This window comes from Hibiscus syriacus, unplaced genomic scaffold (assembly GCF_006381635.1).
Source record: "Hibiscus syriacus cultivar Baekdansim isolate YM2019G1 unplaced genomic scaffold, ASM638163v2 tig00002193_pilon, whole genome shotgun sequence".
Taxonomy (NCBI): Eukaryota; Viridiplantae; Streptophyta; class Magnoliopsida; order Malvales; family Malvaceae; genus Hibiscus; species Hibiscus syriacus.
Window position 1 is genome coordinate 1,854,827 of NW_024061914.1, and position 72,089 is coordinate 1,926,915.

At 32.3% G+C, this 72,089-nt stretch overlaps 2 protein-coding genes across 2 annotated transcripts; one reads left to right on the forward strand and one right to left on the reverse strand.

Moving 5' to 3' along the window:
* Positions 1 to 48,079: 48,079 nt before the first annotated feature.
* LOC120138179 (pathogenesis-related homeodomain protein-like) lies at positions 48,080 to 53,173 on the forward strand. The gene is given in 12 exon segments (XM_039153753.1): positions 48,080 to 48,716; positions 49,011 to 49,176; positions 49,276 to 49,399; positions 49,480 to 49,592; positions 49,705 to 49,933; positions 49,936 to 50,045; positions 50,515 to 50,648; positions 50,650 to 50,746; positions 50,897 to 50,986; positions 51,425 to 51,475; positions 51,857 to 52,048; positions 52,772 to 53,173. Coding segments are annotated over 12 exon segments (2,004 nt in total). The 5' UTR covers positions 48,080 to 48,177; the 3' UTR covers positions 52,931 to 53,173.
* A 1,264-nt stretch (positions 53,174 to 54,437) lies between these two features.
* On the reverse strand, positions 54,438 to 56,274 carry LOC120138189 (protein CHLOROPLAST IMPORT APPARATUS 2-like). Its single transcript, XM_039153759.1, has 4 exons — positions 56,178 to 56,274; positions 54,993 to 55,903; positions 54,762 to 54,905; positions 54,438 to 54,637 (listed from the first exon to the last, which is right to left on the reverse strand). The coding sequence occupies exons 2-4, from the start codon at positions 55,866 to 55,868 to the stop codon at positions 54,587 to 54,589; spliced, it is 1,071 nt and encodes a 356-aa protein (XP_039009690.1). The 5' UTR covers positions 55,869 to 55,903; positions 56,178 to 56,274; the 3' UTR covers positions 54,438 to 54,586.
* Between the last annotated feature and the right edge of the window lie 15,815 nt (positions 56,275 to 72,089).

Consider the following 72,089-nt stretch of genomic DNA (forward strand, 5'->3'; position numbering starts at 1 on the left):
AAGTGAAATACCTTCCATGAAGTGATGATAATAACTAACCAACCCAAGAAAACTACGAACTTTGATAACACTCCTAGTCAGCTTCCACTCGACTATCGCCCCAATCTTATTCATATTAACCCGAATACCTTAGCTGAAACAACATGACCAAGAAATGCTACCTCACTCAACCAAAACTCAAAATTCAAAAACTTTGCGTATAACTTATTTTCTCTCAACACTTGTAAGATAACTTTAAGATGTGAATCATGTTATTTCTCTATACATGAATACACTAAGATATCATCTATGAACACCACCACAAAGTAATCAAGATATGGATGAAACACACAATTCATCATATTTGTAACACCCATCTCTAGTATACCTTTTCGTACACAAGATACAGATGTCACATCACTTTTAAAATAGTTCGTTATTTAAAACCCATAAAATTTTGTTTTTTGATTTCTGAAAACATAACATTTTAAGATAAAGCAAAACATTGATTGTAATCTGTTACAAAATTTTACTTAATAAAAATTCAGAGCACTTTTAAGAATTTAATTATATGCCAAATAAGTTTTTAAAAAATAACTAGATTGTCCCTTTGTCACTGATAAGTCAACCTGAATTAATGATCACTGCTGCTACAACTGCACTCCTTACTCAGTTAATCTCTGCCTTTACCTACGTGTCGAAGTAACACATGTTAAGCATTTACTTAGTGAGACATAGTATTGTAAAGAACATTAAGGTATACATAAGTATATCATAGTTATTTGATTTCAACTAATTCGTATTATCCATAAGGATTAGATAAATCCCTTTTTTATAAAACCAAACTTCATTCATACTATTTTCATAACCTCCTTAATATGTCCGGCACACCTTTTTTTCTTGTACATTGTTATTTTTTTATAATTTAATTTCAGTTATGGCCTCTTTTCATGCCTTAATGCATCCGTTGATGCATTTTTAGCTATGGCATACTTTCATGCTTTAAAGTATATTTTCATGCATTTTTAATTATGGCATCCTTTCATGCCTTAATGCATCCTTTTATGCCTTAATGCATCCTTTCATGCATTTTTAGTTATGGCATCCTTTCATGCCTTAATGCATCCTTCATGCATTTTTAGTTATGGCATCCGTTCGTGCCTTAATGAATTCGTTCATGCATTTTTAGTTATGGCATCATTTCATGCCTTAATGTATCCGTTCATGCATTTTTAGTTATGGCATCCTTTCATGCCTTAATGTATCCTTTCATGTATTTTTTTAGTTATGGCATCATTTCATGCCTTAATGCATCCGTTCATGTATTTTTTTAGTTATGGCATCCTTACATGCCTTAATGCATCATTTCATGCATTTTTTTTAGTTATGGTATCCTTTCATGCCTTAATGCATCCTTTCATGCATTTTTAATTATGACATTCTTTCATGCCTTAATGCATCCATTCATGCATTTTTAGTTATGGATTCGGTTTAAAGCAGTTCATACTCTAAAACTCATTCATAATACTCTTCCCATACATATAATGATAACATAACCAATACTATAAAACATACATAAATTAAACATTCTAATTTGCATCTTCTTCATCTCAAATAATTACAATAAGGTACTCGCCTGATAATCCCCGCTAATAAGATGTAGAGATGGCTGGCTAATCAACAACTTTATTTTCCCCCTTTTCTTGCTAGATTCAGGAGCTTGGTTATGATCTACACAATCATCCATTCAAGGCATATACCATAGCAAATGTTAGTATATTCCCTAACATTTATACTTTAATACTTAAAAGTACCATTCTTCAATTTCTATAACAATTTCAATCTATCTTAAAGTTCCAAGCTCATTAGTATCGGTAAAACTACCCTGGTATCGATACTTCTATACTATGGTACGGATACCCCCTTTCCATATCGATACCATTTCTATATTCTGTAGTGCATGGTATCGATACCCTTCTCTCAGTATCGATACTATTATACTATGGTATCGATACTCCCTTTCAGTATCGATACTATTTTAACATTCTGGATCCATGGTATCGATACGTCCCTTTGTTAGTATCGATACCCCATCAGTATTGATACCACTTGTATCGATATCAATATTGTTTGTCCATTTTCTATCTATTTATACCTATAGTATCGGTATTGTTCTATCAGTACTGATACCATTGCCCAGATTTACCATTTTTCAGCTCGATTTTCACTTAATTTTCCCCTATAATTTTATACTTTTACCTCCAACAATACTATTTAACTTCTCTTTACTTAACCCAACTAACTTTACTTCATTTTGCCACCTTTAACATCTAAAATATTTATGGAACATCTCAACTCAAGAATCATATCATTTTTCTAAACATGTTTTAATCATATCTCTTACTTCTAATCTCTTATTCAATCTTTTGACAAGTCAATTCAACTAATAAACCTCAATAAAAACAGATATATCAACATATCATTCAAAAACTCATTTCTTTAAATCTCCAATAAAACTTCCACCACTTAGTTTTAACCTTCTTTAATCCTTCCTTAAGCTTACATATCACTTAACGTTACCAAAGCAACCCATAATTTAAAGGAAGAACTAGCTAATGGAAGTTTACCTTGTGCTAGAGAGAAGAGCACTACCTACGTGAGAAATTAAGAATAAGAAGAATAGAAATGGCTATTTTCCTCTTTTCCCCTTTAAAATCCCTAATAAGGGAATATAAAATTAAAAATTCATTTTCCCTTTTAAAAGACCAAAGTGCCCACTTAATTTATCTGCATACAAATTAGTCTAAATACTATTGCAATCATTTTCTCATCTTTTACCAATTATTCAACTAAATCTTAAATTTTCAAATCTTTTCAATATAGTTTCTGATCTGATATTTGGGGTATTACAATATCCATGAAAGTAACAGGCACATTCGTTAACCCAAAAGGTATCACCTAGAACTCATAGTGATCATAACACACCTAGAAAGTTGTATTCATCACATTCGACTTATAAACATTAACTAATAATACACTTAACGCAAGTTAATCTTAGAAAACATCTTAGCACCTTGGAACTGGTCAAACATCTTAGCAAGTCAAACACTTTGTCAATTGATGATAATCGATATACATTCACATTGTATCATCCTTCTTCTTAACAAAAAAACTAAAGCATCCCATAGAGAAATACTCGGACGAATAAAACCTCGATCCAACAACTCTTGCAACTGAGCCTTTAACTCCTTTAACTAGTTAGGTTTCATGCGATAGCGAGCAATAGACACATGAGTTGAATCGGTATGAGTCTCAATACGAAACTCTACTTCACCGGTGGTAAACCCGGAAGCTCATTAGGAAAAATATTAGGAAAAATACTTAACCATCCGAATATCCTACCATGAGAGAGCTTGAGAGAGTTTTAGGAGACAAAATGATACGAATAGTGTTTGGATGAGAGAAAATAAAATGAACAGTTAATGAGAAGTAGCAATGAAAATGAGAAAGGATTAAGAGAATGAATCTAAATGGAAAATTAGCAAAAAGGAGATTAAGATACGGTTAAACTTGGAGGGGAAAAAACTAAGCATAAGCCTTGGTAAAAATAGCTTCATAGATTTTGACTTGTGATCTCTGTACAATTTAGTCACTAAAATCATAATTTTAAATTCATTCAATTTAGACACTTTGTAAAATCAATTATAAATTCCCAAAAATATAATTTAATAATTCAAAATTATTTAAATCATTTTATAAAATATTTGTCAATTAAAATTTCCAATATTAATATTTTTATCAAAAAAATATAAATCAACTTGACTATCAACCTAGACATTGGGATGTTACAACATTTTCATGTTTTATCTGGAAATTTTTAGGTCTTGCCTTGATAACCAATGTGGTTTTTACCTTATGTTATTTAAATGTATAGTGTTTAGCCTAATTTTTTTATGGCTCCATGTCGTGCTATTATGGGTGTTCCTAAGGGTAATTGTCCTACCACCAGATCTAATACAACAAAGGTTAGATGTGGCACCATCGAACCCCTGCCTGTTACTCTACTCCTGAATCTTCCTATTTGTGTGTTGATTGAGATGATTATTGATGCGTTCCATCAAGTCATTCATAATGTTGCACATGTTTATGTGCCAGTACTAACGAGTAGAGGTTTACCATTAAAGTATTTGAGAACATTAGATACCAAAGAGTTTTGTGGTGTTGACGGAATGATTCAATAATCGTTGAGGATTGGCTTGAGGGTGTGGTAAAAATCTTGGATCAGATGGGTTGTTCTAATGAGAAAAAGTTAGGTTGTGTTACATCATTATTGTAGGGTGATTCACATCGTTAGTGGATGAAAATTAAGAGGAGTGTTGCCGAGGATAGGTTGATCTCGCCACATTTTTTAGAGGTGTTTAAGAGAAAGTGTCTGGGAGCCCAGTTTACAGACACAAGGAAGAATGAGTTTCTTGACTTGGTTCAAGGGCGAAGGTCGGTATCTGAGTATGAGGAAGAGTTTGTTTACATGAGTGAGTATGCTAGGGAGATAGTTCCAAATGAGTTGGAGAGGTGTAATTGGTTCAATGATGGTTTAAAAAGGAAGATTTGTTCATATCTTGTTATTGGTTCTTCGGAAGTGGTAGATACTTTGGTGGATCAAGCTAGACATGCTGAGAGCATTTTAGTAGGTTACTTAGTTTGAGAATTTTTGGGAAATAGGTCAGGAGATGTTAATTCTCAAGGTCTTTAAGTGAATAGAGGTCGAGGTTTTGATAGTCAGGTTGATTATCGTGATTTTCGTCAAAGGCAAACTGGTAGTGTGTTTGCTCTAGTTGGTAGGTTTTAGCACTATATGTTATGTTCGACTTGTAATAATAGGCATGTGCGTAAGTGATGACATCTCACCAAAGGTTATTTTCGATATGGATATGTGGATAATATGTTGTGAGATTTTCTAAATTGGGTTGAGATACGTGATGATACTCTTAATCATGCTATAAGAGGCAGACGTGTTAGTAGTCAGATGGGTCAGGGTCGAGGTCATGTTGGTGCAACTGAGACTGGTATCCTGGCAGAGTGTATGTGATTCGTGAGCCTTATAATCTTATCCCAATGGATATAATCACATGTACTTTTTTGTTCGAATCTTTTCCTTTGCTCGCTTTGATAGATTTTGGTTCTACGCATACTTATATCCTTAGTAGTTTGGCGAGTCGATTAAATATTCTTGTTAGTGTTAAGGATGTGGGTTTGGTAGTGACTGGTATATTAGGATAGAGTGTACTTGTGGATCTAGTGTACCAGATGTTTCATTCTGTTATTCAGGGTGAGGCGTTCCCAACGAATTTGATGGAGTTTCTCGTTTTGTTGTTTGATGTTATCTTGTGTACGGATTGGTTTCATGAGCATCGTATACATTTGAATTTTGAGTTGTCTCATCTGATTTTAAAGGTGTCGGTTGGATTTGAGTTTTTGGTTGTCGAAGAGGGGTGAGAGTTTCTTTCAAATGTAGTATCAATGTTGGATGGGAGTAAGATGTTAGGTCATGGATGCTATGCATTCTTGGCCTATATTCTTAATCTGGGTGGAAGAGAGTTGTGTGTGCAAGATATTCGAGTAGTTAAGGATTTTCCTAATGTTTTCCATGAAGAACTTTCATGTTTTCCACTGGATTGTGAGGTAGAGTTTAACATCATGACTTATATTGATTCAGTTCATGTGTCTATTTCTCCCTATCGCGTGAAACCTAAGGAGTTGAAGGCGTAGTTGCAAGAGTTTTTGGATCGTGGTTTTATTCATTCGAACATTTCTCTATATGCTCTATTTTTTATGAATAAGAAGGACGGTACAATGTGTATCGATTATCGTCTATTGAACAAGTTGACGATATAAAATTGGTATCCTTTACCGAGGATCGATGACTTGTTTGACCAAATTCGAGGTGCTAGGGTGTTTTCTAAGAATGATTTGTATTATGGGTATTATCAGTTAAAGGTTAGTGAGTTGGATGTGATGGAGACTACTTTTAGGACACATTATAGTCATTATGAGGTTTTAGTGATGTCATCTAGGTTGACGAATGTGCCTGCTACTTTCATGGATTTGATAAATTGTGTGTTTCATCAATATCTTGATTATTTTGTAGTGGTGTTCATTGATGATATCTCGGTGTATTCATGTTCGGAGGAAGAGCATGACTCATATCTTTGGATTGTTTTCCAAGTGCTAAGGGAGAAGAAGTTGTATGCGAAGTTTTCGAAGTGTTAGTTTTGGTTGAGTAAAGTAGTGTTCCTTGGTTATGTTGTGTATCGTCTTAGGTTGTCGTCTAATCTTGAATGTATTCATGATGTGTTCCATGTGTCGGTGTTACATGAGCATCATTCAAATCCTTCACATATTGTTATGAGGGATGATGTCGAGGTTCGTGTTGATCTTTCATAAGAGGAGGATTTGATTGAGAACTTAGGTAGTGATATGAAGTTTATTGGGAATAAGTCAGTTCAGTTAGTGAAAGTGTTGTGGCATAACCACAATACCGTGGGAGTGACGTGATATGCGGAGGAGTCGATGAGAGCTTAGTAACCATAGTTGTTCGATTAAGGTAATTTCGATGACGAAATTCTTTTTAGAAGGAGAGAGATGTAACGTCCCAAGTCCGGGTCAATAGTTCAGTTCAGTAATTAGGTCATCTCCGAGATTTATGATAAAAATAATAATTTTTAAAAAAAATTATAAATATTGATATTAAGTGTTTAAATGGTTTTTGAAATATTAAATATGAATTTTAATAATAATAAAATAAATATTTATTAAGTGGCTAAATTGAATAAACTGAAAATATTGATTTTAGTGAATAAATTGTAAAAGGATTACAAATCAAAATCTATTAAGCTAGTTTTACGAAGGCTTGTATGCTTGGATTTTCCCTCCAACTCTAATTGTAACTCTCATTTCCCTTTTGAGCTTAATTTCATTAACAATTCTTTTCATTTTCTCATCCAAACACTATTGTGATTCTTTCCAAAATTCTCCCAAAAGCTCTTCCATGGCCAAAAAATTATCTTCTTCATTTTCTATTCATTTTTTATTGTTTATCTTCTTCATCTCTTCATCGACTTTTTTCAGCAATTTAATTATCTTTTCATTGGTTCCTTTTTTACATCAATGATTAATTATTCAATGTGTTGATGATCTTGATTGGTCCATCTTTTAAAGATGAGTTTTTAAAATAAACTTGATTTTTGAAGGTATTAAATCTGATATTTTTATCACTTTTCAAGGTTTTCTTATGGTGCTTTAGATGTTTATGATGATATTATTCTCATACCAAAATTAGTTTTTCAATTTCATTTGATTTCGATATGGAATTCTTTAAAACAAGCTTGATTTTGATATTTTTCAGAAATCTAGGAATTAGTGTTGATTACTGTCATTTTTTAGGTTTCTAGTTGGATTTAGTTGTTGATATTAGTTATTCATTATAAGCTCTTATTGAGAAGTAGTTTTGATTGGATATGAGGCTTAGAGAGTTGTTTTGATAAGGTTTTTGGTAATTTTGATTTTTTTTCAGTCTGTATTGGAAACAAAAAATACTGCTCTTTTTAGGTTATGTTCTTTTTTTGTTTTTGCTTTCCAAGGTGCTTAATGTGTTGATAATTGAAGAAAATCGGTGCACATGTTTTGGTGATCATTTGCTTAAGTGTTTGAAAGCAGTTTTGGTTTATGGGCAGCAAAGGTGAGTGACTTTCATTCTTAGTGGATGAACATGTTCAATGGTAAAAGAAGGTGTAATTTAAAGTAATACTCTTACCTTGAGCTTTATTGTATGTATACCTATGTTGATGCATAAATTGATATTAGAATGTGATATGAAATGATGATATTGATATATGCATTATATATGTGTTGCAAGTGATGCATATTGATTTTGAAAGTGTATTTTTAAATCGTATATATATATATATGAATGTGTTAAGGATGAGTAGAACAACTTCACTATCCATGGATGAGTGAGCAACTTGTTATTCATTTAATGTTGATCATGACAACCATTTCTGATAAGTGTTTTAAAGTATATTTTTGAAAATGTATATGTGTATAATCTATGCATCATTTGATAACCACTCTTGTGTATTTGGATTAAGTGGCCATTTGTTCTTAATGTAACCTTTGGATATGAAAGGCATGCCTAGGAAATAGTACTCTATGGTTTTCTATATATGTGTGAAAAAAGGGTTATACAGGGTAAGGTTGATGCGTTGAGCAATGCTCCGAGAAGATTACAGGGTAAGGTTGGTTTGTTGATTTTACTTCGAAAGTCGTGGTTTTAGGCCTAAGTTAGTTCATAAATAAAAAGGAGTTGCATGGTGTCTGTTTATCCAATTAATGAGATATATTTTGAAAAAACGATTATTGATCTTAAATGGAAATTATGTGTGTAATGTGTGTGACTTTGCCAGAAAGGTAATTGTGCATGTGTGCATGTGATTTGCTGCAAGATATATGATGATGAAAAGTATGTGTATAATTTTGATTTTGTGTGTATTTATGGTTCATTATGTGAACAGTAAGTTGTGACATGAAGGGTATGATTTTTGAGGTAAAAACAAGAGAGGAGTGAATACATGTATTAGCATTCCTTTAGCTTTGAAATGAGCATCTCAAAATGGTGCTCATAGAAATGTCAAGTTCTCCAAATAAAGAGGATAAATAATGCATTCAAAGTGAAGTTCAAAATTCATCAATGAAGATGATAAGAAGTACAAGCCAAAATTTCCTTAAAATAATATGACTCAATGATCCTCAAATAATAGGGTGATCAAGTACAATTGGTTCAAAGGTCCAGATTCAACAAAAACGTCAAGAATTACCAAAGGTATAGAAAATGCATATGAACTCTAGGGTGAAAACCCAAAAATGGGCATTCTAAAGGGATCCAAAAAGAAAGAAAACGAAACACAGATTGCAAGAATATTCAAATCAGACGAGGCAAGATTGAAGGCATCATAATGAATTGATCATTGGTTTGATCACCCTTAAACATTTTTTTGAGTCTATTTATCCCTTTATTTCATAACCATGAGCTTTGGCCTACATTACGTTCCTAAAAGGTTCCTTCTAATCATTGGTAGATTTTTTAGTGGAAGAGATTATCTTCATATTTCATTCTTTCACTCAGGGTTAATTTTTCTTTTTACAAAAAAAATTAAAATCTATAATGCATGAAAGCGAAAAATAATAAAGGGGTTTGCAAGATGAAAATTTCAAAAGACATATTGAAACCAAATGAGTATTCGAGTGGAAAACCTGAAAAGGTTGTGTAGTTGTTGCATAGTAGGTGATCTTATACATCTCTTGATAAAGCATCGCACCACTTGGAAAATACTCACAAGATTTGAGAACCAGTGAACATTTCCAGAAGATGAGTGTAATGACCACTTCATCATATCAATGAACAGCAAAATCAAGAATTCTAGATCTTGACCAAGGAAGCCAACTTAAAACTTTCTACCTTCCCAAATCAACCTAAGCCTTAAAATTAGTATCGATCTTGACACTTGTCAAATGGATATACTTTTTAAGGATTAAAAGAGTAGTTAACTTATTTGATATTCAGTGAACTCCTGTTTTATAATTTGTTTCAATTATGAACCCGAAGAAAGTGGCACCTTTTATAAAATTTCTTTATGAAACTTTTTCACATTTTAGAAAATGAAAGAGAAAGAAAAACATTTTCAAACAGGATAATATCTAGAGAATGAAGGAGGTCACTGAAGTAGATAAGGCTTATTCTACCTCAAATGAATAAGTGAGACATTGAACAAAAGTCAAAGAAAGAAAAATAAGTTATGAATTCATTCTAAGATTTTCAATCAATAAAGTCTGAACAATCAGAAGACTGGAAGATAAAACTTTCCATACTTCTTTGTGATGTTGTCAACATTAATAATCAACCAAGAAGCAGACAATCGCCTTAATAAGAAGGGGCATGGCTTATTTTGAAATTTTCTGATATCATAATTCATAGAAAAGATTCAAGGAATTCCTTCAAAAGTATTAATCACTTCTTGAGTGTCCATCTGGTTTTGAGAGCACATAAAAGGAAGCCCTTAAGATATTATATCAAAATAAGAAGGAAAAACGACATTTGGTGGCTGTCCTATTGACCTAAGTTGGGGGTATGAGATGTTAATAAATGGTACAAGGATAAGGCCATTAAAATTTTGAATTCTTTCCATTCAAGTAAGGATGATCCATGAAATATTCATATTCGGGCATTCCCAAAAGCACATATCATGTTGATATGGCAAGATTCAGATTAAGAAGATATTAAAGATGAGCTTCGCCGCTTGAAATGACATGGGCAAAATATGAAGAAAATAAGAGCTTATCTCGAAAAAATTAACCATTCATGCTTCAGTTGGTAGAAGAGTCCTAAGGAAATAACTCTGCTTGAGTAATTGATTCAGGGACAAACATAGCGTCCTACCATATAACTGACCATAACAAGAATTCGAGAGAGAACATTTCTTCTTATTTTAATGAAGAAACCAAAAGATAGAAGACATGACTACATAAGGAGATCAAATCATTTTTCAGAAGATGCAAGCCTGAACTGACTTGTTGTTGCACTGATATCTAGGCATGGTCTATTAAAAAGTTATCAAGTGAAGGAAGATTGAGTTCTCCACCTTATAGTCAGAAGAGGATCAATGATCAACATTTATGCATACATTGAGAACATCATGCATTACATTTAAATGCATTTAATTACATTCATATTTTCATACATAAATGCATAATTCTTATAGATCTTCCAAGAAAAGAAGAGAAATAAGAGAAAATCAGGATTCAAACATTAAATGGAGGAATTAAATTCATAGTGGACGAACTTCAAAGAATCTAGGAGCCAAATCCATAGAACAATCATTACTTTGAAGTAGGGACATGTTACTCGATCGATGGGATCTTTCATATGATATTTTTAAAAAAATAAGAAAGCAAATTTCAAAGTTTCTCATTTAATATTTTCTAAAAATGAAATTTTTGAAAAGTAAAAAAGTGATTTCCAAAGTTTCTTACCTAGTAATCTATTTCCAAAAACGATTAAATCCTCTAGGTCATCAATAAGTCTTTTGAGCATAATGATTAAATCCTATGGGTCATCTATAAGTCTTCTTAGAAAGATGATAAGTCGTTCGGGGGATATATAAGACCTTCGGGTAGGATGTTTTCATATGACATTTGAAAAATAAGAAAGCGATTTGCAAAGTTTATCATTTAATCTTTTCTGAAAATGAAATTTTGAAAAGTAAGAAAGTGATTTCCAAAGTTTTTTACTAGTAATCTATTTCCAAAAACAATTAAATCCTCTGAGTCATCAGTAAGGCTTTTGAGCATAATAATTAAATCCTTATGGTTATCTTTCATTCTTTCGAACAGGGTGATAAGTCCTTAGGGTCATATATAAGACATTTTGGCATAATTTTTTTATATGATATTTATGAAAAATGAAAGTGATTTTCAAAGCTTCTCATTTTAAAATTCTATGAAAATGAAATTTTTGAAAAAGTAAAAAAGTGATTTCTAAAGCTTCTTACCTAGTAAACTATTTTCAAAACTAGTATGTCCTTTGGGCCATTAATAAGTCTTTCAAGTGTGGTGATAAATCCTTTCAGTCACTAGTAAGTCTTTCGAGCAAGGTGATAAGTCCTTCAGGTCATCCATAAGACTCTCGAGCAAGATGTTTTTAAAATGGAAAAGGTTGAACCCAAATGATAGATGCAACTCTGGCGGAATAAAATAAAGCCTCATCAAAGAAATCAAGCAATGATTTTTCCAGACAATGGACATTTTCTGAAAAAAGTTCAGAAAGTTGGAAAAGATTTAAATTCTCAACTTCATGTTGAACAAGAAGATTTCAACAAAAAATAAATCCACATCTTCATTTTTTTTAAATCTCAAAAAGAATTCTAGACCTTCGGGTATTTTAAATTCAATTATCACAGAAATATGATAACTTTTTTGTAGATTTGATACCATCACAGAAGGAGGTGGATCAAAATTCATTTTTTGCTTGATTCTATTGCATAAGGAGTTGGATCAGCATCACCATATCGATCAATTACATTAGGAGTTAGATTAGCATCACCATTTCGCTCAATTCCATCACATAAGGAGTTAGATCAACATCACTATCTCGCAAGATTCTATCATATAAGGAGTTGGATCAGCATCATCTCGCTTGAGTTGGTTTCCCTCAAAACTCAAAATCATTTCACTCAAGATTTTATCTCACTTGAGACTGTTTTTCTTAAAAATATGTTTTATCTCACTTGAGATTGTTTTTCTTTAAAACATGTTTTATCTCACTTGAGATTATTTTTCTTAAAATTGATTTAATCTCACTTAAGATTTTATTCTTAGAATAGATGTTATCTCACTTGAGATTGTTTTCCTTAAAATAAATTTTATCTCACTTTAAAGTATTTCTCTTGAAACAAATTTGTCCTCACAGAAGATAATTTTTTAGAGTTTTTCTTAAAATCACTTCCATTGAAAATTAGATATCATCTCTCTTGAGATCAAAATATCATTTTTTTGATCTCACATAAGACAACATTATTTGTAAAATAATAAATGAAATAAATAAATACTCAAATGTATTGATCAATGATAATTATGCTTTGCAAGACCAACATTCCTAGGATTGGGGCAAATTAAACAAGAAAGTTTTCAAATGTCGATGATTAGACTAGTTGATGGAAAGATAAAGGGATAGAGGAATGGAAGACCAAAAAAGGTTGATTGGAGCTAGAAAGAGAGAGTTGAAAATATATCAGAAAAATTAAGTTATTATTCATCTTTTCCACGTTTTTGTTTCACAACAACAAGCAAATAGAGATAAATGTTATACTCTAATTTTAACTGGACCAATCAAATTAGATTGAAAACATTCGAATGGAGGTTTAAAGGTTATCCATGCAAGAGCGTCAAATTGACTCGAGCGACTTTGGTAGCATGGGTAGAATTTAGTTCGGGGACCTATTGAAATTTCATATTTGATTATTTGGGCTTAGTGACTATTCACATTTACTTTAAAATCCGAGTTCCTATCATTCTTCTAAATAAGTCCAAATCACGAATAAAACCCAAATTAGAAATCAAATGTCTAAATACCCATATTTGTACATCCCAAAAATAAATAAATACCCAAAACCCAAGCAATAGTTCATTTTTACCAAATTAAACCCCAAGTATACACAAAGCGAATTATAGGGCCAAAATTGGTTGAGGCCCATCAACAAACACAAAAATTAGGGTTTGTAAACCCTGTCAGTTAAGGATCTAGCCACCTCCTATGCCAAATCCTTCCAACAGTCCCAGCGGTTACGCAGTCAAGGCCTTCCAGAGGCTTCCAGCTCCTCTGCCACGTCCCCTTGTTCCAAAAGGTCCTTCAAGCAACTCCAACTCGACATACAAAAATAGAAAATAGAAAAAAGAGATAAGAGATAAGGATTAGGTTATTTTTTTCTTGAAAATTTATAGATTATAAAAAAGAAAAAATAGAGAAAGGTAAAAAAGGGCTCTGAATATTTTTTTTTAAAGAAGAGCATTGTAAAGGGTCTCTCTCCCCCCATTTTTTGAACGAACCAATAACAAAGAACAATAAGAAAAATTCTAGAATTTGTGAACCTCTCCATTCATGTTTTTGAAGCAAGGAATACCAATCTTTTTATTTATTTTTTTTGAAAATTGGAAATAATGAAAACAAAGAATCTTTCCCCATTTTAGAGAAAAGAGTGAAAACAAAAGTTTTTTATTCTCATTCGAAACAAGCAATATAATAAAACGAAACAAAATGAAAACAAAACAGAAAGGAGACCTTACCTCTCGGTCGAACCTACGTACCGGTGATCGGTACCTCCGTTGCTAATTCGAACGGTGTGAAGGCATGGTATGTCCTCGGGAGAAACATATTTCAAAACCAGCTCAATCCAATGGCTGATACAGGAGATCAGTGAGGTTAAAGTCAAAGAGTTGTCGGCTATTTTCGTAGAGTTAGAAGTCAATTCACAAAAAACTGAGTCCAGATACAAGCTCCCAGTGTCAAGACGAACCTCTCCATGAAGTTTGGTGTTGAATGGTCACCGACAGACGATGACAGACGGCGATTGTCCTTCCTTTCCAATGAGGAGGTAGAGAGCTCTCTCTCTCTCTCTTCGTAAGAGGCGGCTGAGTGATAAAATAGGGTTTTAAAATCCTATATCAGGTTTATATATATGCATTCGTACTACACCGTTTTGCCCCTGGAGAACCCGCGTGTTTTACTAAGAGGTATTATTTGTGTTTCAATCCCCCAATTTTAAGTCCATGTTTACAAAAATGGTCCTTTTTTATTATTTCATGAATTAACTAGAATCACAGACCATATTCATGCTATTCACCACTTTATTCCTTACTATATTAGATTTAGAGGGAAAAAAGGAATTTTAGGTTTAGATCCTTCACTGTTACTGTATTTTCACAATTCGATCACTGAGCCATGTTTTTTTATTTTATTTCGATTTTGATGCTTTATTTTCATTTATTTTTAATTTAGTCATCATTAATGTTTGTTTTAATTAGTTTGAATAATTTATTGTTTTTTTATTACATTTCAATCCCTATTTTATTTTTTATTTACATTTATTTAATTTATTATTATTATTATTATTATTATTATTATTATGTATTTCCTTATTTTTAATTTTTCTAATTTAGTCCTAGAATCTTAATTTTAGATTGAACCCTTTAGGTTTAGAATGCTTTTAATTTATTCCTTACTAGAATAATTAGACTTTAGGGTTAGTCCTTAAATTTAGATTTCCTACAATTTAGTCCTTGAACTTTAGAATTAGGAGAATTTTCAATTTGGTCCTCGTATTAATGCCTGAGGGTTCAAATTGATTATTCAATTGACATAATTAATTAGGATTAATAACTAGAGCCTTCATTTTAGCTTAATTTTACTTTTAGTCCTTTAATTTAGGGAATGTTCGATTTGGCCCTCGCCTTAATACCCAAGGGTCCATTGCAACTATTCAATTCAAAAATTGGTTAAAATCAAATAGGTTTAATATTAGAGCCTACAATTTTAGGTTTAGTTCCTTGAGTTCTTTAAATTTCATAATATGACACTTTGAGAAAAAAAAAGCCTTATTTACTCACTTAGCATAATTAGGTTTAATAACAAATTGTTTGATTGCATTTCGATTTTAAAAATTAACGCAATGTTCATTTATTAAAGAGTTAATAGTGTATCCTCCAACTAAATGCTCGTGGGTCACCACAAGTAGTTCCCAAAGTAAATCAATATCCTTTTCAAAACCTTGCATCACGATTTCTAAATCACTGAGGCAATATTTTTTTATTAGGATCGATAACGAAACTTTTGCATAGATGCACGAGGGTGGTCGTTATTGGTCTTGGTAAACCAACATATTTTTTCCAAAATTTGCATACATAATGATTTTTAAATTAAATAAAACCTCAAATCCAAAAATTTCCATTTTTAAATATAGGGTAATCACTAGGTATCAATTTCTATGCACTTTAGGGGTGCTAATTCTTCTCCATGTGTAACCGACTCCTGAACCTGATTTCTAATTTCGTAGATCGTAACTTGATATTTTTAGTAAAATAAATATTTTTGTTAAAATTATCTTATTTTATGTGTCCAATCGTACCTTAAAAATAATTGGTGATGACTCCTAACATTTCATTTGAAAAATCTTTTCAAAAACCTCTATGGTCATAATTAGTCGACTTTTTCCCTGAATGGCCAGTTACGACAATTATTAAATCTCATGCGTAACAAAAAGAATAAGTATTGAATAATTAACCTTTTTGTTTTTACCTCTTGCTATCTATGTCAAAAACTGTCATAAAAAACTGATAATGTTTTGGTATAGAGAAATCAGTGATCTCTAATTAAGTTGGATTAATAATGACATATCATTTTCACCTTTCACTTCAGAGAATGAAGCACAACCACTAGAACAAGACATACAAGCTGAAAATAAATAGAAGAAAGATATACATATAACATATGCAAATTCAGAAACATCAAAAACACGTTTGAAATATTTGTAACGCTATGTTTTCGGTGTCAATGATTTAACTTTAAACGAGGTTTCAACTTTTTATTGTCTCATTCAAATCAACACAAAGAAGAAAGATATACAAATTCATTTTCAGAAACCATTTATATTTGCTCAAAATGTATATAATCTATACAGCAGTCCAATTTCATGATTATCAATCAATACGGTCCAACCCCTTCAATAAAGTTTTGGTATAAATCGTAAGATAGATATGATAAAATATACGATTATTAACTTCCGATTACCGGAACAATAAGAATAAAGAATACATTGCAAACGAAAAAATACTCATTTGACGAGTTAGTAAGACATTGTCGTTTAATGAAATAATCAAATTTGCTCAATCATTAGATAATGTATTAGAGAAACATATCCGATAATTACCAAAGTGTAGACATCCGTTTTTGTCCAGGTATTTTTTTTAATTAAATTAATTAACATTTTATTTATTATTATTATTATTATTATTACATTGTTTTGCAGGCCCGATTCAAGCCCAATACTCACTTAGAGCCCAACTACAATAATACAAGCCCATTACACTCAAGCCCGATTCAGACCCATGACCAGCAAACCCATCATACTCAGCCCACTTACAAGACCTTGAGCCCGGATCCGATCCAACCCAGCTACAACTCGGATCCCTGATTCGACCTGACCTAAAACCCTAAACACATTAGGGTTTCTGGTAGATTTTCATTCGACGCCTTGTTTCAGCCGTCGAATCTATCTAGATCCAACGTCCCCAGGAAGTATAGGGTTTGAAACCTTAAGTTGCTATCCGCTGTTGCCACCGACACATAGTTGCCCTCCACTATCACCGTCGCTGCCACCAACTAACGTTGTCGTTTCAACCTACAGAGGGAGAAATCACCATCAATAGTACAAAGTGGGCATATCAATCAATCTTACAGCCAAATAAAAAAGGAAAACAAATATAGATAGTTTCAAGGTAATCTTATCTTTTCATCAGGAAAACCGAAAGAAGATACTCATGCATGCAACATAAAATGGGAAAGAAAGATAAGGAAGAGACAGATTGGAAGAGTGGGGAAAAAGAAAAAGAAACCAGAGAGAAACAAAAACCAAACGAAAGGGAAATACAGAAACAAAAAGAAAAGATAAACTAAACCTAGACTTACCCTTTAGATCTGTCTGGTAGCAACCTCATCGGAACTAGGAGGCCTAACCTTAAAGGTAACGCATTTTACTCTTCTGGGGTTAGCAAAGGGTCTGGAATAGGGAGAGTTTTGGTTTTTTTTAAGTAGGTTGGGGGGCTGTTTTCGAATGAGAAGAGAGGAAAGTTAATAGTTTTGGTCTTTTCTGGGTATATGGCTCCCTGTGGCCACCGATCTACGATGACTGGGGAGTTGGGCTTTCTATCTTATGCTAAAGAAGGTAGAGAGTGAGAAAAAGGTAGAGGTTCAAGTGTTGAAGAGATGAGAGAGAATAGAGTATTTTACTCTCTGGTTTTCGAAGAGAGAGAGAAGAAATTGGGAAATGAGAAACTTACTGAACCAGGGCCTTTCCTCTGCCCTTATATATGAAGTACAAAACGATGTCGTTTGATTAGGGGTCTGGGTGTAAGTTTAGTGCATGGGGAAATTATGTAATGGGGCCTAGGGTTTTGAAACTTTTTGTTGTGATCATGTATTGTAGTTTACTTGTTTTATATTTTATGCCTCACATTTGCAAATTTTGTATATTGGTCACTTTGCAATGTATTATTAATATTTTGTAAATTTTAACATTGTACTCTGCGTTTATAAAATTTACATTTTGATCATTGTTTCTGCAGTTTGGTTTAAATACTGAATTTATACTCTATGTTTTCCTTTTATGATTTTCTAGTCTTTTGTTTGTATTATATAAAAATGGTAATTTAATCATCAGGTCCTTAGAATTACTTTGAGATACTCTTTTAGTCACTGTTATATTTATGTTGGTTTATTTATCTGTTTAGACCCTGGTTTTGTTTAGCTCCTTTGTTATTTATATATTTGTCATTTTAACCCTTGATATAAGTTTTATTTCATTTTATTTTATCTTTGTTTTTAGTTCTTAGCATGTCCAATTTATATACATATATTTATGTATCATTTAATAGTTTCTTTATTATTTATAATAAAATTTAATTAAATAAGGATAGTATTGCTAAATTTAGTTGTGTTCTAATTCTTTTAATAGACACGTTTTTCTTAATATATATACATTCGAAATTATTTCAAGAACATTATTCGTAGAACGGGCGTGGGAAGTATCATTTGATCGAAGTGGTGCAATCCGATACGACGTTATAGTGGAATATGGACTTGAAGACATGAATATCATTATCAACTTAAAATCATAATATTTCTATTTTATTTTATTTTATTTATTTATTACTCTATTTTTATAATCTTTAATATTTTAATTATTTTATGTTAGTATTAATTATATATGTTCTAGATAAATAAATTATATTTTCTGCAAATTTTTTTATATCATTTTGTAGTAATTCGAAGATAGAATATTCTTTACGGATAAAAAATAGGCGAGATAGCTTTCCGACGGAAGATTACAAATCTCAGGATTTCTTATCACGTAAAGGATTTTCTTTTATTTTATTTAATATTCAATAAATAGATTATAATTTTACTTTTGATTTGAATTTTAAGTTTCATCATTACAACAGTATATAAATGACTAAGTATCGATTTTTTGGCGATGTGGGGGTGTTTATCCTTCCCCACACGTAATCGACTTCCGAACCCCTAAAAATTTTCTGATAACGCAGACCATTTTTGTCTTAAAAATTATTTTTCTTAAAATTATTTTTAAAAGATGTTTTTAGGTATTCGACCTACCTAACCCAAAGGTCGATGGCGAATCCTTTCAATTTAATCCAAATTAATTCAAATACATCAATTTTTCAAAATAAAAGTCATAATTGGTTTTTAAATAATACTTAATGTTTTTATCAAAAAATGGTTATGACAGCTTGGCGACTCTGCTGGGGAATTAGAGAGTCAGGGTGTCAGTCGTTTATATATGGTCGTTATGATGGAAATTATTAGCTCAAATCTTTAGTTAAACTATGATCTATATATTGAATAATTTTTAAAAAAAATTATTTTTATATACTAATATTTTAATTGTTTCTGTTTTTCAGCTCTATCAAAGTTCTTATTGAAGTCTTTAGTTATTTATTGTGTTTTGAGTCAAAGGTTTGTATGTTTCTCCTCACACACATCATGAACGTTTGCATAACATAAGCTCTAGACACGAGCTTCGTTTCACGTAGGTAGGGTGAACGCTTTACTCTCGTAAGAATTTATTCTTCGTATGAGTTTTAGCAAGTAACCTCCAGGATACACATGCCTTATATCTTCGTAGGAATTTATTCCTCGTATGGGTATAAAGAAGTGACTCCCCTCAAGTTGAACTCGATCCGTTTATGTCTGTAATGGGTTGGGATTGAGGGTTTGATAGCCCAAAGGGGCACCAACATTAAGGACAGTTCGAGTACCCTTTCTGTTAGAGCTGAAATCATGCATATAGAGAACCTTAGAACTGTTACCCTAGTTAGAGTAATGTCGAACCTTTGTCCATCAGTAGATACCCAAAATAGGTGTACACAAGGGAGAAACTTACTCTAACCTTCTATTTATTTATTTTTGAATATGTAGAATAGATTTATTCTTTTCAAATAAAAGAATGTGAAATAGAACTTATGAACAGATAGGGGTCGATTAAATAAATTTAGGAGGGTAGATAACATGTTTGGGTAGGATTCTTTTTGATGAATTTTATTCGGGTAGATAGCATATAAATAGATTCGATTTATTTACTGTTATACATATATTTTTATGTTGAATTTATACAATTGTTTTAACTAACTGTTTTGCTTGTTTTGTTTTGTTTTTTCTTATTCATACTGCATGTAAATATCATTAAAAAGGCGATTGATCTGAGTATAAAAAAGTGGAAATACTTTCAGATGGAAGGGAGTTTCCTAAACAAATAAGTGAATCCGGAAGATGTAAGGAATTGGTCTAAAGCGAAGCAGAAAGAGCAAGGGGATAGCCTCCCAAGGAACTATGTGCCAGAGTCGTCAGATTATACACCAGATTCCTTAAAATAGAATGAGCTTCAGGGATTGAAGACAATTTGGGAAAGTTGGAATCTTAATGAGAGACAAGCTTTTCAACAGTCTTATGGGGACATATTTCATTTAATATATGTCAAGGTAGACCCGGTCCTCATACGAAACATGATACAGTTTTGAAATCCGGCCTATAATTGTTTCACATTCAACCGAGAGGACATGACTCCGACCCTTGAGGAATACCACTTTCTGCTAAATTTGCCAAGTGTTAAAGTGGACAAAATCTACTCTCGGTCGATAAAAGGGCCTTCGTTTAAATCAAAGCTTACAAAGATCTCGGGCATGAACGATAAATGGGTAAATGATCCTTTGCAACGAAAGAGAGAAAGTGAGGGAGTGTCATGATCACACCTACAAAAGATAGCCGAAGCACACGTAGATGAAAATATAAAGAGATATGTGTTTGCTCTGGGTATATATGGTTTGATAATCTTTCCAAAGTCTTGGGGCTAATCGAGCTGGTAGTAGTTGACTTGGTTGAGAAGTTAAAAAGATAAATGAATCCATTACATGTGATTTTGCTGAAACTTTCCGATCTTTGAATATCTGTAGAAGGTTGGGTGGAGGTCATTTTATGGGTTATGCTCAGTTGTTTACCGTATGAATTAGAAGCCATTTTTTGAAGGAAGAAAAAGTCAACTATAATCGCTTTTTGAAAGATTATTCTCTCATTATTGAATACCTTACGAAGTAATGGCTGAAGTATCACATAAAGATCAGTGGATTGAATTCTTCAGGAATCTGCAGGGTCAAAACATAGCATGGTGAACTATGTGGCTGATGCATACACAAATATTGTTCAAGTGTGGATATTTGGACTGGATTATATTACTGGACTGTGGGGGGAGTGGGATACGCTTCTTTGTTGGTATTGAGATAATATGGTGCCCGATAATTTTTTCCCGTGACTCATGGGATAGCTTATGTTGAATTTGATTATAAAGAAGTCAATTATAGAAAAAAAATCAAAGATGTGGCTGATTCCTAGAGATTGAATTTCAGGACTAAAGTAGTGGGAGCGATGTTATCTTGACACTTGATTATGAAGCTTAGAGAATTAAAAGGGTAAATAATAAAATCCCTTCAGTATCTGGAGAGGGATCAAGGTCGATGAAAGAATAAATCAGAAACATCCCTTCGAACTTGGAAATTCAGAGAATTGAGTTTGAGATAGAAAAGGCTAAAGATACCAAGAAAATAGAAGATATGGAGAGAGAAAACTACATGTTAACTATCGAGGTTGAATTTCATGCCAGACAGTTTGTAGTGATGAGAAAATGAAAGAGGGGGTGGAAGCCGACCTAGAAGATCTAAAAAAGGATTATCAAAGGATACAGCAGGCAAGAAGGGGATTTAGGTCAAGTAAAGCACCACAATAATGGACCAGAGAATTAGCAGTTGCAAAGCGATGAATTAAAAGTCCTGAGGTCAAGAATAAGTGTTAGGTCAAGAATATAGAAGCTGGAAAAGTAAAAGTAGGTGAGCTAGAGGCTGATAAAAAGGAATTGATCAAGCAGTATAAAGTTGAGGCTCGTAGAGCTAAAAAACTCCAAGAAGATAAGGAAATCAGCCTAAAAGAATTAGAAAAAGAAAAAAATCCAAGTCCAGGGGTTGAAAACTGAGATGAACAACATAATTGAGGATTTTGATGACAGAAATCAAAGAATTACAGAGCTCGAAGAAGAAAGAGAACGAAAAAAGGAGGAGATGTGGTCCGAAAGACATGGATGGAATTGAATTCTTGATATAAAACAGGTAGAGATTGGATCGTGGATGCAAAGATTCTCTACAAAAAGTTGACAAGTAGATGAGCTCATGGGAGAAATGGGATAATTGCATATAAGATTTGAGGAAGAGATAAACCAATCTCGAGCTATGGATGATGAGCTCAAAAGTCATGTATCGAACCTTGAGCAATCCCTTCTTCAAGTGCAAGTTCCTCCCGCTTCAATGGACTTAAGAGTTGCTCTCGAAGAAAACAAGGCCTTTCAAAAAGAAATCAGAGAATTGAAAGGCGAACTCCAGAAATATTGAATTCATATCACCAATCTATAAAAAGAAATCAAACGAATCAATAAGGGATGGAAAAATACATATGAGCATTACCGATCTTTGGTAGAAGAACGTGAGCGCATGATGGGTAAAACTATAGCTCAAATGGGTAGAGTTGCTCGGTACATGAATGAATTAGCCAATAGAGCTGAGATCATCCAACTGCGAAAAATCTAGTTTCTTAGTATAAGGGAGATCATTGCTATTATGAACGAAATTATAGAGCTGAGTCTGAGGCCTTATATGTAAAATAACTCCTTTGTAATGAGTGGAACTTTTTATCCAATGAAAGTTATTTCTGAATGATTACTACTTGGTTCAACGCCTTTTATTTGCATTTTGCACTTGTATCATTCATTTGCATAAACAAATTCATCATTTATAACGCATCACCAATAAAATGCATTGTTTCTAACACATTACCAATAATATGCATTCAAATTTAAAAGAACAACGAAATTAACTTCTGAAGGGTTATGTGACATACGATTCTGGAAAATAAAAACTCCAATCCTTATCTCACACGAAGTAAAACCATGCATGCCAAGCTTGAGCAATTAAAAAAAGAAATGCAAGAAGATTTACTAATAACACAACAAGAATGGCATGCGAAAATGGAGCAGTCATAGAAGTCAATTATAGATCAAATCTTGTAGAGCCAGGCTAATATGATGAATGATATGATGACCCAGATGTCTGGGTTACGTACTAAAATAGCTAAAGAACCAAGCACCGCTCCAGTTCAAGCTTTTGGGTAGGATTCTACCCCGAGACTAGTTATCTTACCTGGAAAGCTAGTTGAGCAGCCTGCAAGGTCTTCAGTACTAAAGGTTCAAATGGCCACAACTAGCCCTCAAAATAATCCCCATGAGTATATTGATGTAGATCCTGAGGAAATGGAGAAATCTAAAACGGAAGTACCATAACATTTTAAGGACTAGTGCAAAGGGTTTTTTAAAGAGATGGGAAAGCAGGGTTCTCAAGACGGAATGAATGCAGAGAAACTGAGTCTAGTGCCAGACCTAATATTACACCAAAGTTTAAAATATCGGAATTTGAGAAGTATGATGGAAAAACTTGTCTTTTTGCTCACTTGACCATGTTTTATCGAAGAATGACAGGATTTATGAAGAATGATGGACCATTAATTCACTGCTTCCAGGCCAGGTTGATAGGGTCAACTGTCATATAGTGTAACCAATTAACCCGAGCTAAAATAGGGTCTTGGAAGGATTTGGCCAATGTGTTTAAAGAACAATACCAGCACGTTACCGACATGATGCCTGATAATGTTACTCTCTAAAACATGGAGATTAAGCATAATGAGACCTTTCGTCAATACGCTCAGCGCTGGAGGATATTGTCGCTCAAGTGCCCCACCACTTATTGAGATGGAGTTTATAACAATGTTTATAGATACGTTAAAATCTCCCTATATTGAGCATATATTAGGAGTGGTGACTAAGAGTTTCTCTGATATCATGATGTGCGATGAGTCGATTGAGAGAGCATTAAAGAAGGGGCAGATTATCGGTAGCCAATCTCTTGTAAAGAAACCCTATGTGAAAAAGAAAGAATGAGATGTGAATGGTGTAAATTTCTCTATGAATAAGACAAAGACGGGAAATTCTTCATCACAAGGAGAGACTAAGTGCGAGCATAACACCAAGAGAATGCGTTCACTCCCATACCAATAACTTACAGTGAGCTTTTCCATGGATTAGTCCAAGCTCATGTAGTGTCACCAAGATTCATTGATCCAATTAAACCACCTTATCCAAAATGGTTCAACGAAAATGAGACATACGAATATCATGCAAATCTCCGAGGACAGAATATTGAGAAATGTCTCACTTTTAAAAGAGTGGTTGAGGATTTGATTAAGAGAAAAATTGTGTAGCTGCAAACCCACTTTCGAATCATCAGAACCAGGGAATGAACGCTATTGAGGAGAACCGAATAGTTAAAAGGAGAATTGAAGAAGTAAAAATGCCACTAAAGTGGGTATATGTTAAAATAAAGAAGAAAGGGTTGTTCAACAGAAATTACAGAGAACTTCTGTGAGTACCATGGTGAAAATGGCCATCAAATTCATGACTGTCAAAAATTCAGGCAGATGGTCCAAGAATTAATGGACAAGCAGGAGTTGCAGTTCTATAAAGAAGGGACGATTGAGAATGAAAGATATATTTGCGCTTCTGAAGAAAGTTTAGGAGAAGCTGAAAAGAAATTAAAGAAGCATGTCCTAGTCATATCCAAACCAAACTATGAGGCAAGCGGCAGAAGTACAACACCTAGGGTGGTGATCAAAACCCCGATGCCTTTTACCTACAAGAGTAACAAGAGTGTTCCCTGGGACTTTACATGCCAAATTAATACTCCTGAGAGCAAGGAGAATGATGTTGATGAAGTTGGATTTTTCACCAGGAGTGGAAGATGTTATGCTCCTGGAAAGGTTGATAAAGAAAGAGTTGTGGTTATTGAAGATTATGAGGATAAAGTAAACGAACCTGTCAAGATTGAGGAGGCTCAAGAGTTTTTAAATTTTCTGAAAATTGTAGAACAACTTCATAAGACCCCCAGAATGGATTTCGATGTTATCTCTACTGTTGTATTCTGAAGTATATCGAAATACTCTGATCAAAGTGTTGAATGAAACTTTTGTAGGGAAGGATATACCAGTGGAGTGCGTGGACAGGATGGTAAATCATATTAATGCAGATAATTTCATTTACTTCTATGATGATGAGATACATGATTAATGAAAAGGCATATGCAAGGCACTACACATTACGACCCATTGCAAGGGAGTCATCATCTCTGGGGTATTAATTGACAACGGGTCAGCCTTGAATGTCATGACATTCGCCACTCTGAATAGACTTCCTGTAGATGCCTCTCAAATGATAGTTTGTGGAAATGTCGTGAGGGCATTTGATGGGACAGAACGTAAAATAATGGGGAAGATGATTATCCCTCTCAAAGTTGGCCCTACGACATTTGAAATAGATTTTATTGTCATGGATATTCATCCGAGTTACAGTTTCTTGATAGTGAGGCCTTAGATTCACATGGTTGGGGTAGTTTCTTCTTTCCTTTACCAAAATCTCTGATTCATTGTTGATGGGACTCTGGTGACCATCAAAGTAGAAGAACACATCATTACCTTTATCACTACGGATGCACCATACATAGGGGTAGATGAAAATGCACTAGAGCCCTCATTCCAGTCCTTGGAATTTATTAATGCCACTTTTATTCCTAAAGGAAAAAGAATTCTCACTCCTCAACTTCAAAGAATACAAAGATGCAGTTAATGAGACATTATCTAGAGGAGCGAAGGTAGGAAAGGTCTGGGAAAGAAACTGCAAGGCATCACTGAAGGGTTGGCTCCAGTTCCTAAAATAAATTATTTTTCCCTCGGACATAGACCAACGTACCATGATAGAGTCAGTGATGCACAAAATCTTAAAAAAAAGAGGAAGACAAGAGCACAGGGAGAAGATGTTGTTTGGGGACCCATGGTCATACCACCACTCTCCAAATCTTTTATGTTTGGAGGATTTGTGACTGACACATTGAAGCAATCATGGGACAGTGAAGAAATAGAAATAATTGAAGATTTGATGGGAAATCTGAGCATCAATGTTATCACAGATGATTCTACTGGAGAATGCTATTGGCATCCATTCGCCCGTGTCTTCCTGGCTACGTTTTGAAAAACTACACTGTTGAAGAGTTCCCCGTGTTTTATAAATACTCTTTAAAGTAATGCATAATAACAAATATGTCTCCTTTTGACCCAAATATATTAGGGCTTTTGTAAAAGACAAATTGTTAATTGTCATTGCTTTAATGAAATGATGATTTCTTTTTATTCTCTTCTTAGCAAATATCTCATTTAATTCTTTAATCTCTTTATTCTTTATTAATAATTATTCTTTTAGTAAATATTAAATAAAATTCTTGTCCACAACCAAATATACTCTTTTTCCATTTGTAGGTCTTCAAATATCAATTGTTCAAATGATGATATTTCTGAACCACAAATTGATTTTGAAATTGACATATGTCTCGAAGAATCTGAGGGTTATAAAGATGATGAGGAATGTGAGTTAAACTATGAACTTGTTAGAATGATGGAGCAAGAAGATAGACAAATATTACCTCATAAAGAGAAAATTGAAACAATAAATTTGGGAACAGATGAGGACAGAAAGAAGTCAAAATTGGCACTTCACTCTCACCAAAAACAAGAGAGGATCTTATAAGCCTTCAACGAGAATGTAAAGATGTGTTTGACTGGTCTTATCAGGACATGACATGATTGGATACTGACATTGGGGTACACAAGCTACAGATAAAACCAGAATGTAAGCCTGTTCAGCAAAAGCTTCGAATGATGAGGTCGGATATGTTATTAAAGATAAAAGAAGAAGTAAAGAAACAATTTGATGATGGTTTTTTACAAGTGGCCAAGTACCCTGAATGGGTAGCAAACATAGTGCCAGTCCCGAAGAAAGATGGTAAAGTTCAGATGTGTGTTGATTACCGGGATATTAACCGAGCGAGCCCCAAGCATAATTTTTCACTTTCACAGATCGACACTTTGGTCGAAAATACGGTTGGTCATGCTTTTCTCTTCATGTATGGTTTCTCAGGGTACAATCAAATCAAAATGGATCTTGAAGATATGGAAAAGATAACGTTTGTGACAATGTGGGACAAATTTTGTTACAAGGTGATGCCCTTTGGACTTAAGAATGATGGGGAAACATATCAAAGAGCCACGGTTACTTTGTTCCACGATATGATGCACAAAGAGATAGAAGTATACGTGGATGATATAATTGACAAATCACAAATCAAGGAAGAATATGTGAAGGTATTAAGGAAGTTATTTTTAAGATTGAGAAAATATCAGCTCAAACTTAACCCATCTAAGTGCACATTCGAAGCTACTTCAGGGAATTTATTGGGATTTGTAGTCAGTGAGAATGGGATAGAGATAGATCCTGATAAAGTCAAAACAATCTTGAACTACCACCCTCTAGAACGCAAAAAGAAGTACAGGTTTTTGGGGATGTTAAATTATATTGCCATATTCATTTCTCAGTTGATCGAGAAATGCGATCCAATCTTCTGATTACTAAGAAAGAAAACCCATAAGAGTGGGATGATAGTTGCCAAGAATGATTCAATAAAATTAAAAGTTACTTGACTAATGCTCCAGTCCTGATGCCACCAATCCCAAACAAAACATTGATTATATTTGACTGTCTTTGAGAAGTCAATGGGATGTGTATTGGCTCAACATGACAAGACTAGAAGAAGAGAACGAGCTATTTATTATATTAGTAAGAAATTCACTGACTGTGAGACTCAATATTCTTCGATCGAAAAGTTTTGTTGTGCTTTAGTATGGACTACTAAGAGTCTGAGATAGTATTTGTTGTATCACAACCACCTGGTTAATATCAAGACTGTATCATTAAAATACCTTATGGAATCAACTACTCTAACCGGAAGGATGGCGAGATGGCAAATGTTTTTGTCCGAATTTGATATAGTCTATACGAATAAAAAAGCATTGAAAGGAAGTGCTATTGCCAACTTCCTAGCAAGCAGAGCATTAGAAGACTATGAGTCACTAAAATTTGATTTCCCAAATAAGGACTTAATGAGTATATTTATTGCGGAAGAATATGCTTCGAAAAATGAATCTTGGAAAATGAACTTCGATGGTGACTCGAATGATGTGGGACATGGAATTGGGACAATAATAGTTTCACCGGAAGGAGATCATTATCCTTGTACTAGTAGGCTCGCCTTTGAATACACTAACAATATGGAAGAATATGAAGCATGTATCCTGGGTATTCAAGTTGCAATTGAGCGTAAAATTAAAAGCTTATAAGTATTCGGTGATTCTGCTCTGGTTATTTATCAACTTTACAGGGAATGGATGACTCGAGACTCTAAATTGATAGAAAACAAGAACTTGGTGATGGAGTTGATCAAAGAGTTTGAAGAAATTTCTTTTACTTATCTTCCCCGTGAAGAAAATCAAATGGCAGATGCCTTGGCTACGTTGGCAGCTATGTTTTAGGCCGATGGTCAATCTTGAATGATGTCTATTCAAATGAGTATAAGAGAAATGCCAACTCATTGTTGCAACATTGAGGAAGAAGAGAAGGATGGTCTCCCATGGTATGATGATATTCTCCAGTATGTGAATTATCGGGCTTACCCAGCTGAGGCAACTGAGAATGAAAAATGGACCATAAGAAGATTAGCAATGGGGTACATCCTTGATGGAGATATTTTGTACAAAAAGGAAAAAATTAGGTGCTTTTGAGATGTGTGAATAGAATTGAGGCCAAGAAAATACTTGAGGAAGTCATGAAGGGGTTTGTGGAACACATGCAAATGGATTCACAATGGTTAGGAAAATCATGAGGTTTGGATACTATTGGTCCACTATGGAAGGAGATTGTATTAGATTTGCTCGAAGATGTCATAAATGTCAGATCCATGATCATCAAATACACGTTCCCCCTTCACCACTCCATGTAATGAACGCGCCTTGGCCATTTTCAATGTGGGGTATCGATGTAATTGGGGTAATTTCACCAAAGTCTTCAAATGGGCATCGTTGTATCTTAGTGGCCATCGACCTAAAAAGATAAATAATTTGTAGATATGGAAAACCTGAAAGAATCATTACAGATAATGTGTTGAATTTGAACAATGATTTAATGAAGGAAGTCTGCACAAAGTTGAAGATCAAACATCACAATTCGACTCCTTACCACCCAAAAATGAATGTGGCAGTAGAGGCAGTGAATAAAAATATCAAGAAGATCATCACAAAAGCAACTGAGACATATAAAGACCGGCATGAGAAGTTACCTTTTGCACTGCTTGCTTATCGTACATCTATTCGTACATCTATTGGGGCAACACCATTCTCTTTGGTATATGGGATGGAAGTAGTTTTACATGTTGATGTGGAAATCCCTTCTCTGAGAGTATTGATGGAATTGAAACATAACGGGGTTGATTGGGTACAAAGTAGGTTTGATCAATTTAATTTTATTAAGGAGAAAAGGCTGAGACTATTTGTCATGGCCAGATGTACCAGAAAAGGATGATACGAGGTTATGATAAGAAGTCAGACCTCGAGAATGTCATGAAGGCGATTTGGTGCTTAAAAAGATCCTCCCTATGCAAAAAAAACTTTCGAGGGAAGTGGATGCCAAACTGGGAATGTCCCTATCTTGTAAAAAAGGCATTCTCAAGAGGAGCTTTGGCTTTGAAAGAAATGGATGGAGAAGATTTGCCTAATCCTGTGAATTTTGATTCAGTAAAACAATATTGCACTGAAGAAGAATAAAAAAAAAAAAAGTGAAAAAGTGAAAAGAAAAAATGAAAAAGAAAAAAAAAAGGAGGGTTCAAATGAAAACCCAAAATGGGCGTCTTGAAACCAAAGGAGGATTCGAGTTGAAAATCCTTAATGGATGGCTCAAATAGTCAGGATTTGAAATGGTGGATTCCCTCGGAAGCCTAACAGTTAAGAGAAAGACTTCATACTCACACATCTTTTGTACGATCTGAATCTTCGAGACACATGTCAACTTTCAAGAAAGATTTGGGGTGAAGAAATAGAAGGACTCGGCATTTGATATTCACTGTATTTATCCTTTGTTCTTCCTGTAATATTTACTTGTTTCTTGTCCCAAAAGATTGTATTTTCTCATTGCCTCTTTTTAATGAAATTTTCAAATTTGATTCATTGTCCTTGCATATATTCACCAAATTACTGATCAATAACAATATCGATTATTATGCCTCACTCTGAAAAGTGACAGAGTATGGGGATTTCAAAATAGGTGTTCACCAGAGAGCACGTACGAAAACACGCCCCTATAAATCATTAGGCAAATCATTGAAAAAAGAGGGTATAAAACAAAGAAATCAGTTTCAACATTATTTTGCCTTTCCCAAGCAAAGAAGTCCCAATTTAAAGGTGCACAGCAAGAAGAGCCCATTCCGATCGAATTTTCTCAGAAAATCAACTAGTGGCCAAAGAATTAACAAGGCAAGATAAACTTTCTTGGGGTAGATCAGAGAAACCAAGTCAAGGAATATTTAACAAGAGGTTAAGAAAGTAACCGCAATCAAAACCCAGATGTTGGCGAATGCAGAAATCTCACATATTCTGATCAAAGAGTATGGGAAATCCCAAATGTAGGATCGAACTGTGCATAACCCTTTAAACATGCATTTAGATCATTTTTAAGGCATATTGCAAATATGAAATCATGACATTTGACCATTTTTAACAGAATTTTCAAGACCTATCTTATTGTTAAAGCAATGAATTAGTTACCATCAACTGACCAGATCTCCTCATCACGTAGGAGTCGCGTCAACCTTAGATAACCAGCAATCCTCATCACGTAGAATTGTGTTATCTACCTTATCAATAAAGATGGTCATCCGTCCTCATCATGTAGGAACCGTGTCATCCATTAACCATACGTCCTCATCACGTAGGAGTTGTGTCACCTCTGATAACCAGCCGTCCTCATCACGTAGGTTTCGCGTTATTATTCCTAAATATGGCTTGTCATCCTCATCACGTAGGAACCATGTCATCCCCCGACTATACCTCCTCATCACGTAGGATCTGTTTCATCCTTAGATAGTCAGACTTCCTCATCACGTAGGAACCATGCTTTCACCCAAATTTACCTAAAAGAGACTAAAAATCTTCATCGCAGATGAGTAGTGTCGTCTTCAATAGCAAACATATCCAATTTTTAAGCAAAAAGGAGAACCAGACAAAAACATGATGTCTTGTCGTCTTTGCCCTATTCTTATTAACACAAGAATGCACAAAGGGGCCAGTTGTAGACACTCGTTTTTGTCCGGGTCTTTTTTAAATTAAATTAATCAACATTTTATTTATTATTATTATTATTATTATTATTATCACTTAGAGCCCAACTACAATAATACAAGTCCAGTACACTCAAGCCCAGTTCAGACCCATGACCAGCAAACCCATCAGACTTAGTCCACTTACAAGACCTGGAGCCCGGATCCGACCCAACCCAGCTACAACCTGGAGCTCAGATCTGACCTGACCTAAAACCCTAAACATATTAGGGTTTTTGTTAGATTTTCATTCGATGTCTTATTTCAGCCGTCAGATCTATCTAGATCCAACGGTCCCCAGGAAGTATAGGGTTTAAAACCCCAAGTTGCTATCCACTGCTGCCACCGACACATAGCTACCCTCTACTATCACCACCGCTGCCACCCACTAACGTTGTTGTTTCAGCCTACAGAGGAAGAAATCATCATCAACAGTACAAAGTGGACATATCAATCAATCTTACATCCAAATAAAAAAGGAAAACAAATCTGGATAGTTTCAAGGCAATCTTATCTTTTCATCGAAGAAATCGAAAGAAGACACTCACGCATGCAACATGAAATGGGAAAGAAAGAGAATGAAGAGAAAAATTGGAAGAGTGGGGAAAAAGAAAAAGAAACCAAAGAGAGAAAAAACAAACGAAAGGGAAATACAGAAACAAAAAGAAAAGATAAACTAAACCTAGACTTACCCTTCAGATATGTCTGGTAGTAACCTCATCGGAACTAGGAGGCCTAACCATAAAGGTAATGCCTTTTACTCTTTTGGGGTTAGTAAAGGGTATGGAATAGGGAGAGTTTTTGGGTTTTTAAGTAGGTTGGGGGTTATTTTCGAATGAGAAAAGAGGAAAGGTAATAATTTTAGTCTTTTCTGGGTATATGGCTCCCGTGGCCACCGATCTACGGTGGTCGGGGAGTTGGGTTTTTTATCTTAGGCTGAAGAAGGTAGAGAGTGAGGAAAAGGTAGAGGTTCAAGGGTTGAGGAGAGGAGAGAGTATTTTACTCTCTGGTTTTCGAAGAGAGAGAAGAAATTGAGAAATGAGAAACTTACCGAACCATGGCCTTTTCTCTGCCCTTATATCTGAAGTACAAAACGACGTTGTTTGATCAGGGGTCTGGGTGTATGTTTAGCGCATGGGGAAATTATGTAATTTGGCCTAGGGTTTTGAAAATTTCTGTTGTGATCATGTATTGTAGTTTACTTGTTTTATATTTTATGCCTCACATTTGCAAATTTTGTATATTGGTCACTTTGCAATGTATTATTAATATTTTGTAAATTTCAACATTGTACTCTGCATTTATAAAATTTACATTTTGATCACTGTTTCTGCAGTTTGGTTTAAATACTAAATTTATACTGTATGTTTTCCTTTTATGATTTTTTACTCCTTTGTTTGTATTATATAAAAATGGTAATTTAATCATCAAGTCCTTAGAATTATTTTGAGATACTCTTTTAGTCAGTGTTATATTTATGTTGGTTTATTTATCTGTTTAGACCATGGTTTTGTTTAAATTTTGTTTAGCTCCTTTGTTATTTATATATTTGCCATTTTAATCCTTGATATAAGTTTTATTTCATTTTATTTTATCTTTGTTTTTAGTTCTTAGCATGTCCAATTTATATCCTGTATTTATGTATCATTTAATAGTTTCTTTATTATTTATAATGAATTTTAATTAAATAAGGATAGTATTGCTAAATTTAGTTGTGTTTTAATTCTTTTAATAGACACGGTTTTCTTAATATATATACATTCGAAATTATTTCAAGAACATTATTCGTAGAACGAGCGTGGGAAGTGTCATTTGATCGAAGTGGTACAATCCGATACGACATTCTAGTGGAATATGAACTTGAAGACGTGAATATCTTTATCAACTTAAAATCATAATATTTCTATTTTATTTTATTTATTTATTACTCTATTTTTGTAATGTTTAATGTTTTAATTGTTTTATGTTAGTATTAATGATATATGTTCTAGATAAATAAATTATATTTTTTGCAAATTTTTTTATATCATTTTGTAGTAATTCGAAGATAGAATATTCTTTACGGATAAGAAATAGGTGAGATAGCTTTCCCGACGGAGGATTGAAAATCTCAAGATTTCTTATCACGTAAAAGATTTTCTTTTATTTTAATTAATATTCAATAAATAGATTACAATTTTACTTTTGATTTGAATTTTAAGTTCCATCGTTACAACGGTATATAAGCGACTAAGTACCGATTTTTAGGCGTTGTGGGGGTGCTTATCCTTCTCCACACGTAACCGACTTCCGAACCCCTAAATTTTTTTCTGATAACGCATACTATTTTTGTCTTAAAAAATGATTTTTCTTAAAATTAATTTTAAAATACTTTTTTAGGTATTCGACCTACCTAACCCAAATGTCGATGGCGACTTCTTTCAATTTAATCCAAATTAATTCAAATACATCAATTTTTCAAAATAAAAGTCATAATTGTTTTTTAAATAATATTTAATGTTTTTATCAAAAAGTGGTTATGACACAAAGCAAGGCATATAATTGAATAAATTATCGGATCTTCTTGTCTTCTTTATAGTTGTATTGGCACTTACTGAAACCATAAGCTCTCCAAAATCGTATTCAATTTAAATCTATGAAATGGCATATATTTGGATATGTAGTACTATTTTATGTTTTGAACAAATCTGCAAATTACAAATAAGCAATTAGAGATGCAGGGGAAAATTAAAAGGAAAAAGTCAATGGAGCCAAGATACAAAAGCGAGAGATTCGGGGAAAATACCTTATCAATGTATAATATCGAGATCGGTATATATAAGGAAATAAACTAAAATCTAACAAATATTCGTAAAACTTTACAGATTATTTTCTTTTCTCGAATGCATTTATCATCACAAAATCGTTGAAAAGTGATGCAACATTGGACATATCACATCAAAAGTAGTCCCTAATTTTCTATTCTTGAAACCAATCCCGTGTATAGAAAAAGATCCAACATATAAGTTTTCAATCAAACACTGGTATATAATCAAATTAAAATAGATATACGATCAGTGTTTAAGAAGAAGATAGAATGCACCAACATATTAAAAGTACTATGAAATATACTTATCTAAACTTGTTGTATATTACCATGGTTCCAATTTCTATTTTCTAAGATCTCAAATGAAGAACCATAGATGATGAACCAATTCTTCAAAGTATATAAATTATTACTTCTGAGAAAGTCGTGCTGATAACGTGTTATGAAATAAAGGAAAGGAAGCAATAAAAGCAACAAGAAGAACAAGAGATATAAGAATAAAATGAGAGAATTGTATTATCATATCAATATGAGTTGTGTACAATGCTTTTTCTGAAGTCCATGATTATAAGCATGAGTAGATATCATATAGAACTCTAACTCTAATGGATATTAACGTCCTAATAATAAAGTATATCAAAACTCTATCTTATTGGTAGAGATAGACATCTACATAAATAAATATTCATAATAGATTCTAATTTTTTTAACATTCAAAATTAAATTCAATCTTAACCAGTTTCTCCAATTTTATTCTATTGTTTATCGGATACTATACATGTATTTTATTTAACCATTTCAACACTAATATAACTATCCATCATTCGTTTTAATAACATAAACTAGTTTAAAAACTATTACAACTAAGTCTAAAGTAGTTTATGATCATCCACTATTAACATATATGTTCCAACTAGTAAAATTAAAATACATTAGATAGATATACTCCTCGGTCGATAGGATGTCAAGTACTCCGATTTTTGTTTTACATACGCGTGAAAACCATCATGCTAAGTATATACTTAGTGAGACAATCATAGCAATAGTCAATGCAATACAACACATAAATACAAATAAATAATAATACCCAATGCATTATGATCAATTTATCTACATTTCAATCATGTTACCATATATTAACATGATATAAGGCATATACAAAATTTCTTACCGATATACTTATCATTTATTCCAAAAGCCCATAAGGTTATTCACATGTATATCATTTATTAACTAATAAACCATAGCTCAAATATAAGCCTATGAGAAATATGGGTATACGAGTCAAATATGCACCAAAGTCTTAATACAGATAAGGTCGTGTCCACAATAATACACATTAGGTCGTACTCACCATATGCACTAAGTGTCCTTTATATACACTACAGTATTAAATCAAATATGCAACATGTTGTTGGACTCTATGGCATGCCAACTATACCATTGTCCCTCAATGACATACTTGAACATATAGTCTATATTTATTTCATCCGTGACAATATATATCAACATAATTTAGCATTGGACAGTTCATACTTGAAATAACATTCATGATATAACATTATCTATAAAATAGTGATCAATGCATTTTATATTAACATTTGACATATTTAGAACGTGTCAAATATATGATAAATGACATAAATAGCATTCTAATATAAACAAGGTAGACCCATCGCAAGTCTTCCTAATGATGCATAAATCATTCATGCATTATGTTATGTATACATTGCACTCACCTTGACACTTTTTATACAAGTCAAAATATAACCCTCACTAAGCTATAAACTTGATCTTTTTTCTTTCCTTAGTTGCTAGTGTGATCTTAATTTTGATTGATATCTATAAATTCATTCAAAATATAATATAGAAAATCAAAAGCACATGTTAGAATACATATAACCCATGCGCATATAATGTAGGAAAATTCATAAAAATCATTCTAATACATCATTGTAATTACGATTTTTCCTATATTTCATTTCCATCTTAACTTACTCAAATTCACCTTTACAACCACAATTTCTCCTTAAGGCCTTTTTTTATTTTTTTATTTTTTAGGATTTATGGACTAATCATTGAAATTTCACATTTCAAGTCTAAATCCAATAATTTAATCACCAAATTGATCCTTGAAATATGACAAATATCATAAATAAGTCTTTTGATTTTTTTTATAAATTTTTCATTAATAAACTCGTATGGTCGAATATAACCTATTACCTTCCAAGTTGTTTTCAAGTTTCAAACAACACTTTTAAACATGTATTTTAATTTTCTACCATAGCCTTCATCAAATCCAAGCTTTGAATATAATTCCTAAATCTTTCCTAAAGTGCCAATTTGGTCACTATTAGAATTCAACCATTCTTCCTTATCTTCAAACTTGAACAAACATGCTATGGCATACAACATAATATTCTCATCACAACTAACATTAAAATCAATTCAAACATTAACTTTTCATGTTTTTCAAATTGGTCCCTAAAAGAAAATTAATTGTTTTTTTCATCATTTGAAGCGTGAAATCAACATCATAACAATTATTTCATCATTTCCAAGCCTTGAAATATCAAATTACATCATCCCATTCATCATCCTTTTCATAAATCTAGGGTTATAAGAATAAAAAACATAAACAAATGGTATCAAATGAAAGAGAATTCAATGAATAATAAAATTGTATTTCATGTCTTAACCTTAAATCCAACAAAAAAAGGCTTAAATGTCAATCTCAAAATTTACCTAGATGTTCTAAGGATTTCACGGCAGCAGCACATAAAATGGATAAAAATCTTGATTTTTTTTAGTTCTTTTTGGATTTTTATAACCTAAATGAATTTAAAATTCATTTTAATCCAAATGACCACTTTAACCTTAAGATCCAATGTTCCTAATCATGTCGTATGTCTTTGAATTGGTAACTATAAGATCTGAATACGAGTCTACAAGTTCTATAATACAAGGACTAAAATGAATTTGGAACATTGGATCTTTAAACTTGGTTGATAACTATTGTTATAGGCAACATCAGCTAATGGAACATACTTTTCCCACGAGCCTGCAAGTTCTATTATACAAGCCCTGAGTATATATTCTAATATTTGGATAGTCCTTTCTAATTGTCAATTTGTTTGAGGATAGAAAGCAGTACTGAAGTGAAATTGAGTTCCCAATGTTTCATTTAATGCACTCCAAAACCTTGAAGTGAACCTTGGATCTCTATAAGATATAATGGATACATGAACACCATGTAATTTGACAATTTCCTTAATATATAACTCTTCTAACTTATTCAATGAGTAATTAGTTCGAATTACTACAAAATGTATTGATTTAGTCAATTGATTCATAATCACATAGATTGAATCATTTATACTTTGTACTAAAGGTAAGCCTGCTACAAAATCTATAGTAACATTTCCCCACTTCCATTGCAAAATTGATATTGGTTGAAGTAATCTTGATGGCACTTGAGCTTCTGCCTTTACTTGTTGGCAAGTTAAACACTTAGCAACAAACTTAGTGATAGCTTATTTCATGCTAGGCCACTAAAATCAAATTTTCAAATCTTGATACATTTTGTTGCCTCTCAGATGCATAGTCAAAGGACTATAATGTGCTTCCAAAGGTATTTCTTTCTTTAATTCCTTATCATTAGGAATATATGCATCTGCCTTTTAATATAGGCATCCATCTAACTTTATTTCAAAATCTTTAGATTCACTAAGTTTAATTTGCTTCTTCTTTTCCAAGCATTTTTCATCTTTTGCTTATGACTCTTTAATTTAACTTATCAAAGTAGGTTTAATTTGAAGTTCTACCACTAGTTTACCATCTTCATGCAATTTCAATTATGTATTCAGTTCAATCCACTGTCTTTGTCTGATATTAAGCTCCTTTTGATATAACAAGTATTTCGAGCTTTTGTGATTTGTGTAGATATAACACTTTTCACCATATAAGTAGTGACACCAAATCTTTAAAGCAAACACTACTACAGCCAACTCCAAATCATAAATAGGATAATTTCTTTCATGAGTTTTGAGATATCGAGAAACATAAGCTACCATATTCTTTTCTTGCATTAATACACACCTCAAACCATTATATGATGTATCACTATATACAACAAAATCTTTGCATTTATTCTGGTTGTACCATAAATTTACATTATGTAAGATTGGTTCGTTGAGTTTACTTCGAAGGTTGTAGGTTTTGGACCTAAGTGAATCCATAAATAAAAGAGAGTTATATAGAGTCTGTTTATCCAATGAGTGAGTTGGATCTTTAATTGAAACAATGTGTGTATTGTGAGTGACATGCCAAGAGGTAATTGTGGATGAGTGTATGTGTTTGTGGTTGGACATATGATATTGAATGGTAAGTGTATATTTTGGATTTTCTTTGCATTTATAATGCAATATGTGAACATAAAAGCATGACATGATATCATGGATATTGAGGTAAAAACAAATGAGGAGAGATTCCATATAGGGCTTTCCTTTAGCTTTGGAATGTGCATTGCTTATAGTGTTAGTTGTTCATTGGGCTTTTCATCTCACACTCGATGTTTAACAATTCTTAGAGGATTAGTAGTTGAGTCAGAGGTGAGGAGCAAACATTCGAAGTTATCAGGCAAGGCATTACTAAATAAAGCGTATGTGGTTTAAATCCATATAGTGGCAATGTGGGAATCATTTCAGGACCTAACTATTATTGATATGTTAAGTTGTAATAAGTGTGTCATGATGTATAGACTATTGGTTTAGTGTTGGATTTTGCTAATTGGTTTGATTTGTTGATTTGGAATATTGAACTCATGTGTTTGGTTGAATTGATTTTCAAATTAGATAAACATTGATTTGTTCCTTAAGGAAGTGTTTAGTGTGTTTTGACAAGTGACACTAAGTGTACTAAATGTGCTAGATTCTTAGGATGCATAAAAAAGACTCCAAATGCATAATTGGACTAGGTGGCATGTTAAAATTGAACTTTTATGCAATGATTGACTTTTGATGCAAGACTCTTACATGAGTTCAAGAATCATTTAATTTATAAATCAATATGGATTCAAAGTTGAAAAAGGTTATTTGTTCATTAAGGCCAATAATATTCACCCCTAACATGAATGCGGAAGATCAATTATTGTCTCCATGATCAAATATTGCCTCGAGAATTGAGAAATTATGATGTGGTTTTGAAAAGGATGTTGACCTACTTCGGGAATTACCAGTAGTCGCCCCCTGAGCATGATTGCAGGAATTATAGCATTAATTCCTTGATAAGTGAACATCACCTTATGTTTTAAAAGCAAATGCAATCAATCAAAAAATTAAAACCTAATTATACTAAGTGAGCTAATTAAAGGGTCTTCCTGACTTAAAGTATCAAATTATGGAAATTAAAGAACCTAGAGGCCTAAACCTAAAAATGAAGTCTTTAATATTAATCTTACCAATTGAATCGAATAAATTGATTTGAGCAATCGGGCATTTTAATGCGAAAGCCAAATCAAATTATTCCCTAATGTTTAAGGACTAAGGTGAAAATAATTAAAATGAAGGCTATAATTAACTTAATTCATTTATGTCAAATAATTATTTAATTAAACGTTGAAGGGCTAGATGGTAAAAACTAAAGTTAAGAAAACCTATCTATTAACCCTAATTATCTATATTATAGAAAAATTAATTTAAAAGTTAAGGAACTAACTAAAGTTTTAGGGCCTAATTGCTAACCTAATTAATTATTTTAATTGGAAAATTAGTTTGAATCCTTGGGCATGAAGGAAATGGCCAAATTGAAATTTCCCTTAATTTTAAAATTAGAGACCAAGGTGTGAAAGATTTAAATCTAGAAGTAGAGCTTGAAATCTAATTATCATGCTAAGTTTAGAATAAAATATATTAAATCTAAATTACCAAAATAATATACCTTAATGAGGATACCTGAAAAGAAAAAAAGAAATTAGAATACTTATTAAAACATTTTAATTAAAATAAATACTTTAAATGAAAAGAATAATTAAATTAAGAAATAAAAAAGTAAAGAATCAAATAAATAAATATAACGTCAAGAATTTGATTCGAATGGCCTGAAAAGAAAAGAAAATTGAAGTTAGTAAACTCATTTAAAACTAAAATCATTTAAACAGGGACTAAATTGAAGCCAAATAAAAAAATCAGGGATTGAATTACAATTAAATAAATTAATTTTAGATTAGGGACAAAATTAAAATTTACAAAAATGTTCAGGGGCTAAACATTAACTAATTATACGAATTAAACACGTTACTAAATTGAAACATATGCAAAATTAAACATGTAATTGAAGAATTAAAACAAATGACATAAATGTAAAAACATGGCAAAACCGTAGGGACCTAGAAGAAAAAAACCAAAAGTTAATGTTAAAACATAAAAATGAAAAAATAATGAAATAAGGACAAACATTCTAAATAAATAAGAAATTAATCATAAAATAAGTGACCAAATTGTAAAACAAAGAAAATGGTAATGATTGCGGAAGAGGTTAAACCCTTCGGGTCCAATACGCACGTATAGGGGGTTCGAAATGAAGTCGTTCAGTTTGGGTTAAAAAATCCTATTTTTATTTCTTTTTTTCTCATTTTTACTTCTACATTCTCTCTCTACCCTCTTTCTTTAATTCTCCAGAATCTGGTGGAGTGCTTTCACTGCCCGACGCGCCGAATGTAGTCGATCGCCGTCTTCGGTGGCCGCTCGAGCCCAAACTTGACCAGGTGGCTCTTCATGGCATTGTGAGCTCAAAATGGGGCTCCGTTTTGTAAGATTCGACCCCCCAACTCCACAAAAAAGGCTGAGAACCCTTCATCTTTCGGAGCTCCGATCTCCTCCGGCCACCGTTGGATCGAGCTGGCTCTGAGATATGTTGTTCCCCTCCATCAAGTGCTTCTCCTCACCGTTTGAATTCATCGATGGTGGCTCCTAACGTCGGTGAGCCTTGGCCGAGAGGTAAATTTCCTCTCATTCTCTCTTTTTCTTTTTTTCTTTTTGATTCTTTTGAATAAATTCACATGCACACAAAAAGTAATCTAAAAAATGAAACTCTGGTAATGAAAATCTTTAAAAATAATTTTTATATCTATTTTTTTCTTTTTGCTTCGTATTACTGTTCTCGAAGATATAGGGACCGAGATCCTTTAATTACAAATTTTTTGAATGGGGAGAGAGATTTAATTATTATTTTTTGTGTAAAAATTAGGGAGCTCCCATTTTACATTGCCTGTGGGGTTTATATAACCCGGATTACATTTTTTTAAAAAATAAAAAATACATTTTTTTCTTTTTTTTGTTGCTTTGCATGTAACTGCTGATGAGGACTCAATTGGCACTGGGGGACCACGATCAGCAGCATTCGTGGGGTAGTGGAGGACTCTTTCTCCTGCTCTAATTTTGCAAAGGATATTCACCTTCTCTCGTGGTTCTTAGCAGAGGGAGAGGGGGCCAGATGGTGAGCACGTGAGACCCATGCGTGCCAGTTGTGAAAAACTTCGCATGGAAGCTTCTGGAGAGGCGGCGGGAGATGAGATTAGGTTAGGGTTTAGATATAATAACCCTAAAATGTTACTATTGATTATGGGCTAGTTACAAAAGTGTGATGGGTCTCAAATTTGGGTTAAAAGTGGGCTGCCAAATGTACTGGACATGGGTTTGATTGGTTTTTTGTTAATTTGTACGATGGACTTCAAATTCAGGTTTGTAATTGGACATTTAATTTAAAATGGGCATTTGTTTTAGAAATTTGAGCTTCAAAACACATGATTACAACCCAAATGAATCCGGCTAAGCAAGGATAGGACACCAGTGCCGATCAGATTAACCCAAACGTCAATATACATACAGTTTGTTTATCTTTGACCGCCCTCATTCTAATTTGGATTGCCCGACAAAATTAGGGTATTACACATGTTACAAGTGTATTTTGACATGTATGATGTGGTATGAAGGTGTCCAAGTATGTATCTAGTCTCTAGGGTTGATTACAATAAGTTTGATTATTTATTTATGCAATTTCTTGAGAATTTGGCACTTTTCTAGAAAAATGATTAATCCCTTAAGGGATATGATCGATCCATTTTGAAAAAGGGTCGATCCATAGGCCAGAAGGATCAATCCCAAACTCATTTTGTTTTGCAAAGGATCGATCCTTTCGATGTGTGCTCGATGAAAAATGGTAAAATTACATTCATTAATGGCTCTAAGTATCCTTAAGTCTTAGTTTGACCCCCCAGGATGTTTATATAAGTTCAAAATGGTCCAAAAATTGATTTGATAATTAATATTAGACCTTAACTTGGAATTTTATGATACTTGACTTGTTACTCTTAGGTATACCTAATTAAATAATGAAGGTGTCAATTGCATGATTGTTGCTTTTATGTAACTTTTGATTTTTTACATTTTAGTCCCTAGAGTTATATGTTCAATTGAGTCCCTATTTGATGTCCGATTAATTTGGAAATTTTCATTTCACTAACTAAAGATTAATAATGAATATTTGACAACCTTAATTTGGTGTTTCACTTTGTGATTGTTTGGTTATGCAATGACCTATTTAATCTGATTAATTGGTTGTGATTATCCTGCATTGTTTGGAATGTTTCGAGACTTTAAATTATTCATTGATATTCGATGCCTTCTAATGTATGATGTATGATTTATAATTTGAATGCTTTTGTATAACGTGTATGATTTGGGGATTTCGTTCTGTCTGACAAGATCAAAATCTAATGTGCGCTCAAATACTCGGGTATTTCTTCGTGATCGGGTATGAGGTGTTACACATTATTTGTTATCCTATCAAGGATATCAAATGCTTCTTCAGGTGAATTGTCCAGAAAAGTTCCACTTGCTGAAGCATCATCCTCGTTGGAGCATTTACACCATTATAGAACATAAAAACTTGCATACAATCGTGGAATCCATTGTTCGTGCACTTGCAAAGCATTCCTTTGTATTTGTCCCAGCACTCGTACATAGGCTCGTCATCAGCTTGACGAAAGGATACAATGTCATTCCTTAGTTGGGTTTTCATGTTGGGTGGAATATACCACAACAAATAGCTTTTACACAAGTTAAACCAAGATTTCATCGAGCATGATGAAACTCCACTCAACCACACCCTTTCTCGATCATGCAATGAATAAGGAAATAACTTGAGCTTCAATACATCTCCATGCACACCTTTCTTTCTAAAGGAATCACAAAACTCTAAGAATGAATGAATGTGTTACCTTGCATCTTCATGTGGCGCACCACCAAATTATCTAATCGAGTTCAACATTTTAAACATCATCGGTTTAAGCTCGAAGTGGGCTGTTTGAATCTCAAGAGATACAATAATAGGGTTGAGATTGTCTAAGATGGGAGCTAACTGATCTCTAATAACACATGGTCAAACTACAATTCTCTCGTTCGAAAATGTTGCAGCATTAGGATCTTCAAGATCCTCAACTTGTTGACCTCCTCGATTTTGAACTTCTTTCATGGCTTTTTTGAGATATTTGAACATGTCTTCTTTGACAGGAAAGATGTTTGATCTTGGGTACCAAAGGTAACAATGGCTTCTCAGATCCTCTACGAGTCATGCAACAATGCAACACCTGAAAAAGGTAAACAAAAATAACAACTTAATCTATACAAAAAGAAGAAATAAAATAGTGCAAAAACTATAATTTAAATCACCAACTGCCAATCTCCAGCAACGACGCCAAAAACTTGTTTTGTGAAAGATGTACTATGCTATGACACACAAACTGTGCAAGTATACACAATCGAACAAGTAATATAATAGTGAGTGAGTATCATCTCCACATGGATTGGAGGGACTTCGAGTAAAGTTTGTGCATTTAGATTATAACTAATAAAGTATAGAATAGTATGAACAATTGAGTGAGAATGTTGTGGCGAATAATTAACGAATGCTATGGCAAAATTGAGTTGAACATTGGAGTATGAAATAAGATAACTTGACAACCTTTCACAAACAAGCTACAAGAAGGATAAACGGATGGGCTTACTAAGGAATCATATACCTTGTCTCTAGAATGGTTAACGTCTTCCATGATTATGATACTCGACAGAGTTTGCTATAAGTGTTCCTAGGATGCCTCTAGTAAGGAACCTGATAATAAAAATACTACAGCAATACCTCTCAACGTAAACAACAAAAAGATCATATTGACTAAGTCCTACTCCTTTTAGTCATTGAAACCCTTTCTTTATCTTTAAGGCGAGTTAGAGCCTTGTCCCATATCATCCCCATTTTTCACTTCAATCTAAGCCTAACTCTCTCGATATTAAGCATCAAACATAGAAAATGGCTAATTCTCGAAAGCTCTTACAATTCTAAGCATTTAAACAATGAACAAAGCAAACATTCAAACATGGAAACATCATTCATTTAAACAAGGACAAAATCATCCAAAGTAAACCCATGCCAAATAAGTTAGTTCATGGCCGGTCTAAAATCATCATCATTTCTTCCACTACAAATCCAAAAGATAAATATAAATGAGAAAGCACAAAGAGGGAAGGAAGCCTCTCAAACACGTGAGTTGTCGTGAGTTTAGACTACCGTCTTGAACCTCCTTAGCAAAGCTAACTTGCTATCCCCTTGAGCTCGACTATGAAGGACATCACAAAGGAGGAAGAAAGGAATAAAATAGAGGAAAATGTGATGATGCCTCTTCCTCTTTCTCTTAGCTCATACTTTTCCAAAAGATTAGATGTCCCCCATTTTATGGTAGCCTTAATTATTTATACGAAGGGCGTCTTAGGGTTTTATGTCCAAATTCCCTTTGTACCCTAAGGGATCATTCCCTTCACGTGAATAGGTAGGCAAGGCTAGTAATGAGGCTCACACGTACAGCTGGCAGAGGATTCATGTGTGGGTTAAACAGCTTGACAGCAAATTATAATATCTTCGTCCTTTTTATCTTTTTCTATGCCTAGAAATGTCCTCCAAAATACTGTAACATTTCTCCGTCTCTCATTCAGCTTCAGCAGTTCTCCACTTCTCCTTCGATTTCACTACTTATACATCATAAGCAAAACACGACCTTTCCCCTTAAGCAGCACCAGTTTCATGATAAAAATGTTACAGCAAAAATCACCACAGTATGCAACTACGTGGTCCTAAATGCAACTATATGCAATGAAATGGGCTTTTAAACATCCAATAACCTAAGTAAAAAGACAAGAAATATAGCCTTTTATGTGGTTATCAGTTATAAGCGTGAACAACATGAACAAATGGTATCAAATGAAAGAGAATTCAATGGAGAATAAAATTGTATCATATATTAACCTTAAATCCAACAAAAAGGCTTGAAAATCAATTTCAAAACTTACCTAGATGTTCCAAGGAGTTCACGACAACAACATATAAAATGGATAAAAATCTTGAACTTTCTTTTCTTTTATTTTAGTACTTTTGGATTTTTATAACCTAAACAAATTTAAAATTCATTTTAATCCAAATGGCCACTTTAACCTTAAGATTCAATGTTCCTAATCATGCAACATGTCAAATTTATCATCCAAGGGTTGGAATTAAACCATGTATTTAGTAGTTACCAACTTTGCCCTTGTAAAGTTCCAAAATTGCAATTGTTTTTTTTAATCTAATGGCTAAGATTTAATATGGAAATCAATTTAAATTCAATGGTCCACATTAAATCTTATCCTTTTAAAACATGAAAAAGACATTTTTGCCCTTTTCCTAGCATCTAGCAAAATTGATGAATTTTTTATTCAATTCGATTATCTGAATTTTTCCTCAAACTTTCACATTTTATATATTTTAACATAAACTCCGCATTAAAATACGAGTGACACCAAAACTTCATTATGGAAGTTAACTATTCATTTATGGGACACAAATATATACTTTTGAAAATTACCATTTTAGTCTCTAAACTTTCTCAAGTTTATACTTTAGCCACCAAACTTTCATTTTATTCATTTTGGTCATTAACCAAATTTTTGGAGTATTACACTGGCATGATACCTGGCATCATTCGATTAGAGGATTAAATTTATTAAAAATATGAATAAATTGTGAGAATATGTAAATAACATAGATCAAATATGACCAAAATATTTAACTGCCCTCTCACATAATCTATTAATTATCAACTACAATTAACCCGTTGTGACCAAATTTTAAATAAATAAAAATAAAATTAATCATATCTTAATTAAATAAAACAGAAAATGATCATATATTGTGTTTTTTACATTAGTGAAAAATTAATAAAATAAAAATATAAATGATCAAACCTTTAAACTAATTTAAGATATAATGTCAATAATTATGAACAGAGGAGGATTTGATTAATCGGATTTGTTAATGTTGATAATTTAATCGATTTTTATTTAATAATCAAAATAAAAACACAATTATAATTCAGATACTTTACACAAAAATTAATGTAATCGAAGAAAAGGAACCTGTCGAGTGATATTAGCACAGTTGAATTTTAACGCGAGAGGGAGAGGGAGAGGGAGAGGGAGAGGGAGAGGGAGAGAGAGAGGGAGAGAGGGAGTGAGAGAGCAGTGTTTTGAAAATCGGATCGGATCGGCCGGTTCAATCGGAAATTGCTGTCTAGTCCGATTTAATCTACACCGGTTGAATCATTACTAGTGAACCGATCGGAATCGCTAAATCGTTCGAACCAGACTTGTTGAAAACCGGAAAAAAGCGCTAATTTTGTTTATTTTAAATTAAACCAAACAACGTCGTTTGTTAAACGAGCCAAGCTGAACTCGAGTATTGCTGAGCTCGACTCGAACTTGAAAACTTTAAAAGTAAGCTTAACTCGACTCAAACTCAAGAGCTAAAGTTCAACTCGAACTCGAAATATAATATTGAAACTTGAACTAGAAAAGGCTTGAACTCAAAAAAAATTTAGAAGCTCGATTGAAGCTTAAATTCGAGTTTAATTGAAGTGAAAGAATATTTCACTCAATGCTCACCAAAAGGCTCTATGATTTTGAATGCCAAATTACATCTATTATTTATAGAGGTTAGTTGTGATGCTCTTCTATGTTTCTTAGCCATGTGTCATTGTTTTGTTCTCATATTTTTACTCTTTAGACTTTTGGAATGCTCTTCTAAGTTTCTTAGCCATGTGAGATTGTTTTTTAAAAAAAATTAAACCAAACAATATCATTTTGTTATGATTTTTTTAGCCCAAATTTATTTTTTAATTATAGTTATATAATTATATTTATAATTTAATATGTTTTACCTTAAATATTATGTTGTAGTTAATTTGAATCATTTTGTTTCACTTGATTTTATGGTTTTTAACTTATATATGTTATGACTTGCTTTAAATATGACTTGTGATATAAAAAATTATTAAATATTTTTTTATTTAATTTTTTAAATAATTATAATATCGTTCGATTATTTCGATCGATCGAATTAATTCGATCGATTAAATCAGTGAACCGATAACATAGTCGGTTCGCTAGATTCTGAAAACCATGGGAGGGAGGGAGAGAGATAGGGAGAGAGAGAGACAGAGAGATGAGAGTGAATGTGGAGGCGGAAATCAAAAGTTAAAAAGAAATCTTTGGAGAAAGAGAAAAGAAGAGCAGAGTCGCGGTCTAAAGAGGGAGGCGACCGTCGGTGGTGGCGATTTGGGGGAAGAATCCAATTTCATCGTTGGTTTTCTTTTATTTATATCGAATCAATCAATTTCATTTGGATTCCCTTCTTTGTTTCTTTCTATAAGCCGAGTAGGAAACAGTTTCAGCAGGTCAGCTGTGAATGACCATGCCTGCTTTTTACTTCTCTTAATTTACTTCCTTTTCTCGCTTTCATTCATAAAAATAAATATTAAAAATGAAACAATTTACTGGATGATTAGGTTCCTTTGATAGTTAATTGAACAAATCAAATCTTGAGCTGCTTCCTTTAGTTAAACAGATCTTGGTGAATCAGTTAAGTTATATTGTATCTATTCTGATTTTTAGGTGTTCTATAGAGAAATCGTTACTTATAAGCATTGCCCAAATGTTTTCAGTTTTTGTTCAGCGTGGATCGGTATGCATGGTACTGGAAACAAACTAACTGATCATGGACCTGTCAAATCCTATTCTTCTAAAAGAGAAGATGGGTCTAAGCTAATTGCAACACTAAAACTTAAAAATCTATGCAAACTTTCCCATGGCAGAGTACGTAAGCCCAAACATCATGTGAAGAAAGTTGGTTCATCCTTGTTGAAGAGGAAAGTTACTGCCTCTGTTACCAAGGGGCTGAGGAGTGATGTCTCTTACAGCAAAAAAGTGGGTTGTAAGACAAACCTGCACAAAGCAAACAAGAAAGGCTCTTCTAAGAAGTCGGGTTCATCAAAGCTTCAAGGTAAAAATGCTACTCATGGTAGTTTGGAGGAGAATGGTAAAAAGGCTAATGCAGATGTTAGAATTAAAAAACTAACCAAGAAAACAAAGAAGGGGAAAAAGGATAAGGTGGAGCTGGATGAAGCATCTCGGTTGCAGAGGAGAACAAAGTACCTTCTGATTAAAATGAAGCTGGAACAGAATCTTATTGATGCTTACTCTGGGGAAGGCTGGAAAGGTCAAAGGTACTAAGCTCTCTCTTTCTTGCCCACTCAAATCTTTAAGTAAACAGCGAAAGCCTCTTCAAACTACTGTAAGATAAAATAAAAAAATCCCCTCAAATTTATCATAAAATAGCAATTGGGGAAGATGAGCTATCATATATACTGGTGAAATGGCGTGATAAAAGAATTTAAGCTCTATCATGTTCAAACATTCAAAAGAAATAGGTTATACAAATATTCATTTACTTATTGTTGTAGGAACTATTTGTTCTCCTTCTATTATCTATTTACTCAGATTATCTGACTTTATCATAGTCGAGAAAAGATTAAGCCAGAAAAGGAACTGCAAAGAGCCAAGAAACAAATATTGAAGTGCAAACTTGGGATACGTGAGACTATTCGCCAGTTGGATTCACTTAGTTCAGTAGGAAGCATCGAAGGCTCTGTTATTGCCCCAGATGGATCAGTTTACCATGAACATGTAACTTCCATAGTTGTTTATATCAATCTATAAATCATGATTTGCTAGATTTCTATGATCAATTTTCTATTTCTCATCTTCTGGTATCATTTTCTTCAGATATTTTGTGCTAAGTGCAAGTTACGTGAGGCTTTTCCAGATAATGATATAGTACTTTGTGATGGAACATGCAACCAGGCCTTCCACCAAAAGTGCCTGGATCCTCCACTGGACACTGAAAATAGTACGTTCCAGTTGTGTAAATAAGTTCCAAATTATAAATTAAATGGCTTCTCAATAAGATGTTTTCAAATCAATGGACAGTACCTCCAGTAGATCAGGGCTGGCTCTGCAAGTTTTGTGAGTGTAAGATTGCAATTATAGAAGCAATGAATGCACATATTGGAACCCATTTCTCTGTTGACAGCCATTGGCAGGTATTATGGCAGTCTTTATCAAGTGTTGATAACCTCTGCTGATTTTTGTACTTGAATTGGATTTCACTGTTCTATCAATCAATCAACAACGATGTCATTCTTAATGGGCTAGGATATTTTCAAAGATGAAGCTGCTCTCCCAGATGATGCGATTACATCACTAAATCCAGAGGACAAATGGCCTTCAGATGATTCTGACGATGATGATTATAAACCAGGGAGGCGGGAAAACAGCTTCAGGATCAGTGACACGGCAACTGATGGTAATGAATCAGATGATACAGACAGTTCAACCAGTTTAAGTTGGTCTGTGGATAGTGAAGACCTTTCTGGATTCGGAAGGTGGAAAACCATCCATTTGACAGTGGTGCTGATTCTTATGAAACTAGTGATGGGGAAATTGTTTGGGGTCGTAGGAGGCGAAGAGCAGTCGATTACAAGAAGCTATATGATGTGAGTATTTGAAGAATTTCTATTACCTATTATTAACTTTGAAGTAGGGGAAAGAAGTTGATCGTAAACATGTTGACGATAGAAGTTTAAGTGATTTATTAAATCTCTGAAGTGAATTCTTAATAAGGAAAGAAATGGGTAGGGGAACAAAATGAGGAAATAATGGAAAAAGCAACACTTTTGGGAGTTGTGAAATTGGTTAGGGTGAAGAGTAGGAGTTGAACTTGGTACTAATGTCTGCAGAGAAGAAAGCTTTGTGATGTGTCATTGCTTTTTAGCTAGAATGTACAATGTATGGTTGTACATCACAAATATTAGACAATTTCTGAATACATGCTCATGGTTCGCCATCATAGTATTGCTTAAGCAACAGAACTTTTATATCAGGGTAAACAATAACATGGACTTTGTGCATGTTGTTGCTCAGTACTTAACCCTTTTTTCGTACTGTGTTTCTCCTTCTGGGTAGGAAATGTTTGGAAAGGATGCTCCTCAATATGAGCAAGTAAGTGAAGATGAAGATTGGGGTCCAGGTAAAAGAAAGCATAGAGAAAAAGTGTCAGATGCTGCCAGCACACTTATGACTTTGTATGAAAGTGAGACAATTTTTAAACATTGAAACCACAGAAATGAAAAGGCAGCTACCTTCAGAACTGAAGAGCAGACAACCTTTTTTCAGAATTCCTCCCACTGCAGTAGAGGTAGGAAATGCTCTAATTCCCCAATAAAAGAGTATAATTGGAGTCTGATAATCTGTTTGTCTTGTTCACCAAGCTGTTTTCTGCACTCTCTGTAAATAATTTTATGGACATGCTTATATTCCACTCTCTTTATTTTCTATGCCCTTCCAGAAACTCCGACAGGTGTTTGCTGAGAATGAACTTCCATCTAGAGTCATCAGGGAGAACCTTTCAAAGGAATTGGGCCTTGAGCCTGAAAAGGTAGCGACCAAGTTTTGCAAAATACTGAAATTTCAAAGATAGGTGGCTACAAATTGATAATGCATTTTGGTTTCCATAGTTGCAAATATTTCTCGGGAAATCAGAGTGACTAACCATTACTATTGCTTCATGATGATTCTTAATTCATCCTACTGAAACCATTCTTTCTGAGATGATTGCTTGAGTGCACCTTGATGTCAGAATAATAGAGGGTTATATTCTACATCTATGGCATCTACTAGTATTAACCTGTGTATCACATTTATCACCAAGATAAAGCAATGATCATTATGGCACGTGGATTTGATAGCAAGTTCAAAATAACAATAGAGAATTAGAGGAATAGTGTTATGTCGTCCTCAGAGTTTACATTTTGTAAGCTGTTAGCTCTCTGTTCCTTACGCCTTCCAGTTCTTATCACTGACTTTAATTTTCCAGGTAAATAAATGGTTCAAGAATGCCCGCTACTTGGCGTTAAAAAGTAGAAAGGTATGTTTGCACTCCATGCACACTGCTGTAATTGCATATGTTCATTTCTTCCATGCATTTTTTTCCCCTTATCTTTTAATGTATCAGTTTTAGCTCAAATCTTATAATGTATACAGACCTTCCACTGATTCTTCTTTTTTTTTTTCAAATCTCAGTTTCTGATTGATGGTAAACCTTTCGATCCTTGAAAAGGAAAATACATTTATAAGTTTTCGTTGCGGCTCAAACCTTGGCTGATTTGTTAGATGATATGTATAGTTGTTTCTCTTAGAAGTTATTAATTACTAACTTTACTATGCAATAGCATTTATTGTGGAACTGGTGAAAGCTAGAAGATATTTTGACCAAGTTTAGTCTTCCTCACAGTTCCTTGTGTGTCAGGTAGAGAAAGCAGATCATCTTCAGAGCTCTTCTCCTACAGTCACCAAGGAAACTGGACTACAAGCTCCAAAGAGGAACAATCCTGATGCCATAGCATTGGAGGATATGTCAGAAACAGCTTTGTTACGCACACCCAAGAGATTGAAAAAGAAACTGTGGAAGAGTCCAAACTCAAAATCAAACAGCAACAAGGTAATTTGGATAAGATTTGGTTCTAACTTAAGACTCCATTTTCCTTTCCCCTTCTCTTTTGTTCTCTTTGCATGATTTGTCTGTGATTAAAGATTCCTCGTTAAACGGTTTATATTATTCTGACAGAATTACCCTGATTTAGCTTTTCTTATTGATTTGAAAATGGCGTGCTTGTAAAATGAATGGAACACTATTAACCCAACAAAGTTTGTAACAGACCCCTTTCTTTCCTTCACCTCAAGGCATAATCTCCATCTGCTCCTCTTATCCCAAATGTAGTTTAAGATAGTTCTTATCCTGAATAAGACAACTCTTTTGGAGTGGAGCAGATCAAGTTTCAATTTAAATATCATTTCAGAGTTGGGTAAGTTTTGTCTGCTGACATTTCAGTTCAATTAGGATTTAGTTTGAATAATTTTCAAGGTGAACTTTTTCGACTTTTTTTCCCAAAGAAGCTATGAGTTGCTGTGCAATGGCTTTTAAAATTAGGATTGGACGTTGTTCGAGAGTATATGCTGGCATTTCATTGAGTTATGTTCACACACTGCAGAGTGATGTAGAATGAAATTTAACAAGCTTTGCCTGGCCTAATGTAGTTCCTACTTTGGATTCAACAATAAACTATGATTTGAATTCTAAGAATGACATGGCATAGACATAAAAATGGAAAATAAAGATGCATAAATGTTTCATTCTGATATATTTGAAGATTTTGTTTTTCAGGTCAGTAAGGAATTGAGTGACGATGTGATATTGAAGAAGCTTTTAAACGTGAAAAAAAGGAAGAGGAAGAGGAAGAACATTTTTGTTGGGGGCGGACTTCAGGCATTTGAGTTAGAGATGGAAAGACTTTGTAGGTTAAGGTTAGGCTTGAGAATATGAAGCAAACATTATTAAGATTAGAAACTAGCAAAGGTAGAAAGTTTAATAAAAGGCGGCTACGCCAGGAATCGGTTATCTATATTCCCATTGCAGAGCTGAAGGAGAAGCTTTGACTGTGTTTACAAACCAACTTCACTACCGCTGCAGGATTTTGTTCCTAAAGTTGCAATGAGAATTGATACTGTTCTTTTTTTTTGTCATATTTTTTCTTGATGAGAAATTATATCGCAGTCCCTTCCTAGAACTCAACCAATAAAAATGCCATGCCTGTCTTTCTTAGGAGGGTGTATTTTTATGGTGTGTGTGTGTGTGTGTAGTTTTGATGGAAGATTTTTGTTTTTACAGCATTAGTTTGAGCAATTTGAAAGAAACAACGGAAGACAAGAACACTGTTTAAATGTTTCTAAAGAGAAATATTAATTCTCGATTATAATACTCATAATATATTTTCTTGAGGTTGTAACTTATTTTTGTGATTGTATTAGCAAGTTTGCTTGAACAAGGAAAAAAATTAACAGCAAGTTCCTGGAAGAAGAAGAATCAAATGCCATGTGGCTATTGCAAGACGAAAAAGAAATGTAAGATTTACTTGCACGTAAGAGATAACATTTAAAAAAAATTAATGAGATGTATTATTTCATTGATTGCATCCATACCTTAAATGATAGAAAGGATTTATGATATAAATTTTCAGTACATTATTTGATTACGTACATGAATAATTGTTGTCACTGACCACAGAAAAAATAGGGTAAATTACATCATATACCACTGAATTTTAGGCATTGAATCGTTTATACCACTAAATTTTTAATTTTACTAATTATAGTACTAAACTTTTATTTTTATTTCAATTATATCACTAAACCGTTAAATCATTAATGAAACGATGATGTGACTGATGATTGTCAACGTAACACCTCACAAAAACATCGTTATGATATGGTTGTTAATGATTTAACGACCCAGTGGTATAATTAAAACAAAAATCAAAATTTAATATTATAATTGACAAATTTGAAATTTCAATAATATAACGACTAAAGATCAATGGTATCTGGTGTAGTTTACCTAAACAAAACTATAACATTAACAACGGGATCTTATTAATGGCGAAGTAATGAAAGGATTTATAGACCCTTTTAAATATCAACTTTCTCCAATAAAATAGAGAAACTATAAGCGGCAATTTACTTAAATCTTCTGAAAGTTTTTTATTTAAAAAAGATATAAAAAAAAACTTAAAATCAGAATTTAGTGTTAACATAAATTATAGTACTTTTTTATAATAATAATAATAATAATAATAATAATGAAAATGTCTAACAGACCCCAAATTAGAGATCCGTATTACTTACATCAATTTGATTTGGTTTGGAGAACCCTGAACAAGTTTAGTGTGACAAATGTAATTATAGAATCTACTCGACTAGTTTTGATGCTAAAATGCTTGTTGACCAAGATTCATTCAATATTAAAACTAACATGTTTAGTGAGTGAACATAAATAATGGAAATTAGGTTGTTTATTTATAAAACTCGATACTATTTAATCCAACAAAACCTTGCTCTTTGGGGAATAAACGAAATGGAAATAATGGGGGAAGCATTACAAGGCAAAAAAAAAAAAGGTTGTTGACTTGATGTACGTAATGGGTCACGTTTCATCACTTGTGGAACAATAATTTGGCCATCTGACAAACCGGCTCTGCAAAAATGATGATGAAGATGGTATCAACAAGACTAATATTCATATTTTTTTAGTAATAAAAGAAAAGAAAAGGAAAGAGAGAGAGAGAGAGAGAGAGAGAGAGAGAGGAGAGAAAGGCGACCTTGATTCGGGGGGGTCGATCAGCATTAAGTTTACGGACTTGGTACCTAATTTTGGTGGAGAAGAGACGTGTATGCCGCTTTTGTTTGTACCGAAGCACGCTTGCCTCCCTCACTCCGCCTTCCGCCTCACTCAATAAATCCATCTGCAATGCCATTTCATTTTTTATAAAACCCATTGAATTGCTATCCATCCCATACAGATATATCAAAGGGAAAGAAAAAGAGCATACATAGACATCATTTCCGGGAGGTTGGTGTGAAAAAGGGGAGCCACCGTCAGACTCAGACCAGGCATTGACCACCTCCTCGTAATTCAATTTCAATTTAAGCTTCAGCCCTGGATTTGGGTTGTTTTTCTTTTTCTTCTTGTCAGCTCTGGTGTTGGTGTTGGTGTTGGTGTTGGTGTTGGTTTTGGGTGAGATTTGTTGCAAGTCTACGGTTGAGAAATTCCACCAATTGGCTTGCTGCTCCACATGTCTCAATGCTCTTACTAATCCCTTTCTCGTATAACATGAACAACCAACTAGGTTGCTTCTACCTTCCCATGTCTCCTCCTCCTGCTTCACACTAAGCTTCCCCATTATGCTATCAATCCCTCTACCTTCCTCCAGGATCGATTCCGCATCGAAATCATCTTGGAATTCCATTTCCCTTTCCGTGGAAACTCCTCTTCCAGGGGAATTCACTTCCCCACTACTAGTATCGCTTGCCCACTTGTTACAAACGCTCTCCACTTTCGACTCTACGGGTTTTGGCAGCAAGAACCCAGAGTCTTGAATGACCCGGAAAGGAAACAACAACAGTTGGGAAGAATCATTGAAGAAAGAGTAGTGATGAGGCTTGGTGAATTTAGGGGATTTGGTAAAGTTTTTTGGGGGGAACAGACAGGGATAGGCGGTGGAAAGGAGGGCAGCAGCTTCATTGTAGGTTTGGTTGGGGCGTTTGCGAGGGGTTCGGGGTTTTCTAGTGGAGATTGCAAGTGGGGAATTGCCATTGCTTGAAGAAGGTGAAGACTGACAACTTCTGCTTGAAGTTGAAAAAGTAGGTTTTATTATTTCTAGCTCTAAACCATAGGCCCTCCCCCCTCTGCTTAAACACGAACTCATCTAATTCTTCACTCTTCACCTGCAAAACACCATGCCTGCCAATCAAAATTTGTATTAGCAATTAGGTTTAATCTATGCCATTCAATTTCAGCCCAATTCCAAGACAAGCTCAAAGCAAATCCAAAACCCTAAACCTTGGTTGTGAAACTAAAGGTAGGGGGAAAAGCTGTTGGATTATAAAAAGACGACCTTTTAAGAATAAAATGGTAAACCACTGAGCCCAGTATTAAAAGGAAACAATAATTAATTTATTTGGTGCTATGTTTTGAATTGTGATGGTAAAACGAAGAAATGATGAATCCCGCTTACCTCCTTTAATATTGCAATAAAACAAACCCCGATATGCAGGGCGGCCTAGCTCTGTGTCCCAAAGAATGAACAGAAATACAAGCTGGGGAACAAATATAATAGTAGAGCCGACGAGTGAGAGAGCAGGTATCTAAAAGAAAAGCACAGTGCAAAGGATAAAAAGAAAGATTCGTTGGTGTGATATTAATATTTAGGCAGGCATGTTGGACTGTACATGTTTTACCCTTCATATTTGAACCAAATCTCTAATATTATATTAATTACATGACGAAATGAGAAGCATCCTATTTACTTGCACCGGAAAACACAATGCTTGGATGGACCACTCTTTCTTTTAATTTTATTTTACATATCCCCTATGCCAGCCCGTTCTAATCTAATTCTGGATTATGCATCCAGATTTAGAACAAGAAATGCAGATTCAAAGGATAAAGGGTAATCCCCAGTGATGGGCAGGGATTACTTGTTCCACAAAGGGTTCTTTATCTGCTGAGATGGCGTCCTCTCATTTGCGGCTCCTGATTTTTAGGGCATACGTGGGGGTTCACGTATCTCGAGGTAAGGGGTAGGGTTTTTTTGTGTAATAAAAAGCAATCAATCATTGATAGAGGCTTTTTGGTGTCTTTTGCCGTCATTCCTGTGGCAGATGCTAAGCAAACGTTGTAATTATATCAACCAAACTCTTCTATTTTACTATTTCTCTTTTTATCTCAAAATATATTTTTATAAAATTTTAATCATTTAATAATAAAATGTAAATACTCTATCATCATTAGTATTCAAATCTAAAATATTTTAAAATACAATTAACCCGGGGGTTCCTACCTCTTTCTATTTCAACTCTCCCATTCAATAGAATGTTTAGACTCCGTCTAAATAGTTACTCATAAAATTACCGAGCAAATAATAATATTTAATAAAAAAAATGAGTTGTCATGATAACATAGCTTGCGATTTTCAGAGGGTCAAAGTCAATTTTTTTTATTCTAAGACATTTTATTAAAATATCCATAAATTTTGCCACTATAAAAATTTACTTGGCTTGAACAGTTATTTTTATTTTGGTTTTCTTGAACAATTATTCTTATTTGAGTTCATAATAAATGGCAGTTATAAGCAAAAATGGTAGAAAAGAAGGGTGCAAGAAGACATTTGTTGATAAATTGGGTGGTTATTTTATGGCCACAAAGGTGAATTTGAGAATACCGGCCTTATCCCGTGGTGTAGTGTACATGCGAAGCAAAAGGATGGGGTGGAGAATGCCATCTCCTTTATTAACTTTAACCCTTTCGCTTTGGATAAGTATCACTGCCAGCTGCTGGGTTTTGTTTTTAACTTGGAAATTTTGATTCCTTATAGCCATTTCCTACTTTACTTGAAAAATCAAATAATTAAACAATATCATTTTAAAAACCCCAAGTTAAATTATAGAAAATTATATGATATCATGTCGGCTGGGCTGCATGTGTGTACAGTCTACAAGACAAATATGGATGATGGGTAGATTTTGGAGCATGTCGTTGAAGCGGTTCTGAAAACATCATGCCTAGAAATCATTCAAATGTTCTTTTTCTTCTTTTACGAATTCACGGTAAATGTATTCTCTAATAATATTTTTAATTACTCTTTAGTCGATATTTATTTGAACTGAACAAGTTTAGCATTTAATGCGACAATTTTACTAAATCTCAATTCAGATCTTTATATATCCAAACATCGGTGAAATCTGAATGTATCTGCAAGTTGTGGGGACCATTAACTCCCCAGCTCAACATTTACATGTTGCTGGACCATGCTACTTGATAAGTGTGTGAAAAGTACGTTTTTGATGCTGCTATTTCATAGCCCTAATCTTGTGTTATTGTCCTTTTCTCTCAAATATTATTATATTTTAGTTTAAATTTAATATTCTTTTTGAATCGTTGATATAATTTAATATTAGGTAAATTATATTCATTGATCATCTAATTATTTAGTCCTTTTAATTTTATATTGATATTTAATTTTGTCAATCAGATTGTCTAATTATTTAATTACATTCAATCAAGTCACTAACGTTAATATTAGACGGAGATATTGATGTGACAGTTAATAAAATTGGTTTAATTATACATTTAATCCTCTATTCCTATACATTATATCAATTTGATCTTAATTTAAATTTAATAAATAAATCATTTAATCAAGATATGATACGTATCAATATATAATCAGAAGATTTTATTTATTAATTTTAATTTAGTTAACTAAAAATTCTATCCAATCAAATCACCTGTCACCACCTGATTATGAGTGAAAATAAAAGTGAAAATAGAAGATGAGAAACTGCGCTCCAAGGGAATCAAAACCATATAAGCTAGGGATAGATGGTGGGCGACCCAACCACTGAACCAAAGGTCACGATTGGTGTAATGGTTAAAACAAATCATAATTAGCTTAAAATCTTGTTAATGGTAAAAGCACAAATGAAGATAGAACCTATACAAATTATAAAATAAAAAAATCATATAAACAACCAAATAAATATAATATTTTATTTATATTTAAATAAATTATATATATATATATATATTAAATTATAATTAATGAAAGATTTGCAATAAAATAAATTTGCTATGTTTATATTTACTTTTATAATTTCATATTTTTTATTTATAAAATATAAAAATATTAAATTTATTTTATTGTAAATTTTCTATTATGTATAATTTAAAATATGTATAATGTATTTAGATATAAATAAAATATTAGATTTATTTATTTTTTAGATGATTTTTTTATTTTATAATTTTTCTAGATTCTAATCCTCATTTATTTTTGTTTGTTTTTATTACCATTAACAACTATTTAAGTTAAATACAATTTGTTTTAACATTTAATCTGATTGAGACCTTTGGTCCAATGGTTATTGCACTCACCATTTTCCCAGGTAACATGGTTTCAAATCTAATGAAATGCAATATCTTTCTTCTTTATTTTCACTCCAATCACGTGATTAAAAAATTGATTTATTAAATTAAATTTAAATTATGACCAAATTGATATAATCTATAAGAATAGAAGACTAAATGTATAATTGTACTAATTTGATTAATTGTCACGTTAGTATCTTCGTGATTAAATACAATTAAATAGTTTGGTGATCAATGATATAGTTTATCCTTTAATATTTTTTTGTTGGATAAAAAAAAATTAGGTCAGGTGTGGCTCCCCCAGTCAGGACCATGACATACCTAAGACCCAATTGAGATTTACATATAAATTTACCGATTTTTCCACCAAGAGTGAAGGTAGTAGGATTCGAACTTGACCTTACAAACATAAATTCTGAGTCTCAACCACTTGTATAAACACTTGACATAATTCATAACATACAAATAATTTAATTTAAATGATATTTAAATTTTAATATTATAATATATAAAATGTAACATATTTAAATGTAATAAGAATATAAAAGTAAATGAGAATAACTTATTAAGTGATAATTATTATTACATTATTCAAATAATTCAAAGCCATTAAACTAAAAAAAACTTTGAAAATATGTGAGATAGGCGGCAATTTTAAGATAAATCCAGACATCCCCTGTTGAATTATATTTTCCTTCCCCTCACTAGCTCTTGTGTTGTTATTCAATCCTATATATGTGTAATATTTTTGGTGTTATTCTTCCACTCATACGTGAGCCAAATGTAAAGAAATCTCAGTTTGAATTTCCCTCGAACTTTGGTTTTGAGTAAGAAATTGATCCCCTTGGAAGAAGAGAGTATCACAATGGTGTTCTTCACTCTAATAGACATGGCCTCCAGGCTGATGGCTTTCAGCTTACATACTAATATAATAGATGATCATCAACTTTTATATCTTTTTTTACTTTTTGTTTTCTGATTTCTACCTTGAAAATCTTTTTTTTTAATTTATGTCAGTTGTTTGATATAGATGTATGAACTTTTGCATCGTTGTATTTTCCAACAAAATTCATTTTCTATAAATATATAAGGTGTAATAACAATGAATTTCATCATCATTAATCACTTTAATTTAATTGTCAAAATACGATCCTCGCGTTTTTATAAAATCCGTGAAGTTAGTTCAACTCATAACACTAATAAATTATCTCATTAAATCACTAACTTATACAAGGAATGATTAGAAATCAGAGCGCAATGAATTATTAAAAACAGTGGACATGTGGACTAATGTATCAGTTTTCATAAAGGCCAAATTAGGACCAAGTAGAGAAACCAACTTTCCAGTAGGAATCAAGGTTAAAAATAATTGAATTTTCTTGCATCTAAACTAACAAAAAAAAATCATCTCACAGAACCGGTACCTGAATCAGCTGTTGAGGCAGCTGTGTTGAGGTACAGGGCTGATCCAATGAATTTTAATGCTCTGGGCGAGATGATAATTTTATATCTCTATACTTGTACCATATTTCTTGTTCTTATTTTTTTCGTTTTCTAATTTGGGCACCCGATGGTTGTTTTTGAGATAACATATTTAAAAGTAATCAATAAAACAAATATAGTAGCAAGTAAATAATAAAACATATATATTAGCAAGGAAAGTTACAACCTGATCGGTGACCGAAGTTTATGTTGTTGATTTGTTCTTTCTCACAAACAACTGATCTGAAAAATTAATGATGAAATCAAAATAATCAGAAGGAATCACTCTAAAAAATGTCTTGAACGAAAATATTTAGCCACTGTTTTTTCCCCATCAAACTAAGTTTGCCACTACACAATCAAAATTCAAACAATCAAACTATAAGCACTAGATTTATTAAACAAAGTGAACCAAACTCATAAAGCTTTGATTCGAGATGAAATGGGAACTTAATACATTTTATGCCTAAGTTTTACGTTTTTTCTACAACTAAAACTACATTGCAGAAAATTCATTTCTATTTTACCTTAACTTCCCTGAATAAAGAAATGCAAATAGAAATCAAAAGTCATTGATGTAAATAAAGAAAACAAAAGAGGCATGCTTTTGAATATTCAAAAAGAAAAACCCATCACCCAAATAACCCATATTGGTGTAATCGCAATACTTTTCACCCAAAGAAAAAGAATGCAACTTTTTTTCAGGCTAGTAACATCATCCAAAGAATACTCATTACTCATTTTGTCCAAAAACTCCAACAAAAAACCAACGATTATTTTTTTTTAAAAAATTAAAGCTAGAGAGAGAAGGAAACCTGGAGGTGGGTAATCCTTTACAGAGTTCAATCCTGCAAGACAAGGCTCCTTTGTGGAGCCAAGAATATGGCCAAATATATGTGCAAAACTGATGCCCTTCAAAATATTGTTGCCCTGGGCTAAGGCCCAGGTGACACAGGTATTAGGGTCGACCCTGTTGAGGTACCTTCAATATTTCATCCTACTGGGTTATGACCGGTGGATATGCGCAATATTAGCTCCTCCTATCCCAACGATGTCCTCAGTGTAGGAAAATGAGTATTGTTTGAGCAATTTTAGGTAAACTATACAAATGATCACTTTCGTAATCGTTTGAGTAATATAAATTTTTTCACTAAATTCAAAAAAATATAAGATTTGATCACATTCTTTTCGTTTTAATTAAGACTTGGTCACTTCCATTTAGTTTTAACTAAGATGTGTTTACTAAGGTTGATAGCCTTTAAACCTTTAATGATTTAATGACGTGGCATGGTAAATATATAAACTTAAAATTACATCATTTCCATATAGATAATACATAGATTAAGTTTTGGTCACTTTCCTTTCATATTTGTACATTTTTCTCACCAAATTCAAAAACATAAGTTTTTGCCACTTACGTTATTGTTTTGTTAGTTTTGATCACTTACGTTATCTTTTTATTAAGTTTTTGTCATTTGGACGTTGAATGTCGTTAGTTTGATGACGTGACCTATTAGTAAAATGATTTAATTTTATTTTAACCCCTAAATTTTAGATAAAATACTATTATGAGTCTTTTATAAATTCAAATTAGTTTATGGTCAACATTTCAATTTATCCATTATTTAATTTTTTTTTCTCCCCAACCACTAATATTGCTCATCTTCTTCTCGCTTTTTCTTCATACATCTTTACTCCATTGCAATAGCGTTTTTGTTTCTAATTATTAGTTGTAATTATTTGTAGTCAAATTTGGTGACTTCTCAATTGTAAAAAAATATATAAAAAGAAGTAATGAAGATCGTGAAAGAATTCATTATTAAAACTCTAAAAGGATTCACTATCACGACGATGCCACCGTCTCGAGCCAAGAAAAATAGAGCTTCTTCAATGGTGGCGTTATTGACGACACAGTACGTGGTTTCCATATTTGACGCGTTATCTTCGTCATGCGAAAGATCGTCGAGAACGTTTCATCACATCCGAATGTGATCGACCTCCATGATATTTACATAATGTAATGCCCCAAATCTCATGTTAATAGTTCGGGCTAACCCGAGAGAGAGAGAGTAAAAAAGTAAATAAAATTATATATTTTATTTACTTTTTTTTTACCCTTACTAATGCATAGACTCCACTCAATTATGTATTTACATTTTATTTTAATAGTTTAATATGAACACCCTTAAAAATTAATTTATTTTAATTACTTAAAAATAAATAAAATTCATGGTTTATATATTAAAATTCTCTTTAATTTGTAAGCACTAATGTATTTTTTTGTAATATTCTTTTTATCAAAACAAGTATTTAAATTATTATTTCGTAATAATTTTATATTCACATGTTAAAAAGTATTGGTAATATATTTTTTCTTAATAAAATATTTCATTTATAAAATATTATTAATGAGTTATCTTAAAATATTTTTTATATTTTTATTAAAGTTTAAGTTGATATATTCTATATATCATAATATTAATAAGTATAAATATAATTTAAATTTTATATTTTTAATTCACAATATAATGTTTAATATAAATATTTTATCTTTTCAAACTCACTTTCTAGAAAAAAATATCAAACAATTAAATTTTAAACTGCACTTTTAAAAACAATTATATCATACTTCTAAAATTCACTTTTTAAAAGTATTTAAATGTACGTAATGATCAACATGTAATAATAGAGAAAATTTTCTACATTGAGACTCAAGTCGTTGTGTCTTTGGACCACGTAGATAACGAACAGAACTAAAAAAATAATTCGAAGTGAATTTTTCTCATCTTTTTATCTTAATAATGTCATGGAAAATCACTTAGGAATAATTTATTTGACATTTAAGTTTATGTTAAGGTTTTATCTATAAATACGTTAATGTATTATCCTTGGCCTATGAATTATTCAGAGTTTGGGGTATTAAACTCGATTTTCTGTCTCTCCTCGTCCACTTCCTTGTTTGACTTTGACCTCAGCATCTCTAATTTTAGGTTTTCCCCTTTTGTTCTAAAAGAAAAAAAATAAACCTGTGACCTGAAGAGGAATGTATTGTCGAAAGCTCCGCAAAGAAAGAAATTGCAGAGGATGGGATTGGTGACTCCAGCTGTGTTTCACGTTCAGTCTCCTCCTGAACATCCTGATAGACTACTGCATTTCTGCAAAACACAAATCTATCTATTAAGTATCATAAAAAGATAAGACCAAAATTTCAAATTCAAGGGCTTGCTTTATCGTTGATATTTAGCTAAAGGTCGTGGTTTAGACCAAGGCAAAAGGGCTTTGTATTTAGCCCACAAACAAAATCACCATAATTTATGATAAGCAAGGCCACCAATCAATCACTAACACATGGCTGTTTTTGATCACTCGTTTTTTCTCTCTCTACTCTTCTTCTAATCACTTTTAATGAAACCATGATTCTACAACAAACATACCCACAATGTTTGTTAAGTTGTCAAATACAGTCCCCAAACCAAAAGGCATGGTAGCATCAAGTACACACAATATGCTGGGGAAAATGGAAAGTTAAAAAAAAATGATAGATTTTGTGTTTGTTAATTTCACTATTGAAATTACATTTTTTTTAAACTTATATGAAAAAGAGGTAATAAAAATAGAGAAATGTGGATGAAATCGAGGGTGCAGATAGGGATGGTAAAAAAACCCGAACCCGACGGGAAAAATCGAAAATCGAATTAAACGGGGACGGGGAAAAATTGTTTATGCTAAATGGGACGGGGACAGGAAAAAACTGTTTATGTTAAACGGGGACGGGGACGGGGACGGGTTTAGTAATCCCCACCCGATTACCCGACCCGATAAATATTAAAAATAATTATTATATATATATATATATATATATATATAATATTAATAAATTTAAATTAAATTAAATATATATAATATTTATATATTTAATTTAAATATATATACCCAGCCCGATACCCATTTAAATAACCGTTTATACTAAACAGAAATACCCGTTTCCCCGTGATTTTCCCGATTACCTGATGGGGATTCCCGTAGTTTTTTAAACGGGAACGGATATAAATTTTTTAAACGAAAATAGGGACGGAGAGACCAATACCGAGTCCGAACCTAGCCCGTTGCCATCCCTAGATGCAGATGACTATTTGAGTAAAGAGTGCAGCCAAAGCTTCCTAGAGTGCATGAGGAATTTCCGGAGAGCAGGAGGGAGGACTTTCATGGGAAACAAATGCCGAGTGGGTGACGTCATTGATGTCGTCACTGTTGTCATGGGGCCGCTTTAGTTGCCGGTAGTGCTTTACGTAAACCTTAGCATTTCTTTTTCTTCTATTCTATTCCCACACTTGGTTCTATTATTTTTTGCAATTCAGCGTAACAAAACACTTATGTTTTGGTTAAAAAAATAAAAGAAAAGAAAAAAAAACGCTGCAATTACTTTATTCAGTTGTCTGGGATGGTTAAAAAGGTTAGATATAGTTTAACAGTCCGATTAGAGAGAGAGAGAGAGAGCACGTAGTCGGACTGGAAAGCTGGTTAGAAAAATTATGTTAATCCGAGAATAATATAAAAAATATAATTGTAGACACTCATTTTTATCTAGATTTTTTTATTTTATTATTATTATATATATATATATATATTAATATAATATAATTTTTGAAATATTTTTTTTAAATATAATATATAATTTTTAGAAAACGGATTTCGAAAATATATACATATTATATAGTTTTGAAAACGGTTTTTTGAAAAAATATATATTATATAATTTTGAAAACATTTCGAATATATATATATATATATATATATATATTTTTGAAAACATTTTGAATATATATATATATATAGTTATATATAGTTTTTAAAAATATTTTGAATATATATATATATATATTATATAGTTTTGAAAATTTTGAAAACATATATAATATATAGTTTTTGAAAACGTTTTTAAAATATATATATAGTTTTTTAAAATATTTTGAAAAAATATATATAATATATAGTTTTTGAAAATAGTTTTGAAAATGTATTTAATGTATGGTTTTGAAAATGATTTTTTTATATTGTGAATTTTATTAATATATATATATATATATATTTATTACTTATTATTTATTATTATTCATTTTTTCCTTTTTATTTATTTTTTTATTATTTTCATTTTAGGTCCAAATGAAGCCCAACAGACCCGGTTAGGTGGGTCTGACCCAGCCCAGTTAAATTAGGGTTACGTATGTTGGAATTGGCGCCACACATATGGCGCGTGGAGATCGGAGGTCAACAACCGGTCGAGATCGGGACTGAACCATCCCTAAAATCCTGGCCGAACGTCGTGCACGAGAAGATCGGAACCAGTAAGTCAAGTAACAACCCGTTATTTTCGGGACCACAACGACCGACCATGGGGTTATAAAAGCCCCGGCTGAGAGCAATAAAGGGGAATACAAATCGATCGAAACACAACGGAACCAAACGACCGGAGAGCAATATTGCATAACCAACACGACAAAAACAACAAAAACACCCATTACAACATCCAGTAAACGAAGCACAAAAAGGCAGCCAAGGCAAAAAAAAATGAAGCAAAATATTCGAAATAGCAAGAACAAAACACAAAGGATTCGGTTTTGGGACTACTTAGAAGGGAGTACGGTCGTGGAGCGCCAAAGGTGTAGAGGCTCGTCGGAAAAAAGGTAAACCCGAGACTTTCGTCGTTAGATCTATGTCGGAGGGGGTATTTTTTGGGTATTTGGGCTTCGATTTTTGGGTTGGGACGTTGAGAGGAACATTTTGGGGAGGTTTCAGAGAGGTGGGTCGGACGACGGAGGGGTCGTCGGAGGTTACTCGGCCTTCAGCCGGATGGTTTTGGGGGGAGAGGATTTAGAGAGTTTTTTTAGCTTGGGTTTGGTTGAAAATGATAATTTTTTAAGTTTTTGGGCTATTTATAGGGGATGGACCACTGCGTAATTAACCAATAGTTACATTATTTCTGCAGTCCCTCATATTTTGAAGTGTAATTTGTTTTGGTCACTTGTTGCAATTTTGTCTCTGAATTTTCAATTTATTCAATTTGATCCATGTTTACATTTTTTATATTTTACGAATTAACCCCCTAATTTTATTTTTTTTCTCTTGCAGTTCACTTTTAGCATTAATTTCAGTTCATAAATTCCAATTTAATTCAATTTGATCATTTATTTATTTATTTATGTTTCGGTTTTTTTAATATTTATTTTCTTAACATTTTTCTATGTTTATTTTTTTATTTCAAAATTTAACCCTTTTTATTATTATTTTTTCATTGTTTTTCATTTTATTTTTCATTTTCTTTATTTTTCTATTTACTTAATTTTATCTATCTTTATTTATCTATTTTATTTATTATTATTATTATTATATTAATATTGTTTTTATTTTTTTCATATTTTTTTATTTTACAATCTACTAATATTCTTGACTTTTTTAGGGGAACTTTTAATCAATCGAAGGTAAGTAATTTGGATCGTATTTTTAAAATTTAATTTTAATTTTAATTTTGTAATTAAGACAACCAACAAATTAAAACGGTACCGAAAGGGCGGTTCAAGGGTGCTAATCTTTCCTTGACCGTAACTGACTCTCGAACCCGACATATTTCTGGTAAACCGCAGATCAGGTAAGATGGTGTTGATCAACCTAAAATTTATTTTTAAATGATCGGTGGCGGTTCTAACATTTTTATTCAAGTCGAAGCCCAATTCTGGGCTCAACCGAAAGACGATTGCGACAAAAATGATAAAAATATTCATTATAAAATCAAAGGAATAGAATGAATTTACTCTGTCTTGATATTTTTATTCGAAATAAAATCCAAGATGAAATCAAACCTGAGAAAATAAAATAAAAAAAGCTTGTTAGAAAAATTACGTTAATATGAGAATAATATAGAAAGTATAATGATAAAAATATTCATTATAAAATCAAAGGAATATAATGAATTTACTCTGCCTTGAGATTATTATTTGAAATAACAATCTGAGACGAAATCAAACCTAAGAAAATAAAATAAAGAAGTTAAACTTCTTAAAATCAAATAAAAAATTAATGGAAATAAAAATACTCAATTTTATTTTGATCTTGTGATCAGAAATAGTTGAGGTCTGTCGCTACACAGTTTTTTAAGATAGATTTCCAGTTAATCCTTTAGTGCTCGAGTTCGTTAGTCGTATGTCTCCCAATATACAACAACTAGATGATCAGTTACAGTAGCACAACAATAGAGATCATGAATTATCTTTGCCTTCGTCTATAACCGAAAAACTAGTTAATGAGAACTTTTTCAAGATAAGAGAATTTCTTGAAATCTCATATGAAAACTTATTCCAAACTCAACTTGTGAAACTTGTGTTTAACCTAGCAGATTAACTCACTATTTATAGGGAATTTTTAAGAGAGATTTAATCTAACCATATATCTTTTGATATTCAACTTTAAACAAATAATAATATCTTTTAATTTGAAATATTCAAAAGATACAATCCTTTTACAATTCAAACCTAAGTAGATATTATTCTAATTTGAAATATACAAAAGTATATAATTATCTTAAATATTCAAAGTTAAAAAGATAATAAACTAATATTCAAATTAAAATTATCTTTTAATTTGCAACATTCAAAATGAATATGAATTTAATATAAATATTAAATCTATTTATTAAATTCACCATTTTCTAACAATCCCCACATTAATGAAATTGATGATTTTATCAAAAACATTTTGACTTAGTGTGGTGATACCCTCTACGATCGATAGTTGCATAGGATAGGTAGGTGTCCTCATTTAAATATTCCATTGTGAAAGTATATTTACTTAACACGTTAAACAGTATACACGATGTCCTTGAACTATTCTATCGTTGTGTAAACGATGACATACTTCACACAACTAACCCTCTGACAAGAATTTAGTTCTCATGGGTATGTTCTTAAAGCCATGGACATGATCTAGTTCTGCAAGAGTTTGAAAGAACTATGGCCAATAGTCTCCTTGAAGCGGCCCCACTTCCCTCTCACAGGTGACTTATGTTGCTCGACTCATCGCAGCATACAATAGTCATTAAAAGTTTTTGCTTAGCCTATACCACTTTGATCACTGTTTACATCATAGGAACATACTTGGGATAAGAAACCCTACAGTGACCGTACACGGGTTATACAATTAGGTTGTCCCTTTGAACCTATATATTGAGATCTCCAGTAATAAGGTAGGGGTTTCCTTCACATAATGCCTTTAAATTTCCCGAGCTCTAGTCACATTCCTTTAAATGTTTTCTCAACTTGATCTCAATTTAACTATTTGGTTAGCGAATCTATAATGTTATCTTTTAATCTTACAAAATCAACAAAAATAACTCCACATTAGTTGTCTATGGTATTATGTTGACTATGCATATATCTTGACTTACCATTATACTTGAAATTCTATGCTAGTCATAGTATATGCATACCGTGGGCACATTTTTCAATCATTCAAGAATATCCTCTAAGAAATTCCAAAGTCATTTAGCTTATTCTCTAAACTTATCTATAGCTACAAACTCATATTTCATTATGAATCTGGTTATAATCGTTTTCTTAATGATTTTCATGAAAAGGCTTCTCCTCCCAATGTGAAACATATTCACTTATGTCATTGATATCTTGAATATCAAATTCCAACTAGCATCAACCTATCATTTTAAGATAATAGGATAGTTAAAGAAAATACAATCCACCGTTTATGACCTATTTTCATTTGTTTTGGTAATATGACCGTTATTTTCTCAAGACACCCCACATTTTTAAGTGTTTATGTGACACATGTTTTTAACCTTTTTATAACTCATATGATGTCTTGTCGTTTTCCTTTCTTGGAGACCTTCACTTAAAAGGTAATTAGTTGACATAACAACTTCTCTATACTCCACAAGTTCTTTGACAACTCAGAACTTCTTAGTATTGTGTTCATTGTTCAAATCTTCTGTTTTGCTACTCTATTTATTTTATAAGAATATATAATATCATATTCACCATCACTATCACTTCTTACCATCATAATCTTTTATATTAAGTTGGTTTTCAACTTCATGTGTTATAGAAAACAAATTTCTCTATAACTTTGGTTTTTCGCTTTTAGTATATAGCAATACTTTTGCTATCATCAATAGAGGTAATAAAATATTTTTTTTCCTCGTCTGTGTCATTATTACGAATTTTAAAAACTTTCTCACTAACAATTCATTAGTACCATCATCTTCTGTTTTGTATATATGGTTCAATGTTATCTATAATTCTTTTATGGATATTGTACATCATATATAATGTATCCAATAATACATTCATGATGTATTTCCAATATAGAAAGTCATAGTACTTCTAAATATTAGTGAATGTGGTAACAACATTTACATCATCCTCTCTAATGATATGATGATCATCCGATATTTAATCAAATTAACATAACCAAATAAAACAACATCTTATGTTGTCATATCTTGAAATTATATCCATAGAATTTTATACGTTTCTCTTTGTGGCTTACAATCATCAATTGAATTTTAATTCAAAGTTTGAGTAAGAACTACCGTTCCAAATCACGAATTAGGTGAATCACTAAGATTACCCATTATTTTGTTTAACACGAAATTAATCATTTCAACAATAAACACCTTTAAATTTTAATTTATTTAATCAACAAAATTTAGTCCTGAACTAAAATTCTGAAACAAATCAGTAACAAAGTTGTTACTTTCTCACGATTTCTATTAATAGAAATCAAATAATTTTGTTACGCGGCATAATTAAAATCCAATTGATTTCAAATACGAAATCAAAGATTTTAATAAACAATAATTAATTATCATTTATTTTCAATTTTGTTATTGGATAGAATCAATATTCTGAAACAAAATCAATAACCAAAGCTACTTTCACAACAATTTTTGTTATACATATTTGCTCACTTTGAGATTTAAACAAACTCGTTAAAATGGTAGGATAAGTACCAAAACAAATTTGTTCGTTATCTCATTTTTCCCACATTTATGAATTATGTCGGATTAAGAAAGGTAGAAGATGAGAAATCTATCTTATGTTAGAAAAATTACGTTAATTAAGAATAGTATAGAAAAATATATTGATAAAAGTATTCATTATAAAATCAAAGGAATATAACAAATTTACTATGTCATGAGATTGTTATTCGAAATAACAATTCGAGACGAAATCAAACCTGAGAAAATAAAACAAAGAAGTTAAACTTCTTAAAACCAAATAAAAAATTAATGGAAATAAAAACACTCCTTTTTATTTCGATATTGTGATCGTAAACAGTTGAGACATGCCGCTACACAGTTTTCTTAAGATAGATCTTCAGTCAATCCTTTGGTGCTTGAGTTCGTTGGTCGTCTGTCTCCCATGATACAACAACTAGATGATAAGCTAGAATAGCACAACAATAGAGATCACAAACTATCATTACCTTCATCTATCACTAGAAAACTAGTTGATAAGAAAACTTTTTCAAGATAAGAGAATTTCTTGAAATCTCATATGAAACTTATTCAGAATTCAACTTGTGAAACTTGTGTTTAATCTGCTAGGTTAACTCACTATTTATAGAAGATTTCCAAGAGAAATTTAATCCAACCATATATCTTTTAATACTCAACTTTAAACGGATAATAATATCTTTTAATTTGAAATATTCAAAAGATAAAGTCCTTTTACCATTCAAACCTAAATATATATTATTTTAATTTGAAATATACAAAAGTATATAATTATATTTAATATTAAAAGTTAAAAAGATAATAAATATCTTTTTAAATTGACATATTCAATGAATAATTATTTTACTAATATTCAAATTAAAATTTTAATATAAATATCAAATCCATCAATTAAATTCACATTTTTCCAACAAAAATAACCTCAAAGATTTGAGCAAAAGGAATGGACAAATTAGATCATTTACATTCCAACTTAATTAACATCAATTTTCAAGCATCTCACAAATTTTTATTTCATTTTTTTTGAAATAGGAATTATGGGATCGTTTGTTTCACGAAAAAAAAGATTTCGAAAATGAATTCCGTAAAATGAATTACATTTTTTGGAAAAACATTTTCTGGAAATCATTTTACAGTGTTTAGATGATGTCGTGTAATTCATTTTTCATTGGTTGGTAAATTTTTTAATTTTTTTATTATAAACATCAAATACAATAAATAATATTATTTATTAACAAAATAATAATAATATTTTTTTATTTTTAAAATATTAGAATAAATTATCTAATACTATTTATGTTATTATTATTTAAAATATTACATCTATATTTTAAATAAAATATTAATATTAATATATTTTATTAAAATAAAAATATTTTTATAATTATATAAAATATTTATTAAAATAAAAATAATATATTTTTAAGTAAATTAATTATTATTAAAATAATATTATTATTAAACTATTAAAACTTATAATATTAAAATAAAAATATT

Coding starts and splice junctions, on each gene's coding strand:
- LOC120138189 (XM_039153759.1), bottom strand. CDS start 55,868: ATGAGTTCGTGTTTAAGCAGAGGGGGGAGGGCCTATGGTTTAGAGCTA. Junction 54,906..54,992: donor CTCCCGGAAATGATGTCTAT/GTATGCTCTTTT, acceptor ATGGCATTGCAG/ATGGATTTATTGAGTGAGGC. Junction 54,638..54,761: donor ATCGACCCCCCCGAATCAAG/GTCGCCTTTCTC, acceptor TCATTTTTGCAG/AGCCGGTTTGTCAGATGGCC.